This window comes from Osmia bicornis, chromosome 13, assembly GCF_907164935.1.
Source record: "Osmia bicornis bicornis chromosome 13, iOsmBic2.1, whole genome shotgun sequence".
In the NCBI taxonomy this organism is placed as follows: domain Eukaryota; kingdom Metazoa; phylum Arthropoda; class Insecta; order Hymenoptera; family Megachilidae; genus Osmia; species Osmia bicornis.
The window spans coordinates 503,579-575,004 of NC_060228.1; the positions used below are offsets into that span (position 1 = coordinate 503,579).

At 38.3% G+C, this 71,426-nt stretch overlaps 7 protein-coding genes across 10 annotated transcripts; 3 read left to right on the plus strand and 4 right to left on the minus strand.

Annotated features, from left to right (window-relative positions):
- The first annotated feature begins 1,424 nt into the window (after positions 1-1,424).
- Positions 1,425-2,437, plus strand: LOC123988418. Its single transcript, XM_046288444.1, has 5 exons — positions 1,425-1,488; positions 1,575-1,631; positions 1,998-2,042; positions 2,128-2,336; positions 2,419-2,437. The coding sequence occupies exons 1-5, from the start codon at positions 1,426-1,428 to the stop codon at positions 2,435-2,437; spliced, it is 393 nt and encodes a 130-aa protein (XP_046144400.1). The 5' UTR covers position 1,425.
- A 3,289-nt stretch (positions 2,438-5,726) lies between these two features.
- On the minus strand, positions 5,727-6,217 carry LOC123988419 (UPF0329 protein ECU05_1680/ECU11_0050-like). Its single transcript, XM_046288445.1, has 2 exons — positions 6,014-6,217; positions 5,727-5,870 (listed from the first exon to the last, which is right to left on the minus strand). The coding sequence occupies exons 1-2, from the start codon at positions 6,149-6,151 to the stop codon at positions 5,727-5,729; spliced, it is 282 nt and encodes a 93-aa protein (XP_046144401.1). The 5' UTR covers positions 6,152-6,217.
- A 21,359-nt stretch (positions 6,218-27,576) lies between these two features.
- Positions 27,577-28,443, minus strand: LOC123988420. The gene has a single exon (XM_046288446.1). The coding sequence runs from the start codon at positions 28,441-28,443 to the stop codon at positions 27,577-27,579; it is 867 nt and encodes a 288-aa protein (XP_046144402.1).
- A 4,867-nt stretch (positions 28,444-33,310) lies between these two features.
- Positions 33,311-35,754, minus strand: LOC114881366 (ubiquitin-like-conjugating enzyme ATG3). Of its 2 annotated transcripts, XM_029198128.2 has the most exons (7): positions 35,672-35,754; positions 35,467-35,567; positions 34,745-34,933; positions 34,240-34,494; positions 33,985-34,134; positions 33,662-33,789; positions 33,311-33,592 (listed from the first exon to the last, which is right to left on the minus strand). In XM_029198128.2, the coding sequence occupies exons 2-7, from the start codon at positions 35,536-35,538 to the stop codon at positions 33,430-33,432; spliced, it is 957 nt and encodes a 318-aa protein (XP_029053961.1). In that variant the 5' UTR covers positions 35,539-35,567; positions 35,672-35,754; the 3' UTR covers positions 33,311-33,429. The 2 variants fall into 2 exon arrangements, with proteins under 2 accessions (XP_029053961.1, XP_046144426.1); XM_046288470.1 differs by lacking the exons at positions 33,985-34,134; positions 35,672-35,754 and having other exon boundaries at positions 35,467-35,669.
- A 159-nt stretch (positions 35,755-35,913) lies between these two features.
- On the plus strand, positions 35,914-41,082 carry LOC114881367 (repetitive organellar protein-like). Of its 3 annotated transcripts, XM_029198129.2 has the most exons (13): positions 35,916-36,155; positions 36,240-36,420; positions 36,877-37,523; positions 37,621-38,121; positions 38,195-38,415; positions 38,512-38,674; positions 39,114-39,405; positions 39,579-39,811; positions 39,960-40,103; positions 40,193-40,357; positions 40,442-40,599; positions 40,660-40,792; positions 40,868-41,082. In XM_029198129.2, exons 1-13 carry the CDS (start codon positions 36,132-36,134, stop codon positions 40,955-40,957), a joined length of 2,952 nt encoding a protein of 983 aa, XP_029053962.1. In that variant the 5' UTR covers positions 35,916-36,131; the 3' UTR covers positions 40,958-41,082. The 3 variants fall into 3 exon arrangements, with proteins under 3 accessions (XP_029053966.1, XP_029053962.1, XP_029053964.1); XM_029198131.2 differs by lacking the exon at positions 36,240-36,420 and having other exon boundaries at positions 35,919-36,155; XM_029198133.2 differs by lacking the exons at positions 40,442-40,599; positions 40,660-40,792; positions 40,868-41,082 and having other exon boundaries at positions 35,914-36,155; positions 39,960-40,108; positions 40,193-40,266.
- Positions 41,005-42,098, minus strand: LOC114881368. Its single transcript, XM_029198134.2, has 5 exons — positions 41,861-42,098; positions 41,655-41,787; positions 41,465-41,588; positions 41,258-41,387; positions 41,005-41,097 (listed from the first exon to the last, which is right to left on the minus strand). Exons 1-5 carry the CDS (start codon positions 41,991-41,993, stop codon positions 41,078-41,080), a joined length of 540 nt encoding a protein of 179 aa, XP_029053967.1. The 5' UTR covers positions 41,994-42,098; the 3' UTR covers positions 41,005-41,077.
- A 21,089-nt stretch (positions 42,099-63,187) lies between these two features.
- On the plus strand, positions 63,188-67,087 carry LOC123988421. The gene has a single exon (XM_046288447.1). It carries the CDS (start codon positions 63,188-63,190, stop codon positions 67,085-67,087), a length of 3,900 nt encoding a protein of 1,299 aa, XP_046144403.1.
- Positions 67,088-71,426: the final 4,339 nt, after the last annotated feature.

The following is a 71,426-nucleotide window of genomic DNA, read 5'->3' on the forward strand; positions in this document are numbered from 1 at the left end:
GACGTGATTTGAGATGCGCCCTACATCTGTATTTTCGCGAAGGACGTGATTTGAGATGCGCCCTACATCTGTATTTTCGCGAAGGACGTGATTTGAGATGCGCCCTACATCTGTATTTTCGGGAAGGACGTGATTTGAGATGCGCCCTACATCTGTATTTTCGGGAAGGACGTGATCTGAGATGCGCCCTACATCTTTAGGATTATTTGGGGAAAATAACGGATCTTTATTATAACATTCAGAAATTAGTAGATAGTCAGACATATCTGTCTGACTATCCTCCTTTACATTTTTTGCTACAGATTTCACTGGTACATAAGATCTCTCTTCGAAAACTGCAGCATCTTTAATCGTCGTTGTCGACAATTGCTTTTGTTTCTGTCGCCTGCAAGGTAAAACAAGTTAGAAATATTTGTAGGATAATTCATTCCAATTATTGAAATGTATAAATCTGAAACACTTACAGTTTTCTATACCTACTGTTGAAGGAGAGCCTCTTACTTCCCGGAAACCTGTGACGACTCTTATTTCTTGTATTTCCCATCTGTGCTAATTTTTTTCACAAATGCTTGGAAATGTTTTCAATAACGTCTTCTACGTTACCGCGAAGACGTCTTATTGTTAGACAGGAGTATATGACAACGCGGGCCATGGCAACGCGGGCCTTGGCAACGCGCTACGTACGTGTGAAACAAAAATGAAACGCCAACGCTGTGGCGTTTTCAAATTTCACTGGCACGGACAGTTCCATACGTCCTGCGGATGAGAGAGGTTCTTGGAATATGGATCTACGAAATCGCAGTAAGTGTTTCTTTTCATCTGTACCTCACCGTTTCAAACAGAATACCTTATTTACAATTGAACCAAACGACTTGAAGTTTCTAGAGAAGCTATATAAATTAATGTATTCAGATATGTGCTTTTGTTGTCTTTACAATTTGTTCAAACTGTGAGAAAAAATTGTGAGGGGTAATTTTTCAACTTTTTTATGTGAGTCTATAATTAAAATTTAAAATATGTTCATCATAAAATTTCAAATGAGTTATGTGCATGCTAAAAATTTCATCGAGATCGGTCAATGCATTTAGAAGTTACAAGTAATTAACTTTTCCGAGAATCGCGACTTTTCATCTAAGAACATAACTAGTCACGTTTTCACATGAAAAGTCACGATTTTTAGAAATTAATTACATGTAATTTTCAGCATGCACATAACAAGTTAAATTTAGAAATGTCATATTTTAAATTTTCATTACAGGCTGAAATAAAAAAGTGTAAATTGCCTTTTGTAAACGCGTGTCCGCGAGACTATGTAACAGACAGGCCCAGCCGCAACCCCAGGCCCAGCCGCAACCCCAGGCCCAGCCGCAACCCCAGGCCCAGCCGCAGCAGCAGCTGCAGCTGCTCTTGCAACAGCAGGAGGACATGCATCAAGACATGCAGCAGATGAAGCACTTCGTGCAGATGCTGCAACATTCGGGGTATATCGTAAGTAGTTTCTTTACTTTCCTCCTTTCCATGTTATTTCTGCATTGCATTATTTATATATAATAACACAATGTTTATTTTTCCAGCAGCATGCGCCGGCACCCCAACAACCGCAGGCACAAGAACAATTTGCTGGGTATATCGTAAGTAGTTTCTTTACTTTCCTCCTTTCCATGTTATTTCTGCACTGCATTATTTATATATAATAACAATGTATATTTTTCCAGCAGCATGCGCCAGCACGCCAACAACCGCAGGCACAAGAACAATTTGCTGGGTATATCGTAAGTAGTTTCTTTACTTTCCTCCTTTCCATGTTATTTCGGCACTGCATTATTTATATATAATAACAATGTATATTTTTCCAGCAGCATGCGCCAGCACGCCAACAACCGCAGGCACAAGAACAATTTGCTGGGTATATCGTAAGTAGTTTCTTTACTTTCCTCCTTTCCATGTTATTTCTGCACTGCATTATTTATATATAATAACAATGTTTATTTTTCCAGCAGCATGCGCCGGCACACCAACAAAACCTACAAACTGGTGATACTGTAAGTCGTATTTTTACGTCCCTGTTTGCACGTTATTTCTGTTATTCATTGTTTATACATAATAACATAATATTTATTTTTCCAGACATACATATCAATGGAGCAGCGGCGGCTGGAGCGGCAGCGTGTAGGAGTATGCCGCCAGCTGCGGCGCCAGGCGAACCTAAATCGCGGTCGCGGCCAACGCGACCGTACTGGCGGCCTGGGTGGGCTGAGCGCGCTCAACTGCGGTGCAGGCCGCGGTACGGTCTGCGTAGTTTTGCCGCCTGGTGGATGTATTTGCGGGCGGCACACGTAAAAAGTTAGTACGATGATAATATATGTATAACGTAATAATGACGAAGATAATACAAAACTATAATTTGTTTGATTTCAGGAACTATTACTACTACTAATACTACTACTATTATTATTTTTTTTATCATTATTATTATTTTATCATTATTATTATTATTAGTAGTATTATTATTTTTTTCTTTTTTATTATTTTCATTGGAGTTATTATTATTAGTATTAGTTGTATTATTATTATTATTAGTATTATTTTTATTTGTATTATTATTATTATTATTAGTATTATTTTTATTTTTATTATTATTATTATTATTAGTATTATTTTTATTTTTATTATTATTATTATTATTATTAAATTTATGATCATAACAAAGTATATCATTTTCCCCTATTCCTCATTAATTTTTATTCAATATTTTTTTATTTTTTTTTTAAAACAAACTTTTTTTTACTTCATTTTTAGATTTATATTTTATTATATAAAATTCTGTATAAGCTTTACCATTTCATTATTTCTTGTAATATTTCATCATTCTATGTAATAAAATTTAATTTCAACAAAATCTCTTCCTTTTTGACTATGTTATATAATTATGTATGTATAATAATTTGACATGCACAATCACTGTATTTTATTTCTATTTATTGTTTATACATATATGCTCCGTTGCGGGTGGACGATTTTCGCTGCGAGCGCCTGTACATACATGAGTACATACATTGACGATTTCCTTTAGAAGGATAAACTAACCTTAGACATTCGATTTATAGGCATTCAAAGTACAATATCGGGACATATAAAAAAAATAAATTTAGACATTCCATTTGTACCAATATTCTTCCCTTGGTTATGTTAGATTACAAGAAATGTATATATAACATTTGCCTGAAGGAGTTAGGTTATTCATATATTTCATAAGTCATGTGTACAGTATCGTATTTTATATTTTATCTGTTACGTAAATACATAATATAGTTTCGTGCCATCCGTGTCATGTAGGTGTATGCGAAAAGTGACGTAGCATAGCATGCCGTTAGTTGGATGCGATAACTGAGGTGGCGCTGAAATCAGCTTCTGTTCGGCCTAATTTTCGATGAAACGTTGACTGTTTTACCGACGCGGAATTCGGAGTTCGGCCTCGACGCTCGCATCGCCTTAAGGGGGTAGACACGGGTAATGCAGCGATGTGACATTACCGGCAAAAATGGGCATATTAATGGGTTTACGGGAATCGGTTATTTGTCCTTATGTGAGAACACATAGGGCTGGATGAGGGCTCATTCGAAAGAGGAAAGTCCAATGCAGGGCGGTCAACTCATGGTTTAACGAAATTGTGTCCATATGTAATAATATCAGTGTCCAAAGTAGAAGAAAAAATCGACAAAATACAGTTGCAGAATCGAAGCATTTTTAGGCCACTAAAAGAGTTTTGTGTCTCAAACGGTGATTTTACCGCCCTGCATTGAACCTTCCTCTTTCGAATGAGCCCTTATTCAGCTCAAGATCTTCTCTTATAAGAACGAATAACCGATTCCCGTAAAAGCATTCCTAAAGACGAGTTCCGCCATTATCTGGATACCACAGAGCAAGTCACGTGACAAATTTAGTTCAGCTAGTAGTTATAAGGTGGCGTCTAAGTAGAAAGGCTGCCGATCTGGAATCGTAGCCAGAATCAAGCGTCAGTTTGATTACGTCACTCGAACTGTGCTGCGAAGGCAAGCGAAAAAGGCAACAACGCCCGAACGCTGAGTGAGACGCACTACAGTCATGCTGTCCTTCTCTCATTCTGAATGTTGAGATTGTCCCTTTTCGCTAAGTTTTGACTGCCGCCCGCCTGGATTTTTCACAGCGCCCCATAACAAACCTCGCCTTATTCAAACTATATCGTGTTTGCTATCATTTTAATCAGAAAAATTTCGCCAATGCGCTAGTAAAAGTTTCATTAAGAAAAAGTTGAAAATAAAAAAGTTTTATCGTTCAATTAGTATTAGTCACACCGATATTACGGTCGGATCATATTACACGGTTTCCTCGTCGAGCGGCTCGGTTCGGCTTAGGGGGATCCCCCCAAGTGGAGGGGATAGCGATGTTGCATATATCCAGACAAACTTTTTTTGCACATATCCAGGTTTTACTGTACTTTTTTATGCAGAATGTTTCAAGGAGTTGACACAAGAAAAAAAAAATGCAATTCCATTTAAATAAAAAGGGGATTTGCATTTTTTGAGTGTATCGTTGCATTCACGAAGAAAATGAAATCACAGAAAAATAGACATTGTCATACCATTGAACTTTTACATAAACAGCTTTTTCCTATCTCTTACCAAATTCAAGATATAACCCATCTCAATTGCATGACGTATCCTGTATACTTTTATTCATTAAAAAACATTTATTTAAAAAAGTTAATAACCTTTTCTAAAAATAATTCTCAGATTGCACGTTCCTTCGGTTCTTCAGAGCAGGCATATATTTTTCAGCAGCGGGGAGTGCTACGGTGTGCTATGTAACATCCACGCGTTTGGTCAGTCAGAATTTATCGGAGCGGGACAATTCTATCATTTGGGTTGAAAGAAGGATAGCATGATCACCGTACATCTCACTCTAAACACGCGCCAATGTTTCGCTTTCGTTCTTCAGGCGTATCGTCGCGATGCCTCTGGCGAGATGAGCGTTTGAATGTGTTTGTAAAAATACTTGAGGCGCTGTTGCCTTCCTAGATCGTGTTGCGCGCACGCTAGCTGAGAATTAAACCTTACAAGTTCGTAACAAAACACGCAAGTGGCTCCACCAGGCCCAACGAAAGAACTACTGTAATACCGGCGTCTCGAATCGAAGAGGTCACGTGCCATGTCTACCCCCTTAAGGGCACAGACTCCTTCGAGGCCTCCTCCGAATCGATGTAAGCGCCATTGGAAAGAATCGGGCAATCGTGAAAACACATAATTGAGAAATTCGACATTTGACGGTGTGACATCTAACGTCATTATGCAGAAAAAGAAACGAAAGTGAGGTGGCGTAGTTGTCGAATCACATCATTTGGGAGTTCTGTCGCGGTGTTGCCACATCTGTGACAATCCTGACCATCTAGCAAAATGAATTCGCTCGAGCCGAGCGAGATTTTGATTCCAGGCGGACATAGAAAAGGACAGCGCGATAGAAAGAGAAGGAGTATCATGAATGAAACAACGTAGTACCGATCGGCGGAAATACATATGTTCGAGTCACACGCCACGATAGATGCAATGAGACTGTAATACACATAATGTACGCGACTATAAAACTTATACGAATAAAAACTACATGGCATTAATAATTTCAGAAAAGGAATGGAAAATAAACAGATGTAAATTGATCTATATATACAGTATTTATTTATTGAAATATTATCAATATATATCAACAATAATTGGCCGCCCGTCGCCCGTCGCCCGCCGCCCGCCGCCCGCTTCGGCCTTTTCTTTCTCCGCGGCGTCTGCATCGTCGATTACCATGACAGCCATCCCAGTCATGTGGTATTGAATTTGTTTTATCTGAAATGTAATAATGAATGTTTTATGAGAAGAAAAAGCAATCATGGAAATTCAGTGGCTACTATTGTAGACATAATTTCCATTTCACGAAAAATCTAATTCTGCCACATTTATTACATAGAAGAATCAACGCTTTTACTTACTTGCGACGTTGACGGCCTCGGATTCTCCTTTCTGTTTCCTTTTATCCGACTTCGTTCCTTAGACCTCTTTCTCCTGTTTCTTCTATCCTCTTTCTTTTTCATTTCCTCTTTCTTTTCTTCTTCTTCTTCCTCGTCCATCTGTGAAGAAAGTAATTTATGTATAGATAACGTAATACTAATTATATAAGATTATACTTGCCGATTATACGTGATCAGACAGCATATTTGCATTCCATTTGTCCTGGTAGGTAATGCTTTCTTCAATATACCTATATATGATTTTTTAATTTATTTCGAGAAGAGGAAAATGCTGGTTTTAATTTCTAAACGACAAAAATGTTCATGCAAAGATGAATGAAGATGAATGAAGATAAATATTGAAAAAAGAAAAAGTTAATGGAAATAGATGATATAGGACATTAATAATTTCATGAAGGGAATAAGAAAAAAATTGTTTCAGCTGAAAAAATAAATTTTGAGTCCTACGCCCGCTTCGCTCCAAAAAACCTCTTCTCAGGAATCCTTTCTTCGAAAGTCTGTAACAAATTAAGAAATATAGTATGGCATCGCGTAACTCACGAGACCGTATGATCCGCGAGTACAATTGCTATTTCATGCAATTGTGAACCACTAACAGAATCAGTGTTACTGCACTTTACAGTGCAGTGCGACGCCGGACAGTAGCAGTATTTTTTATTACTGTCCGCATAAGACCTTTTTTCACTTTTCAAAGGTCACTATTTTGAAATGTGTATATCGGCGTCGAACAACTCGCGAGATCGTATAACCCGCGAGTACAATTGCTATTTCCTGCAATTGTGAACCACTAACAGAATCAGTGTTACTGCACTTTACAGTGCAGTGCGACGCCGGACAGTAGCAGTTTTTTTTATTACTGTCCGCATAAGACCTTTTTTCACTTTTCAAAGGTCACTATTTTGAAATGTGTATATCGGCGTCGAACAACTCGCGAGATCGTATGACCCGCGAGTACAATTGCTATTTCATGCAATTGTGAACCACTAACAGAATCAGTGTTACTGCACTTTACAGTGCAGTGCGACGCCGGACAGTAGCAGTATTCGTGCTCGAGAGGGACCTTTTGCGCTTTTGTAAGCTTGCTCTCTCCTCTGTTATAAATTGAGGCTCCCGAATGGGCATTCCCCTATTGTACCGGCTATCTATTAATTCCGGTAACATGCACAATAAGTAAAATTGAATTAATTTTGGCTCCATATTGTTTTGCCAAAAGTTATCGTCTCTATCGACTCTAATGTACTTTAACCCTTTTCGGGTCCAAATACAAAACAAGCAATATTTTCTACCTGTGACATGTAATTGTCCTTGTATTTGGTAGTAATAGTAGTGGTTCCTGTTCAATGAATTTGCTTCTGCGTCTGCAAATATACGCCGAATAACTGCAACACTTTTGATTGCCTCCTCCGGCAATAAATTCTCCGCCGTTTTGGGACATTTGATTTCCACAATGCCCTCTTCGTCTATAAGTCCATCTGGCGAAGCTCCTAAGAACGGGATGGCACTATCAATAAATAATCCACATTCTTTAATTTCCACACCAATGCACACACTTAGTTCCTCACGTGCGAATTTTTCGCATTCCTGTCCATATTGAACTGCAGGTGCACTAATCAGTCGTGGATACACTAACGACTTCACTGAATTTCCACAGAGCGTACCAATTCGACGACGACATATTCTTCCAAAATTAGAGGCCGTCAATAATTTAGACTTGTAATTCAACCATCTCGGATTTTTCGCTTGACCGATGGTTTCTTCTTCAATGGCATCTCTTCTATTTTGCCAATTCTGTAACATTTCCATATGTTTTTTTTCCTCTAATTCATAAATATTGTTAGCCATATCCGGCTTTTCAGCGTTTGGTCCGTAATTGGAATCCTTTTCAGAACGGAATTGTTTCCGCATGTGCTTTGTAATTTTTTTTTCCTTTCTCTTTTCACTGTATTTCTCATTTTCTTTCTTCCTTCTATTTTCTATTTTGCGTAAAATAACGGGCGGTTTCTTGTTCATCGCCGTATTCAGACGCGACAACACTTGTTTTGTGTTATACTGCACGACAGCAGCAGCACATCTTCCCGTGTAAGATCCTCTCTCGCCGAAATTCAATCTTTTTCCTCCTGTGTATTTTGCGATGATTCCGTTGAAACTTTCGACGGCATTATTGTTGCTGTTATACAGCAAACTCTCAGCATGCGCCAACAGAGGTCGAAGTATTTCTTTGATGTGTTCGTACACTCCCATCTTCATCAATTCGGGAACAATGTTCTTTTCATCCTTTTTACTCGTTCCATCGCAGAAGTATTGTAGTTTTGAACAATCTGCGTGTTCACCAAAAACGTGGCTAGGAACATTGTGTATGTCGGCATACAAATTCTTAATTTTCTCAGCGGTTGTTACTTGCTGACTGTATCGGAACTCTGCGGCTTTTACTATGTCCGCACGCATTCGCCGAATGCTGCTTTCAACGATTCTTCTCAATGGACCAGGTGTTGTCATCTTTACAACTTCTTTCATTTTTCTACAAAAGTTTCTCAACAAATGATTTGTGCATTCAATTTTTTTTACACGAATCTGCGTTTTATATGGATCCGCATCTATAATTTTTTTATAAACGCTGCTGTCCCCATCAGCAATCAGTGTTGAATAAATCAGCCCACGTTTTTCTACGCTGGTCTTGAAGCCTTCGACTATAGCGTCACTTTCCATAGCCGTTGACGCTTGGCTTGCGCTCCAATTTTTGAAACAGGTGTGTTTCCGTGGCTCTTCTTTCTTTTTCGCAGCACATCGACAAATCCGGCACACCTTGTTTCTCACACCGATAAATAAAACGTTCTTCGTATGGTATCCAATTATAACGCCGACTCCAGACGCGGAATCGTACGTTCCAGTCCGATATGATCGTTTCATCCAGCTTCCATCGGTCACAACGGGGATGTGAGGGATTCCAAATCCAGGAACAATATCGCCTCTTTCAATGGCCAAGCGTTTTTCTTCCTCTGCCGCTGCTACCATCTCTTCTTCTGCAGCAACAATTAGTGCTTTCACGATTTTATCGTGATGCTTTCTAAATTCTTTCTTCGTCATGGAGGATATGTTCATCGCTGCAAGGAAATCCTCCAGTTGGGCATAACTGCCTCCATTCACAAATGTTCCAGCAACTGCACACTGGTTTGTTTCCATTTTATTGCTATCGTCAGGTTCACTGTGGATTTCACCTTTATATTTGCACATCTCGCATATTACACTGAGGGTGGTCCTCAGGCCCGACCGCTTCATGCCGGTTATTTTTAGGTGTCTAATTCCACAGTCCTCCCTGTTTCTAGCATGGTCGCCTATTTTCTGAAATTCAGCAAAAATGTGCTGCATGTCCACGATACTGAAGCCATTTGGTATACAGAATTGTTGTTCAGGCTCGTTCGTTACAACTTTCTGTATCATCAATTCTTCATTTTCTGAATTTGTGCCTTCAATATTTTTCCCATCTTCTGCATTGTTTCTTTCTTCAATTGCAAACAATTCATTCGTCGTTTCTTCAAAAATTTCGGTCGAATTTGCCGTTTCTGTTTCTTCATCAAAAGGCAAAAAAATTTTCTCGGGGGTGTATCTTTGTTCATCGGATGTTGATTGTACGGAACTTTTCTGAAGGGCTAACCGCCGCCTTATTTCGCGACATGCTGTTTTTTTCGAATATCTTTTCGTACTGGTTGTATATTTTGGCCGACGACTTCTATTATCCGCCACACATTGATGTTCACATTCATTTCTCCTCTCTTCAATCACTTCAATGAGAACATTTTCACTATCACTCATTGTTACTATCACACAACAATATTCACCTCTCACTTCAATCACTTCACACTTTCAAAGCTTTGAAATAAATTCAATGATGCTATCTATTTCTTGCTTCGAATGCAACTGTCGCGAAAACGTAAAATGCAGTATGGAGAAACATAGGGCACCATGGTGGGGAGTGTTTCTAAGGACTACGAAAAAAAAGAACAATGACGTCAATATTTATTAAAAAAAAAACTTTTAAAGTTGTATTCATTTATAACATTATGATTTTAAATTATTAAATACATGAAAATACAAATTCAATCCGTACAATTAGAAATTAGAAATTAGGAAAGGGTCTATTTTATAAAACAGTGAACACGGTCCTGATCCCCACCAACATTCCAGTGGTTTCAGCATCAACGACAAAAGACAATCAAATTCCAAAATGGCAGAAAACAAGGTGCGTATAATCGGCCAGGAGAATATTATATCAATAATATTACGTTATTTATGTATAAATTACTTTCTTTATAGATGCAGATAGACGAAGAAGTAGCAGAAACGAGAAACGAAGAAAGAGAAGGAGGAAAAGAAGAAGAAAAGGAAGGAAGGAAAGAAGAGAAAGAAGGCGAGAAAGAAAAGAACGACAGAAAGGAGGAACTGCCGTCGTCGTCGCAAGTAAGTAAAAACGTTGATTTATCTATGTCATGAATGTGGCAGAATTAGAGTTTCGTGAAAAGAAATCATTTCTACAATAGTAGGAAATTAATTTACACGATTATCTTTTGTCTTTTTTTTTAATAATGTCACAATTACAGTACAATTCATTATTATATTTCAGATAAAAAAATTGCTGAAAAAGCTAGTGTACGGCGGCGGCGGTGGCCGTCGAAGAAAATGGGGTGGCCGCCGTGGAGGACGAGGATGGCGAGGCAGCGGCGGCGGCGGCAGGGGACGGGGCGGCGGCAGAGGATGGGGCGGCCGCAGAGGATGGGGCGGCGGCAGAGGAGGAGGGGGCAACGTTATTGTAAACTATAATTATTAAAAAAAGGAGAAATATATCATAAATTAGTGCATGTATCTTTATTTCTTATTCCCTTCGTTGCGAATCTCCGGCGAATAATCGCGACGGACCCGCGGGCGAGAATATTTGCGACGAGAAATTCGTACGAGTACGAGTGAGAAAGCAAGATGACAAAATCGTTGTCGTTCCGTGCGACAAGACACAGTCTGTCCCGCAAAGCCACCGGTATCGTCATCTTGCTTTCTCACTTGCACTCGTACGCATTACAGTAAAACCTGGATAAATGCAACCAACATTGGGACCCAGTGGTTGCATTTATCCAAGCGAGGTGTCGAATCTCGGATTACACGCGACGACCAGCCAAGCGTGAACGTAGAAAGAGACAGACAGTGGCAGAAAGAGAGAGGTCCGATGATCAAAGGAAAGAGCCGAAACGTATCGGTGTGACTAATACTAATTGAAGTATAAAACTTTTTTATTTTTGACTTTTTTTTATTGAAACTTTTACTAACGCATCGGTGAAATTTTTCTGATTACAATGATACCAAACACGATATAGTTTCAATTATAATTACTTGCTAAAATTGATGTTAAAGTTTGGCGAAAAGCAACAGAGATCGACATCAAAACCAGTCGCGGTGTCGGCTCTGGTTTCAAAGGTTTCATTTATCCAAGCACGGTGGCGATTCTGGGCATTTAATGTTGCATTTATCCAAGCAAGGTGTCGATTCTGGGTATTTAATGTTGCATTTATCCAAGCGAGGTGTCGATTCTGCGTCTGTACATATGTTTTCTATTCAGCCGACATGCCGATTCTGAGTCCGTACACATCTTTTGTATTCAGCCGACATGCCGATTCTGTGTCCGTACACATGTTTTCTATTCAGCCGACATGCCGATTCTGAGTCCGTACACATCTTTTGTATTCAGCCGATATCATTTATGTTCAGTTGTGGTGTCAATTCGATGTTGTTTATTCGATTACTATTGTTTATAAATATAATTCAAACTATATTGTGTTTGGTGTCATTTTAATCAGAAAAATCTCACAAATGCGTTAGTAGAAGTTTAATTAAAAAAAAGTTAAAAATAAAAAAGTTTTATCGTTTAATTAGTATTAGTCACATCGATATTACGGTCAGATCATATTACACGGTTTCCTCGCCGAGCGGCTCGGTTCGGCTTAGGGGGATACCCCCAAGTGGAGGGGATAGCGATGTTGCACTTATCCAAGCATTCTTTCGTTGCATTTATCCAGGTTTTACTGTACACCGTCCACGCGATCAGCTGTCACCGAGGAGCATCGGCCGACGATTATTTGTTTTCTATTTATAGACGCGTTTAGAATTAGTGTAAAACTGTTGCATCCTCACTCCCCCCGATTCATCTTCCTGAAATTATTAATGTCCTGTACTTTTCATTCCTACAAGTTTTATGGTCGCGTACGTTATGTGTATTACTTCGTTCTTGCTACCTCTCTTTCGTTCGCGCTGTCCTTTTGTATGTCCGGCAGGAATCAAAATCTTATCAGTAAATAATAAAGACATAAATAGGAACATAAACAGCACATTTATATCGCCTTCTATATCTTTTTGCATTAAGAATATTGCGAAATGTGCAAGTTTTATAATTCATTTCTCTAGCATATCTCTATATTTTTCATTGATAAAAAACCATGATTATAAATATTAATAAAACAGTTTTGTGGTTTGCCACACATTATGTATTGTTTCATTCTCAGACCTCTTTATCGGGTCGAGCTGATTCATTGTGCTGATGATTAGAATTGTAACAGGTGTGAACAGCGTGACAGAAGTTTTAATACGTTGCGGCAACTATGCCTTACTTGTGGCTATATTCGCGTAGCCGTTTGTGCTGTCAAATTAGAATGTACAGTTATCGACTGATTTGTGTTTTTATCGACCCTGATGATAACGTGGTCAAATATACTATCAGTGCCTCTGACGGAGAATCAGTGAACTATTCTTATGTCTATTTGACGTCTGATGCATGCAAATCGTAGATTCCATTTTACGTCTTCCAGAAGTGATAAATTGTGAAAAATCGAATTTCAGTGATATTGTGCTAGTTCAAGGAAAGTTGGTCAGCTCTGCTATCAGTGAAGAAACGATTAAATCGTCCAATATTCGCTAAAATGTAGCCGAACGCAGCATTCGGCAGCCATGTTGTTTGCTTACAACAGCGTCTGTCTCAATCGTACAGTTCCGAAAATTCCATTTTTCTCAACGTATGGTGTTTATTAGCGTTAAAGCGGACCTGACCGACCTCTAGCAAGGTCTACCAGTGTGTGGTGTACCCGCGAAAATTTCATTTATGCAATTATCGAGACGAAAAATGGAATCTACGAAATCGAGTGTCTCTCTCACACATGGCGTATACGTGCATGCTTTCCGTTGATTGTGTAAGTGCACGCATACAGGTCATGACACAAGGAGTCTGTGCCCTTAAGGGGGTAGACACGGGTAATGCAGCGAGGTGACATTACCGGCAAAAATGGGCCTAAAAAGGGGTTTACGGGAATACACTTTTCGTCCTTATATGAGAAGATTTGGGGCTGGGTGAGGGCTCATTCGAAAGAGGAAGGTCCAATGCAGCGCGGTCTGGTCATGGTTCAACAAAATTGTGTTGATATCTAATAATATGAGTGTCCAAAGTAGAGGAAAAATCGACAAAATACATCCGCAGATTCCAAGTATTTTTTAGGTCACTAAAACAGTTCTGTGACTCAAACCGTGACCAGACCGCGCTGCATTGAACCTTCCTCTGTCGAATGAACCCTTATTTAGATCAAAATCTTCTCATATAAGGACGAAAAGTGTATTCCCGTAAAAGCATTCCCAAAGACGAGTTCCGCCATTATCTGGATACTACAGAGCAAGTTACGTGACAATTTTAGTTCAGCTAGTAGTTATAAGGTGGCGTCTAAGTAGAAAGGCTGCCGATCTGGAATCGTAGCCAGAATCAAGCGTCAGCTTGATTACGTCACTCGAACTGTGCTGCGAAGGCAAGCGAAAAAGGCAACATCGCCCGAACGCTGAGTGAGACGCACTACAGTCATGCTGTCCTTCTCTCATTCTGCATGTTGAGATTGTCCCTTTTCTCTAAGATTTGACTGCCGTCCGCCTGGATTTTTCACAGCGCCCCATAACAAACCTCGCCTCATTCAAACTATATCGTGTTTCGTATCATTTTAATCAGAAAAATTTCACCAATGCGCTAGTAAAAATTTCATTTAAAAAAAGTCAAAAATAAAAAAGTTTTATAATTGAATTAGTATTAGTCACACAGATATGTTTCAGCTCTTTCCTTTGATCATTGGACCTCTCGCTCTCTCCTCCACTGTCTGTCCCTTTCTACGTTCACGCTTGGCTGGCCATCGCATATAATCCGAGATTCGACACCTCGGCTGAATACATATATGAATTGTTGCACATATTCAACTTTTACTGTATAGACGCGAGGTCCCTCCATTTATTAGTTCTAATAGTACCATAGTACTTTTTTATGCAGAATATTTCAAGGAGTTGACACAAGTAAAAAAAAAATGCAATCCATTTAAATAAAAAGTGGATTTGCATTTTTTGAGTGCATCGTTGCATTCACGAAGAAAATGAAATCACAGAAAAATATACATTATCATACCATGACGTATCCTGTATACTTTTATTAATTAAAAAACATTTATTTAAAAAAGTTAATAACTTCTTCTAAAAATAATTCTCAGATTGCCCGTTCCTTCGGAGCAGGCATATATTTTTCAGCAGCGAGGAGTGCTACGGTGTGCTATGTAAAATCCACGCGTTTGGTCAGTCAGAATTTATCGGAGCGTGACAATTCTATCATTTGGGTTGAAAGAAAGATAGCATGATCACCGTACATCTCACTCTAAACGCGCGCCAATGTTTCGCTTTCGTTCTTCAGGCGTATCGTGGCAATGCCTCTGGCGAGATGAGCGTTTGAATGTGTTTGTAAAAATACTTGAGGCGCTGTTGCCTTCCTAGATCGTGTTGCGCGCACGCTAGCTGAGAATTAAACCTTTCAAGTTCGTAACAAAACACGCAAGTGGCTCCACCAGGCCCAACGAAAAAACTACTGTAATACCGACGTCCCGAATCGGTGACGTCACGTACTGGGCCTACCATTTCTTGTTGTGCGGCCACTTCGAAGCCATCGATTATGTCATCCTGACATTTCTCGTATATCCTTCTTGTCATGCGAGACATGTTCACACCAGAGAGTAATTCCTCCAGTTGATTATATCCGCCGCCCGTAACCATTGTTGCAGAAACAGCGGCATGGTTAATATCCATAGTGCCATCATTCTTTCGAAGACACGGAATTTGTCCTACGTAATTGCACATTCGGCACTGTACATCATACGTTTTTTCTAAGCCATATTTTTGACATCCAATTATTTCGAAATGTTCAATGCCACAGCCAATAGGTGAATGATTTGCAAGATTTTTTATTTGTTCGAATATATATGCAAAATCAGCAAAATCTATTCCTTCCGAAATTGGTTCTTTTGGCTGTGGTGGTTCGGCTTTCTCTACCACCCAATTTATTTCTTCGTCTTCATCGGTGGTATTCAATTGATCTTCTTCTGTATAGAAATCTCCTTCCTGTACAATTTCTTCGATACTTTCCATTTCTTCAATATTTTCTATGTTTTCTTCATATATTTCCTCCGTAAGAAAATCATCCGCAGCAGATGTAGCTTCTTCGGAGGTACCTGCACAGGTACCTGCTTCCGCCGCGGTACCTTCACTTACCGTACCTTCACTTACCGCGAGGCACGCTGCCTTTTTCAATTGTTGCCTGCAAGGAAAATGTGAGTAATCAGTACAGTATTGCCTCGAAATAAGCAACTCGGTCGGGATCGAAAAGTTGTTTATTTCGGAGCAGGTATGCTGTACCGTTTGACTTTGTTCCCGAAACGGGACGATAGAGAACACGAGAAACGAGTGAGAGATCGGAGGTAGCGGCAAACCATAAAGTGATCGGCCGAGCAGCGATGTTATTTCTTGAAAAGAGAGAATATAACATGTTCTCTCATTTTGGCACTAATTGTAAATTGGCTTCCGAATGAACGTAAAATCACACGAATGAAACACATCAGAATCGCTAATGCCAGAATGAGAAAGGATTATATATATTGTAGTAATAATTATACCTAAATTCAGATTCTTGTTATAAATTTTAATTACGATTTGATTTTACAAGAATTGCTACTGTGGGAACTGTTTGGTTTGCCACTCGCTCTAAATCTGATCGCTCTGTCTTTTATAATTGCCGGTTGCTACACGCGCTTCTCTCTCATTCTCCCACTCATTTTCTCTCGCTCTTTCCTCATCGAATCTATCATTCGCTCTGTTTGAAAATACATGCGATCACTCATTCAGAGTTTCATAGTCGCGCACGTTCTCTTTCTCTCTCTCCCTCTCTCTCGGGCTGAAATCTTGGTTCGAGAACGATACAGTAAAACCGGGATATGTATATGCAACAGAAATTGGGACCCAAGCATTTCGTTTATAGAATCGAAATGTCGAAGCGGGTTACGCGCGACGCCAGCCAAGCGTGAACGTAGAAAGGGACAGACAGTAGAGGAGAGAGAGAGAGGTCAAAGAATTGAAAGCGAGGAGCCGAAACGTATCGGTGTGACTAATACTAATTTAATTATACAACTTTTTTATTTTTGACTTTTTTTAAATACAATTTTTACTAGCGCATTGGTGAGATTTTTCTGATTAAAACGATACCGAACACGATATAGTTTCAATTATATTTATTTATTTATTTATTCCGAATATGCTGCGGAACTATTGAGTGCAAATTAGGTGCTTTATGATGTAAGGAAAAGCCGGGATTTCAAACCGGACAGTTTTTTCTTATTGAAAATTAAAGTAATCTACGAGCTAACAATAATAATAGAATAATAATAAAATAAATAAGCAATAATAATAGAATAAAGAACATCGAATCGACACCTCGGCTGCATATAAACGATGTGTGCGGACGTAGAATCGACACCTCGCCTCGCTTGGATATGCGCAATGTTTTGATTCGATCTCTCTGGCTTTTCGCCAACTTTTTACATCAATTTTAGCAAGTAATTACAATTCAAGCTATATCGTGTTTGGTATCATTTTAATCTGAAAAATCTCAACAATGCGCTAGTAAAAATTTTATTTTAAAATAGTCAAAAATAAAAAAGTTTTATAAATGAATTAGGATTAGTTACACCGATATGTTTCGGCTCTTCGCTTTGAATTCTTTGACCTCTCTCTCTCCTTTACTGTCTGTCCCTTTCTACGTTCACGCTTGGCTGGAAGCGCACGTAAACATAGAATCGACACCTTGGCTGCAATGTGTGGATCGCAAATCACCCTTGTATTTATTGTGCTTTTACTGTACATAATAATAAGAAAAACATGCAGTAGAAAAGAAAAGCAGGCATAGTAAAAGAACATACAGTAAAATCTCAATTACTGCATTTTGCTCAGGATTGAATGCGATTTGTAATTTATACAGAGAAACAAAATACGAACGCTAATACAGGACACGTTTCTCGAGCGAGTTCATCTCGTCTTTGATGTGACAGCCGCTAATCGAGGAAGCGTACGGGGATAGAATCGCGTACTGGGATAGAATCGAGGCAGTCTATTATTGACCAGTTTTCTTTTCACACATACATATCTGCACAATCGTCTCCGCTACTCGCAAGCTGACGCAGACACAAGCAGGCATGTCTCTGCTGCGATTCACGGCTGTATGCCTTTACAAGCACACGTGCAGTTGACCGCTCGGGAAAGATTTCTTTTCAATCCTTGAAAAAGTCCAGGTTTGCGAAGTGTTCGATTGCAGAAAAAGTTTGAGAAACCTTGTTTTAGAATATCTCTTCAACGAGGGGCTGCAGGGTGGTATTTCATTTTATGGCAAGTTGTAAACTAATGAAGAAACGAAGGGGTCCGATAAACACGTGTTCGCCTTTCCCGAAGTAAACCCTGCTTGACCGCGCCGGTGACAGAAAGCAGACCTATTCAATTGTTAGAAACATTTTCTAAGCAGTTTTTCGAAGTATTCACAATTGACTAGTCAGTTTCGTACACGTGTTTAGGAGGTCATGGGAACGTTTCGGACAATATTATGATGACACTATAGTATTTTGTTAGTGAAACAATATTTTTATGAAACATGTTTAGGAAATATGATGTAGTATAGAAAAAAAAAAAAAAATATACTGATCGAATTGAGCATCCTCCTCCTTTTCGAAGTCGGATAAAAAATATAATTACTTTTCTTACGTCCGGATAAATATTTCTGGTACGCAGGAATGCATGAAAGATTTGACGATCGATATTGCTACGAAATGGGATCGAAGGTTCTACGACGACATGCACGTTCCTTTTTTTCCCATTCAATATGATCAAGATCTGGGTTACGTTTATTTATTTTAGACGAAGTCAACCGTACACATCGGTGGGGCCTCCGATGCGAGCATCCGCGAACTATCCAAAGTATATACGGAACTGAGTAATAATAAATGTTATAAAACAGTTACGGGAATTTGAACTTTCATTTCCCCGGATTCAGGACAATAGCGACAAATTGAAATACCATCCCGTGACACCTAAATAAAAAAATATACTTCGAAATTGGAAAATATTCAAATTGTAAATAGGATTGTGGGATATGTATAGCTATATAATTCGTCGCGCGGTATTCTTACAAAAAACTGACTTGACCTTGACATCGCTTCTAGTACCTCATTCATAAAAAAACGTACTATTATCAAACAGAAATATATTAAACAATTTTCACTTGTTGCAATAATTCGTAAATAATAAAAGATTAAAAAGGGGACAGTGTTACAGCTATCTAGTAAATTTTATCATCGTCTCTCGGTTCGAAATCTAATTTGTACGACGTAGGTTCAGCGAACAGTACAGTATTGCCTCGAAATAAGCAAGTGGCTCGGGACCGAACCGTTGCTTATTTCGAGGGAGGTAGCTATTCGGCTTGACTTTGTTCTCGAAACGGGACGATAGAGAACGCGAGAAACGAGTGAGAGATCCGAGGTAGCGGCAAATCATATAGTGATCGGCGGAGCAGCGATGTTATTTTTTGAACAAGGATAGAAAGCATTATATACATATATTCCATCCTTCTTCTACTAACCGATGTCACTGCTCAGTCGAGCGTGAAATTTATTACCCTAAACATCGGCTTCGCGCTTTCATGGACCTCTCACTCATTTCTCGTACCTCTCACTTTGCGGGCGACTTCAAACAAAGAAGAGGGGATAGCGACTTGCTTATTTCGAAGTCGAGACCACTTGCTTATTACGAGGCAATACTGTATTCTTCGATCCTCGCAGTTACTTTGTCGCTGTCAATGGATCGTAAAAGAGAAGGATACAACGAGGGCCGTAGCAGCCGAGAAATAAAGCCAGCGGGTGTAGAGCGAGAATAAAGGTTCCAAACACAACTGCATATGCGAGACTGCACGAAATGTCTGTTATAATTCAATTAGTAAATATCATGAACTAGTGAATGTCATACGCCTTACGATAGTCGAATTTAAATATATAACCTAAGCTAATACATCAATAATATTCATTTGTAATTGAGTTTTTCTTGGAGTCTTGTATACGCAGTTGTGAACGGAGCCTTTACGTTCCCCCGATCCTTATTTCTAAACAGCGGATAAGTGGCCAGCGGATAGCAACCAATCCTGACGCAAAACGTATAGAGTTTGAAATAAATTTTTTGCCGTTTTTCAAATGAAAACAAAATGCTACATTAGTATTGTCTAAATATGTGTAAAGAAGAAAAGAGAAATAAGTATTCACAAATGTATAACATATAATGAAATTGAAAATTTGTACATTTCGTTTCATCGGTACAAAAGTTGTAGGGACGTACTACTCAGATTTTTGACATAAAAGTTAGTCAAAACACAGTATAAATTGCATTATTAATTAATTAAATAAAAATGATGAACGTAGAAATGGGAAAACAATGACTGAAGCAATAGTGCTGAAGTAATGACATGTGTTGCGGTACGCATAGCATAGATTATGTGTACGTAAAACATAACTTACCTTTGTCGCCACTTCTTATTTTTGGATAAACGTTTTACACACAACATAGGCTGCTTCCTTTTCTCATCACTCTTCAAATAACGACTATTTCTTGCATCCTCACTTTCTTTTGTTGGTTCCATACCAATGGAATTATCGCACATCGCACACACTTATCGCCAGTAGCATTAGAAATTACACAGAAATGGAACAATTCACAAATTATGAATGTTCCATATATAAAATCTCGATTTCCTTCTGCGTCTGAATCGTAGTGCGAACGACGAAAAACTGATCAGCTTTCGTTGTCACTGCAGTAGATGCAGATCTTGAGTGGCTGAACGAAAGATAATGGGAAAAGGACAGATACAGGCACTCACAGTGAAAATCGTCCACCCACAATGGGGCGTATATTAGCGTAAATAAAACAATAAATAGAAAAAAAATACAACGATTGCGCATATTAAATTATTCTACATAAATAACCACATAATGTAAAAACAGAAGATTCTGTGGAATAATAATGCAGATATGGCATTGCAAATAGAATCATGCCCGAAATGAACCTCACAGTGAAAATCGTCCACCTACAACAACGTTTGATAAATTGCAATAGTTATTTGATTTTGTAATTTTTATTGAGTGATTCATACCGAGTTTTGTGTGCTGAAAATAACTGTTGCAATTATCCTGTGCGTATACTTTTCACGTATCAACGACTTTATTAGGGAAGAATTCATATTTCATTGTACAGTTATCCTTTCCCACTTGCCTAACGGCGAAGGAACACCCCGCAAGTATGCGCGGACACGCCGCACGTTTTTAAATGTTTGCGCATCCGAATTTTCACGCGGGCCGCTGACGTATCCCTCTGTCCTTGGTGCAAGTGAAATACAAAATATGGAGTGAGTGAGAAAGGGAATTTGGGCCCTGTCCACCCTTGAGGACAGCAAGGGCTGGATCGTCAGAAAAACAGTGACCGTCAAGAAGTCAACATCGTAAGTACCTTCACGCTTACTACCCCTGTCTTTTTCGCTATATGTGCCGGTAATATGAAAGTGGTCGAATTCAAAATTTTCCGTTTATTACATTTCATTTATTTGTTTCATACTTTTTTAGTGCATTTTGAAGTGGGTTGTATTTTTTGTTAAAAATTATTTTGTGTTTTATCGTATCATAAGTTGGGGCATGGATACATATTGTTGATTTAGCGAATTTATTACGTATTTTATCAACATGATACCTAACAAATGTAAAGTTAGATTTTTTTTGGTAATTTGAACTGACGCCACTTTCATAATAACTGACACGCTTCTACATTTTACTTTGAACCCAAAAGTGTATTTAGACATATTCCGGATAAAGTTTCATTACCGTCATAGTATTTATGTAATTTTTTGTGCAAAATCTATTATCAACTGTGATGTTTAGAGTGTACGTGTATTTCTTACGCTTAGATTCGTGTATTTCTTTTCACGTGGAATAAGAAAGTTATGTTATAATTTAGCCGCGATGTGTATAAAAGGTGTATACATTCAGGTATAATATAGGTTTCCTTTAGTTCAAACTGAAGACAAGTGATGAAAATTAAACAATTTCTGAATCTCAAAAGTAGAAATTGCAGCATTTAGAAATGTACAGATTCCCTCAGTGTGCAAAATTTTGATTAAAATAAGCCTATATTGTACCAGAATGTACAAACTTCATAAACGTGTACTTTTCTACTGCACTTTCAAATTACATGCAAATCTTTCACTGTTTCTTCTACTCGTTTTTAGATGAGTACCAAAGAAGCCGCGAGTGCAAAACCACAAACTCCCTCGCGTGATGAGAGTGGGTCCAGAGCAGCATCGTTGGGAAGGCGGAGTACGTCAGGGGACCCGTCGAGGTCTCCCCAACGGGACCGGAGCCGGTCCCAAAAATCAGCCTCGGGAAGACGGACTCCGTCCCGGGACCCGTCAAGGTCTCCCCGACGGGACCGGAGCCGGTCCCAAAAATCAGCTTCGGGAAGACGGAATCCGTCCCGGGACCCGTCGAGGTCTCCCCAACGGGATCGGAGCCGGTCCCAAAAATCAGCTTCGGGAAGACGGAATCCGTCCCGGGACCCGTCGAGGTCTCCCCGACGGGACCGGAGCCGGTCTCAACAATCATCGTCGGGAAGACGAACTCCGTCCCGGTCAGTGATCAGTTCTCGCTCGGCAAACTGCGGGAACTGCACTTTCCTAAAAGAGCTGGTAGCGCAATACAAAAAAGAGGTACGTAGATACGTAGGCGGTCTCACGCAAAACGATCATACTGGATTCACACATTTGTTATATTTTTATGAAAATGTGTAAACGTCTAGGCATTATAGTGTAACGACCCAGAATGAGTACGTTACTGCACCGACTTGTAGGGAGAGCGGTTCCCTTAGAAGGCGACTCGTAATCAGTGTTTTAGGGATTATGGGTTCGTGTGGTGTGCGGTTAAGGAGTGAAATCCAAACACTAATGTGCTAGAAACTGAATGAAAATATGTTTATTCAAAAATAGAAAGGTAAGTGAATATTGAAATATAATACAAAATCGCTAGTATCACAATAAGTGCGGCTAGAATTAGGAATACAATAAAAGACTATAATTAGTTCGCCCTAGATTGGGAATACAATTAGAAATATGTAATTAGTAATTAATATATGTAAGTAGAAATTAATAATTGTAAAAATTGATAGCGCTAACGCAAATGCGGCGTGGTCTTCTTATACAGTCAACACTCTGTTTGTTTTCAACAATAATTATGGAAATTAAATTTCCAGAGGTTTGTACGAAACTATCGGAGTCGAGTTAACCCTTCCTATAGGTCGCAATCGGTTTCTGGTTATACCAGAGCTGTGTTTTAGACGCAGGCCTTTCAAGGAGCTCCGCTCCTCGCTAGCTCATTACACTTGAAATATTGGCTTAGGTTATCGACGAAATGAAAATGTTTATTACAAAAATTTATACATTAAATATTAACAATAAAAATAAAATAAAATATTCTGTATATAAAAAAAAATTGGTTATAATAAAGAAAAATAAAATTAAAAAGATATTGTGTTAAACTCTTGGGTCGTTACAATAGTAATATCATAAACTACTTGGCAAGATCCATTGACTTTTTCCAGTTTAGCAAGTTAAAACACAGAGATCAATTTTGGTTATAATCATATATATACGACTATTACACTTCTGGTGTTCATATAAATTTCAGTTGTTCCGAATGAAACAGGGCTTGAGACATGTTGATATCTAATATAGTTGCACAATTATGATCCTAATGTTTTAATTCTGTACACTGTAACGAATATATAAATTTTGCCATGTAGTTTATCGTACTGCGATAATGCCTGAACAGTATAATTGCACGTGAGTCGACAAAATTTGAGTATGTATCACCTACGATCGATTAGTGTAGGTCACTATTTGCATGAGTATACTGTTTCAATAAAAGTTATGAATTATAATTAACATAAGATTTATATTTATTTCTCGTATTACAGATAAAAGAATTTAAAAAAAAGCATCGAGAATCCTTGTATGGAGGAGGATCAAGGGCGGGAAGAGGAGGAAGAGGACGAGGAGGAATAGGTGAAAGAGGAAGAAGGGGTGCAAAACAGTTATTCTTTTTTAAATGATATATATATATATTTTTATAAGAATATGAAGTAAATAAAATGAAATAAAGAATTAAGTGTTTTTTATCATTCGTCAGCCCACCCTTCTTTTGATTTTAAACTTTTTACTTTTAATAAACATACATGACAGACGCATATTTATATACATACATATAAGTTCACTATATGTTTTATACAATAGTCGGTAGAATAAAAAAGAATAATAATAAGAGGAATAATTTGAAATATTTTGTGTAACTTCCACACTTTGAAAATATGATATTAGCAAATCAATATTACCAGCATTAGTAAAAAAGTTGTAATCTCTCTTTTTTTATTTTAAATAATATTGCCATAAAATTACAATATAAATTCAACAGTGATTTGAAATAACCGATGACCTTTAAAATAAGCCGTCCCTACATACATATAACCTAACCTATAATCTTACGAAAATGGATATGTACATTGCCTGCATCACGCTTTTACTGTGACATATGTATCAAGCAAACACTTCGGTTTTCCTATGATTCCACGTTGGCAGTCTGTAGGAATAAGTGATTCCTTAGGAGTTAGTATTCCTACTTTATCAATTGATGGAAAACAAGCTCACTACCGCTTTTCATATAGAGTTTTATTAATTGTTAATTATTATAAATTTGTAACTACGCTGTACATTTAACTGGTCCTAATGCACTTAACACAGCTTAGAACGCTCAACAACGCCTATAAATTCTTTGATGCGAACACCCACGAACAGAATACAAAGTTTCTCAAAACACAAAGCTACCGCTTCAAACGTCCCCACGAGAATGAAAAACTTCCATCCGGAACGGGAAAACGACGCTTTTCCCGGAAGTAGATGTCGCGGTAGATTTATCGGAAGTGTACGCTTCGGCGAGACGATCGACCATCAGCAGAGGTCGCCACACTACCCCCTTCCGAGTCTCTCGACCCGTTAGGGAGAGCAGACGACACCCTCGAATAGGTCCTTAAGGGTTGCGTTGACTCTTCCAATATTTCCATGAATGCCGGTTTCAACCGTTCCACCGAAACGACCTGGTCCTTTCCTCGTAACTCGATAAGGAAGGTGCGATCGGATATTCTCCGCAATACGCGACATGGGCCCTCGTATGGCTGTTCCAGGGGCCTTCTAACAGCGTCAACGCGCACAAAAACATGACTGCACGAATATAAATCTTTAGATACAAAGTGCGATTTGCGTGCGTGATGCACCGTGGGTTTTGGTCGTACTTGTCTCATGGCGTCACGGAATTTACTAATATTAAAACTGTCAAGAGGTTGAACGTCCATAAAAAATTCGCCAGGTAATCTAAGGGGTGCACCATACAATAATTCAGCTGCCGATGCACCTATGTCCTCTTTAAAACTACATCGCAGTCCCAATAACACCGTGGGAAGCACCGCGACCCAGTCCTGTGACTCGTGACACATTATTGCCGCTTTTAGGGACCTATGCCACCGCTCTACCATGCCATTCGACGCTGGATGGTAAGCAGTGGTGCGGATTCTTTTACACCCTACAAGAACCGTTAACGCAGAAAATAGTTGAGCTTCAAATTGAGCTCCCCTGTCGGTTGTGATAGTGGCCGGGGCTCCAAACCTCGCCACCCATGCGGCGTAGAATTCTGAGGCGACGATTTCCGCAGAAATATCTTTGACTGGCACAGCCTCAGGCCACCGGGAAAACCTGTCTATCATCGTTACACAGTATTTATAACCCTTCGCTATGGGCAGAGGTCCTATAATGTCTAAATGTACATGGTCGAATCTACCCTCTGGAACAACCATCTTTTGAGGAACATTAACAGTATGTCTGGCAACCTTACTTCTTTGGCAATTAATACAAGTTCTGGCCCACCGAACTACATCTCTATTCATTTTTGGCCAAACAAATCTACTGCCAATCATCCTCTTCGTAGCTCTACCACTCGGATGCGCAAGATTGTGGACGGTATCAAAGATGCGCCTTCTTAACACTGCTGGTATATAAGGCCTGATGTTGTCGGTGGATATATCACAATAAACGATAGTTTCGGAACCATCTAATTTAAGCTGTTTCAGGTCTAATGAAGAACCACCCTGCAGAATACGTGTGAGCTCTGTATCTAATTCCTGCTGTTGGGCTATTTCTTGTGTACTCACCACGACTGGCATACTAACAACGTCCAGCCGTGATAGAGCATCAGCCACTGAATTATTTACTCCCGAAATGTGAACTATCCTAGTAGTGAACTGTCCTATATAATCAAGTTGACGTAATTGTCTAGGTGAGGCTTTATCAGATTTCTGTGCAAAAACGTAAGTCAGTGGTTTATGGTCCGTCTGTATGGTAAAGTCACGTCCTTCTAACATGTGTCTAAAATATTTGGTTGCTTTAAAAATTGCTGTTAATTCTCTGTCATACGTACTGTACCTTGACTCTTGGGGTGTAAACTTCTTTGAAAAAAAACCTAGTGGTTCCCACATTCCTTTAACTTCCTGTTGCAAAACCGCTCCCATAGCAATATCGGAAGCGTCTGTAGCTAATATTAAAGGTGCGTTATCGCGTGGATGTACCAGCAGTGCTGCATCCGCCAATGAGCCTTTACACTTATCGAAGGCTTCCTCAGCCTCAGGCGTCCATTGAATAACTCGCTTATCGCGTTTCCTTGCTCCTTCTAAATATTTATGAAGTGGAGCCTGTATCGCAGCTGCATCCTTAATGAACCTTCGATAAAAATTTAGAATACCCAAAAATCTGCGCAAATCGGCTATTGTCTTTGGCTTATTATAATTTTTAATGGCTTCAACTTTTTCCGGTACAGGCCTGGCTCCCATGGAGTCTATCAGGTACCCCAGGTACTGTACAGAATGTGCCCCAAAAACGCACTTCGACAAATTAATCGATAACCCGTAAGCCTTTAGCCTTTCAAAAACACACCTCAGATGCTCCTCGTGTTCAAGCTCATTGGCAGAGGCGATCAAAATATCGTCCACAAAACAGAAAACGAAGTTCAAACCTCTGAGTACATCGTCCATGAATCTTTGAAAACTCTGTGCTGCATTCTTTAACCCAAACGTCATCACATTAAACTCGTATAGCCCGAATGGCGTGATGATGGCGGTTTTCGCTCGATCCTCTGGATTGATTGGTATCTGGTGATAAGCCCACGTTAAATCTAAAGTAGTAAAAACTGTCGTTCCGTCAAGTCTATGTGCGAAATCCTGCACGTGCGGAATTGGATATTTGTCAGGGACTGTAATGCTGTTTAGACGCCGGTAGTCACCACATAGTCTCCAGCCACCATTCTTTTTTTGGACCATATGTAATGGACTTGCCCACTGACTACTAGAAGGCTGGCAAATCCCTGCTGCAATAAGGTGGTCAACTTCGGCTTTTGCTGCCTTTAATTTTTCCGGGGGCAACCTTCGCGCCCTTTCCGCGACCGGTGAGCCCCTGGTTACTATGTGGTGACGTACCTGATGGGCGGGAACTTCCTGTTTTTGTACTGTCCGAGTAATAGCAATAAATTCCTGTAACAGTCGTCTGTACGGGTTGTTTATGTCAACAGTCGTCAGTGAAGTTTGAGTCGCCGTCTGTAAAAAACCAGTAGTTTGTATTTTAGTTAATTCGTCGATCAGTCTCTTATTTCGTAAATCAACCAGAAGACCGAAACGCTTGAGAAAATCAGCACCGATAATAGGCTGTTGAACCTTCGCGACAATGAACTCCCACGTGTACGGACGACGCAATCCGAGGTTCAGAGTCAACCTCCGCGATCCGAATGTACTTATCGGAGTGCCATTCGCCGCATAAATCTTAGAGTCAGTAATGGCGGGTTCTCCTCTTACCGATCTGTGCGGCAATACGGAGATATCCGCCCCTGTATCAATTAAAAAATATAAATTACTATTTCTATCCTTAATAGTGAGACGGCAGTTCTCGTCGCGACCATCCGACGCCATCTCAATCCGGGGTTGCGCAATCAGTTTCCCTGCGTGGCAGGGTTAGCCGAAGCTCCAGTAGGTGGTGGACCTGGCCATCCACAAGGAATGACGCATCGATGGGCCCTCTCAGCGAACCTCCGGTGGTAGAAACAGTAGTTGTTCCCTTCGCGTGAAGTTGACCGACTTCCAGATCGCCCCCTTCCAGGGCTACCGCGTGGCCGCCATCTTGGCTGGGACCTATAGGGTTGGCGGGACTGTCGCGTAGTGAGCGTCTCCACCATCGAGACTAGCTTCTCCACCTTAGCCTCCAGCGCCTCTATCCTGGTGGACGGTGGTGGAATTACAGGGGTTGATGCCTCAATGGCCGCCACCCTCGGCGCAGACATCTCTGCAATCTTATCAGCTAGGAGCGCTAGCCGTTGCAGATCCGCCGTATCGCTAATAGCGAGAACAGTTCTCATGCTCTCCGGTAATTGCTCCAAAAAGAGCGTACGCAGAACGTTTTCTCCGACTTGCCCACCAGCCAGATTTCTAAGTCTCTGCAAACAATGCGAGGGTTTCTCGTCCACCACTTCACTTCCTCGCAGCAGCTTCCTCAACTTGGTTTCGTGGGACTCATCAAATGTTTCGATGATCCGTTTCTTTATCTTCTCGTATTTACCACGCGCCGGTGGAGAGGCCAATACGTCCATGACGAAGGGCAGTACGGTGTGGTCCAAATTCGTCACCACGTAACGGTACTTCGTATCGTCGCTGGTTATTCGCGCCAGATCAAAGGTCATCTCCACTGTGATGAACCATGCAGCCGGATTCTCCTTCCAAAACGGCGGTAGCCGTCGTAAGGTAGCTGAATTGATGGATGCCTCAGGAGCGGGCTCATTTACCGTTTCCTTTCGGTCCGCCATCTTGTCTTGTTGTCCGTCCTCTCGCGTGGGTGAATGTTCCAGCGGCATTTACTGTTTTTTTTTTTTGCTTTGATTTCGCGCGCTTAATAGCGGTTGCACTACGATGATCACGTCGGGGTCACCAATTGTAGGAATAAGTGATTCCTTAGGAGTTAGTATTCCTACTTTATCAATTGATGAAAAACAAGCTCACAGTCCTCCTGAGTAGGCGCCATCTCCTAACCACTAGCTGAACTAAATTTGTCACGTGACTTGCTCTGTAGTATCCAGATAATGGCGAAACTCGTCTGTGAGAATGCAATCGCGACTTTTCGCTTTTCGTCCTTATATGAGAGTATTTGAGGCTGGGTGAGGGCTCATTCGAAAGAGAAAGGTTCAATGCAGCACGCTCTGGTCATCGTTTGAGTCACAAAACTGTTTTAGTGACCTAAAAATACCTTTGATTCTGCGGATGTATTTTCTCGATTTTTCTTCTACTTTGGACACTCATATTATTAGATATTAACAAAATATCGTTCAATCATGACCAGAGCGTGCTGCATTGAACCTTCCTCTTTCGAATGAGCCCTCACCCAGCCTCAAATACTCCCATATAAGGACGAAAAGCGAAAAGTCCCGGACCCCTTTTTTGGCCCATTTTTGCCGGTAATGTCACCTCGCTGCATTACCCGTGTCTACCCCCTTAAGGTGATGCTAGCGTCGAAAACTTTACCGACAGTCCCTAGAAAAATCCCTAGACGCGAGTTTTCAAATTACGTCCTCATTTCTAAACAGAATGAAAAAAAATTTGAGGGACGTGTTCAGGAGGTTCTAAACAATATTTGTCTGGTCCTTATATTATCCAAATCGTCAAAAACTTATAAAATATTGAAATTGCTGTCTGTCAACGGTCAAGGAAATGGCGGATCGGACTCACCTGCATTGATTTATTCGTAATATAAACATTTCTGCCAATAGTTTGTCCAAATAGGGACCAGACTGATATTCTTTGGGGCGGATATAATAATACGAGCACCTAATGGATGATGTACAAGTCTCCAGGAAGAAGTAATTTGAAAACTACGATTTCGTTGATTGTTCACTCGCGAAAGACGTTAAAAAGGTAAAGCAGACCACAAATGTAGTTCCTCGTTTTTTCGGTAAGGCGCAGTTCGTTCGTTTTCTGTGCTCGACCGCGCGCTTATTCGCAGCTCGTATATGTGAATATGCATGCGTCGACCGAACCGTCGACGACGATACAATGTATCGTGGAGAATGGGAAGTTCGAGTCTCGAAGAGGCGATGAACTCCGACGCGTAAATTTTTTTTCACGCATCGTTCTATCGACTAGGATAGCGATTTTCAACCCATGTGTCACAAGACGTACTATCATTATTTTTTGTTGCTATTGTTATTGTTTTTTTTAGTGAAACTGAAGAACAAATACGTCCTTCCCGATTTCAATGATTTTTTGATATGTTATAAAAATTGATATTCTGAACAATTTGGTGAAATACCGATTATTTATGAAAAGCACCCCGAAAATAAATCTGTTGCCAGAGTTATTAAAATTTTTTTAGACAGATAAGTTAGTATGTTTTTTCAGCATAGAATGTGATATTATGCTGGACTCTCCTGATTTTGCGTTACGCCCAAATATTGGATAAATACATAGGTAACGAAAATGTGATGCTGGAAGAACAACACGGCTGGAGCGAGTTCTTCAATGCTGGCGAACGTAGAAAAGGACAAATAGCGAAAGAGAAAGAGGTCCGAGAATTAAAGGGCCTGAGAAAAAACATTTGGGTGATACAATATTAATTCAACAATAACTGTTTTATTTTTCATTTTTGCTAAATAAAACTTTTATCAATGTAATTGTAAGGTTCTTCTGATTAAAATAAGACCAAACACCATATAATTTGCATTATTTTTACTTATTTAGATATAAATAAGTAAATAAATAATTATAATTCAAATTATGTCATGTTTGATCTTGTTTTTATCAGAAAAATCTCACAAATACGTTAGTAACATTTTCATTTAAAAAAATTCAAAAATAAAAAGGTTTTAATCTGAAATTTTGATTGCGTTAGTATTGTCTCACACGTACACGGGTATTTAAACTTGCTTTTTTCCCTGTACGCTGCATCGATTCTCGGCTGTCACCACATCAAAGGCGAGCCGAACTCGCTCGAGAAACTGTGGTTTCTCCGGCGACACACAAAAATTGGTCTGATTCATCGTACATAATACATATAGCTATCGTAGCATCCGTGTGTCATTTAGGTGGATGCGAAAAGTGACGTAGCATAGCATGCCGTTAGTTGGATACGATAATTCAGGTGGCGTTAAAATCAGTTTCTGTTCGGCCTAATTTTCGATGAAACGTTGACTGTTTTACCGACGTGGAATTCGAAGTTCGGGCTCCACGCTAGCATCGCCTTAGTTATTAACTTTTTTAAATAAATGTTTTTTAATTAATAAAAGTATACAGGATACGTCATGCAATTGGGATGGGTTATATCTTGAACTTGGTAAAAGATAGGAAAAAGCTGTTTATGTAAAAGCTCAATGGGATGATAATGTCTGTTTTTCTGTGATTTCATTTTCTTCGTGAATGCAACGATGCACTCAAAAAATGCAAATCCACTTTTTATTTAAATGGAATTGCATTTTTTTTTACTTGTGTCAACTCCTTGAAACATTCTGCATAAAAAAGTACTATGGTACTATTAGAACTAATAAATGGAGGGACCTCGCGTCTATACAGTAAAAGTTGAATATGTGCAACAATTCATATATTCAGCCGAGGTGTCGAATCTCGGATTATATGCGATGGCCAGCCAAGCGTGAACGTAGAAAGGGACAGATAGTGGAGGAGAGAGCGAGAGGTCCAATGATCAAAGGAAAGAGCCGAAACATATCGGTGTGACTAATACTAATTGAATCAAAAAATTTTTTTATTTTTGACTTTTTTTTAGTGAAACTTTTACTAGCGCATTGGTGAAATTTTTCTGATTAAAATGATACCAAATACGATATAGTTTGAATGGGGCAAGGTTGTTATGGGGTGCTGTGAAAAATCCAGGCAGACGGCAGTCAAATCTTAGCGAAAAGGGACAATCTCGACATGCAGAATGAGAGAAGGACAGCATGACTGTAGTGCATCTCACTCAGCGTTCGGGCGTTGTTTCCTTTTTCGCTTGCCTTCGTAGCACAGTTCGAGTGACGTAATCAAGCTGACGCTTGATTCTGGCTACGATTCCAGATCGGCAGCCTTTCTACTTAGACGCCACCTTATAACTACTAGCTGAACTAAATTTGTCACGTAACTTGCTCTGTAGTATCCAGATAATGGCGGAACTCGTCTTTGGGAATGCTTTTACGGGAATCGGTTATTCGTCCTTATATGAGAAGATCTTGAGCTGAATAAGGGCTCATTCCTTAAGAAAAATTTCATGTAAGTGTTAATAACATTTTTATTTAAAAAAACATAATGTATAATAAAAAAAATGGCGTTGTTGCGTTAGTGTTGTTTCACGAATATGTAGACATTTAATTTTGAACTCTTGTGTCAGCTCCGAATCCATCTTCTCCTTTTATCTACTGTTTATTTCTACGTTGACATCGGAAAAGTAGGAACAGTTGGAGAATCGAATCTTCTGTCCGCTAAATGTTTCTCAGCGATCTCGAATTGTGATCACTTATAGGAACCATGGCTCGCTTTTCGAACAGTTAACGTGTAGAAGACTACCCCGTTCGAGAATAACCGATTTGATTCACTTCAAGTTCTGGATAAGTGTTCGCCATCGGCACATTTACGGGACAGATGCTTAGACTCTTTATATTTTGCCGACGTCGACCAACATAGAAAGACAGCAAGAAAAGAGGAACATTTACAAGCCTAATGATCATAACCAATTGTCATAACAATATCGTGTTTGGTCTCATTTTAATTAGGAAAATCTCACCAATATGTTGGTGAAAGTTTTATTAAAAAAAAATAAAAAATAAAAAAGTTTGTTTATTGCATTTGTATTGTCTCACCAATATGTAGGCATTTAATTTTTTACGACCACCTCGATGCTCAGTCCCTCTTTCTTCTTTATCAAACTGTCTCTTTCTACGTTCGTCAACGTCGGCAAATTACAAACGGTTAGCAGAATCGAATCTTCTGTTCGCTAAATGTTCCTTGCCGGTCCCAAATTCTGAACACTTATCGAGTATTTACTGTATACAGTATTGCCTCGTAATAAGCAAGTGGTCTCGACTTCGAAATAAGCAAGTCGCTATCCCCTCTTCTTTGTTTGAAGTCGCCCGCAAAGTGAGAGGTACGAGAAATGAGTGAGAGGTCCATGAAAGCGCGAAGCCGATGTTTAGGGTAATAAATTTCACGCTCGACTGAGCAGTGACATCGGTTAGTAGAAGAAGGATGGAATATATGTATATAATGCTTTCTATCCTTGTTCAAAAAATAACATCGCTGCTCGGCCGATCACTATATGATTTGCCGCTACCTCGGATCTCTCACTCGTTTCTGGCGTTCTCTATCGTCCCGTTTCGAGAACAAAGTCAAGCCGAATAGCTACCTCCCTCGAAATAAGCAACGGTTCGGTCCCGAGCCACTTGCTTATTTCGAGGCAATACTGTACTTATTTTACCAATGTAACCTAAGCCTAAAAGCTGAACTAGCTCATTTTTTAAATTGATTGAATAATAGATTGAAACTAAATAATTTGAATTGTATAAAATATTAAGTAGTTAGTATATCTTTAAAGAAACCCAATTGATATCAATTATGAAAAACTTTTTTTAACACTAAGGAGTGTGTTTAATCAAATTTTCTATTCAAGTATCACACAAGAATATAAACATGACAATTATCTGAATTTAAACGCATTTATTGTTATACGCTTCACAGTTCCTGAAGTTTTGTTTTTTATTTTATATTTAAAAACTAAAATCACGATTATTCTTAAAGTACAATGAAAATTTATAAAACTCCTAGCCAGAGGCAGTTAGCATAAAATTTTGTGTATAATCATATTCAATTGTAGGAATTACAGATTGCACAAATTTAAGGAATATTATTAAATACATGTGTACTCCAAGCTCGCGACCACCTTCCATTACTGTTTCAATAATCTTTTTCATTACCTCAGCATGTCTGTAATTTTATTTACATTATTTCGGCACTAATGTTTGCTTTAAAACTAATTTATTTAGATTAAATTACCTGCAAGGATGAACGGAGGCCATAGGGGGTCCAGGCATATGAGGATGAATTTCCATGGTAACAGTCTTTTTGGCATGATCTTGACTAACATCTTCATACATTTCTTCTACTGTTAAAGGTTTGCGATTCTTTTTTGTAAAAAAAATGTACGTTAAAATTGAAAACCTCTTTGTGTCTTAAAAATAGTAATTTTCATTTATAATTAAAAGCTACAATATATATATATATATATATATATATAGCTATATATATATATATATATATATGTAAACATCCATGTACTATTATTATTGACAAATAAATTTATTAAATAAAAAACAAACCTCATCATAGCCTGAAAGCCATAATCGAGGTGTCTGATAATATTTATCATATGTTATATATAAATCATATGTGCGTGTATGAATAATTTCTCCTTCTGAAAACAGCTCACACTTTTCCTTAACCGGTTTCTTTGTAGTTTCCGCTGCATACTATTCAGTTTAATCAAATAATCAAATGTTGTAAAGTATAAGATATATTATTTAATTCAAAGCAAAGTTTAGAATAAACTATTATAAAGTATTTTTTTAAAATACCTTATCCTGTTCATCCAACATTCCACTGACTTCAAAAGCTTCCATATCTGCAGCATCTTCATCGTCGTCGTCATCATCGTTTTCATTATTTTCCACTGTACCAATTGGTTGAGAAAATTGTGTTTCTTCTAGTGTCATTTCTGTTACTCTTTCCTCAATTCCACTAAGAGTAGTATCATAATGATGAGTATCTACCCAACCACCTTCTGGATCATCTGCTTCTATAATGCATTCTTGTTCTTTACTGTATTCGATCTAAAATTAAATGACAGAAACATATATATATAATAGTTTGTCACCATATTTGTTTGAAATTTTTGTATAAAACTAAATATTTTAATTTAATAAAATAAACATAAAATAATATGTATCTTTTTTTATATTAATAAGAATAAAAAGATGTAAAATTTATTTTTTGTATGTTTTTAAAATATTCTATTATTAGAGTATCTACGTAACAATATAAATTATTAATTATAAAGTAGTGATTATAAATAATCAATACCTGTTTACATCTGCGAGTGCAAGGAACATTACGAGTCAGCAAGAATTGTTTATTCTTAGGAAGATACGATTTTATCCTATCTTCATCGCCAGTAGCCCATTGCCATGTTGGACAATGATGTACCAAATGATCACCTGCTGCTACGAACTCTTCTGGTGTTAACACTCCAGTTTCTCGAAACTTACTTTCCTTTAAGATTACAAATTATATTTGATATGGAATAATGAGTATATTGCATATTAAGAATCACATTTCTACAAATATTTATTTTTCAAAAATGAAAAATTATCAGATCATATAATGCAACATGATATATTACACCATTATAAATAATGAAATTTACATCTTATATGATATATTAAAAACAATAATGTAGAAGCAACACATATACTATTTTAGAAAACAATTTTTAAAACACAATATTTAGCACTATTATGAGCGAATATTGATTTATTATTTTTATGATAAAAACTATGAATTATTATTAATATCATTATTGTAATTATATTAAAATGATAAAAAAATAATTACAAAATCTAACACTTCAAAACTGTCTTATAAACGTTATATCCAAAATTTATTATAATATTATAAAAACACAATAGCACACTATTAACAGAAACTGAATAATGTATCATTACAATACGTTCATTGTATGACATTACATTGTTTTAAACAATATTATTTTTTAAGACAGTATATTTATATATGTGCAACCCTACCTTCAAAACAGGGGTTAAGTATTCAGCAACACCAAGCGCAGTGCCTTTTACGGAATTAATCACACTCTGCATTGCAGATTTATACGGCAAAAAATTTAAATCTATTGAAAATGGAAAAGATCAAGACATACACTTTTGAAGTGCAAACATTCGTGTAATATCAACAGTAACGTATTATCGATTTGAACGAACATAGAACTCATACCTACGATATCAAAAAACTGTTTCCATCAACTTCCCCTACTATTCATTATTTCCCCACTACTTTTTGATATAACTAGATAAATAAACATCCAAATAAAATCCTAATAAAGGGCCTTTTTTTTAATCTTGAATAAATTCAGTAATATTTATTTATAAAATAAATTTTTTTTTACTTTTTTATTAAAACAAATTTAAATTTTAAACTTTTTATATAATTTTAAATATAAAATAATACAAAAATGTTTCGTATACTATGCTAGTTATTCATTTATTGTTATGTATTGTATTTAATTCCATGGATAGTTGCCATAGAAACTGTTTACTAATACCCAAACAATTCAAATAAAATACAATTAAACAAAATCGAATTCTTCTAGTTGTTGGTAGCAATGTTTATATTTTTAATTTTATAATAAAGATATTTAAAACAATTTTCACATAATTATAGACATCCGATTTGTATGTACTTATTTATATATATGAAGGTATTTATTACTTCTTTAGTTGAATATATGAATTGAACAAATATTTGTTTCACTTTTTTAAATTTGATGTATGTATTTATATAGATGATTGATCTTACTGGAACTTCAAATTTAGAAATAATTTCAAAAACATTAGAAGATATGGATAGCTTAGACATAGAATTATTTAATGAATCATTTAAAAAATCAGAATCTACTGCAAGTACTGTTAAAGATTCTCATATGCAAATGAATGGGGAAACGAAAAAGAAAGTTATATTTAAAGGTGTTTATATAATTATAATAAAAATAAAATTAAAGTTATAACTTATAATTAATTAGAGTATTGTTACTATTATAAATCTTAAAATCAGTGTTTTTATATAAAAAACTTATATAACTATCAATGAGATGTTTAATATGTCTGCTGCCAATCTGCCGCAAATCTGCCATCACTGTCTGTGCACTGACTCTGTTCTGTTTCTGCCTCCAATTTGGCAACAGATTATGTTAGCAGGATCTGCTCTGTTTCTGACGCCAATCTGCTTTAGCAGGGTTTGTTACATTTCTGCCGTCAATCTGCTGCAATAACTGTATTTAACAGATCCTGCATCAAATCTGTAGCCATTCTGCTTACAAAACCATGTAACAGGAATCCGACAGAATCTGCTATGCGCAGGTTTGGCTATCAGGGATATTACTATTCCCATGTTATAATAAATGAAATGTTATTTGTATATAGATTCTATCAAAGATAACTTCTTATTTGATTTGCCATTTAATGAAGAAACTTCTACTAAAGAGGAGAGATTATTTTCATCTGATAGTAAAAGTAACATGGCAGAAGATTTGTTTAAAATCAAAACACCAATTGTACCTACAACAAGTATTAAATTGAACAATGAATTGGAATCAAAATTTAATTTTGAGCAAGAAGATAATCAGTTATTTTCACAGAAACAAAACAGTTACTCTGTTTCTAAGGATATTTTTAGTACATTGCAAAATGAATTAATTACAGAAAAAAAAACTGAACAGTTAAAAAATATAGCTAAAAGAGATGAAGATATTTTAACAAATTTAATTGATAAATCAGATACAATAGACAATAAATCAAGAAGGCTATCATTAAAAGATAACATATTTGGAAATAAATTTCACTCATCAATAGTTCTGGATTCTGTTAATCCTAAGTATATTAGAAAAATGGAATCGGACACTATGATACAATCTATGAGTACTTTACCAGACTCAAGATCTCAATCTATTAATCAATCAACTAAAATTTCTACTAAAGAATCTCAAAGTGGTAAAAGGAATATAGAACTTATAAATGATCCTCTTGGTTTATTATCCACTAGTTTGTTACCAGAACAAAGTCTTCAACTGGTAAATATATTTAATGATTACTAATATAGAGAAAACATATCTTTATCAGTCTTTACAGTAATGCAGATGATGTTTGTAATTTTTATATTTTTTTAAGATGATAAATGAAAATGTGCAAAGTAAAGATTTAAAATTACAAGGTACTAAAACAGAAGAAAATTTGCCAGAATGGTTGGGTGGTTCAACAAAATTAGAAGATAGAAAATCAGAAAAAAAGCTGAAAGAAACAGATGAAATATCTACATCTAAGCAAAACATTGAAACTTCTATAAACAGTGCAACAGATTTAAAGATATCTGATGCAAGTGATTCAAAAGCTGCATCTGTTCATTCAAAACATCTTTCAATGTTGTTTGGTACACAATTTAATCAACAAACTGCACTTATTAATATGCAGCAGCCAGAACATGACCTAAAAACTGCAACAGTGATTTCGCAACAGAATAAAGAATTAAATAAGGTATCAAATGCTCAATGTACTATACTCCATAATCAAGAAGAACAATTTAATACTTTATTAAAATTGCAATTTGAAAGGCAAGCTTCGTTAGAAAAACAAATAAAAATGCAACAAGAACGTATTGATCAATATATTCAAGTAAGGTTTGTTAAATAAAATGCATTAAAGAGTTGGAAAGAGCATAAAGATATATATTTTTTCTTTTTTTAAGGTATTGATGACACAGCTTATTTCTACATCAAGTACAACATCAGTTTATGCAAGTTGTACATCAGAGTCAAATCGTAGAGAAAAAGAATTTACAAATGAAATGGAAGAAATGGAAAAGATAATAAAAAAGTTACAAGTGGAAAAATCAAAATTAGAAGTTTTGTTGTCTACTGTAAATGAAAGACACAAGGATGAAATAACATTTCAAACAGAATTCTATGAGTAAATACATATATATAATTATATAGTATATAAATAATAAGAATTATACATATATATTAATAAAAGTAAGGTAAAATAAGAAAACCTAATTTTTAGGAGACAAATTTCATTTGTAAAAGAAGCAATGATGAAATCAGAAGAGAGGACTAGGCAGGAAATAGAATGTTTGGAGACAGACTACATGACAAAATTAGAAAAATTGAAGGACGAAAAGGAACAAATAGAAAATCAATACAAACAAGAAATTCATAATTTAAAGGTTACATTTTTTATATTTGATATCTCCCTTCCTCTCAAAATTGACCTTCTCACCATTCTAAAGTTTTAAGATTCTAAAATTATACAACTATAAAATACCGAAATTCTAAGTTTCGAATGAAGTTAGAATTAAACAATATTAAATATTTTATACTAATAGTAAAGCTAAGGGGCCAGACTCACCCCAGAAAAAGATCATACTTATGCTAATGTTAATATATTAAGTATAATTATAATTATATTATGAATAATACATCAAGAGTCTATTCTTATAATTGTTTTAATGATTTCTATAATAATAGATCATTTCTTTTTACTGATTATTAAAGTATTTGATTAACTTCATTTGTTTTATACATTTTTTATTTCATTTATTTTATACACTTACACTGTTAAATGTTTCTGAAATAAAAAGAACTATATTAAATTGATTTCAACAGAATGATCATGCTCAACAAATAAAAGAATTATTTGACTTACACTCTGTAAATATAAAACTTTTGCGAAAGGAATATTCCAATATAATAGAAAGCATATCTAAAGCTAAACAAATAGAAGATCAAATGATAGAAACGATGACAAATCGAAAAACTGACATAGAAGATATATTACAGAAAGCTAATAGCATTATCGGAACTATATTAGAAAACAAGGAAAAATTAGAAATCAAACACAATCAAATAATTGAGTTCCGAGAGAATACTTTGAAAATTCTTGAAGATCATATAAAAGGTATCTTTAATATGTAATAAATAATAAATTTTTAAAAACAGATATCATTAAAAATGAATATACTCTTTATTGGATAAACTTATAATAATTCAAAAAATAATGATCATTTTTATTATATTTTTTGTTACAACACTGAACTAATTTTTTAATTAAACTTTATGTAATACTTATAGCTCAAAAGCTTGAGTTAAAAAATCAAAATGATATTTTGGAAGAACACCGTAATAAATTTATTGAAACAACAGAACAGTTCAGCACACGCATTATACAACTTATAACTGAACTTCAAAAACAAAACATGTTAAGTACTCGACTACAAGAAATGTTTAACAAAAAATCAGCTAATCTTTTACATGAGAGAGAATTATTTGAAGAAAGAGTAAAGTGGGAAGGAAATTATTTACAGGTATATTAAATTATTTTATATTAAAATCATTAGTACCTTATATTTAATCTATTAATTATTTTCATGAAAGTATTTATTGCTGTTAGTAAGTATAAATAATTATTGAGCTGTATTACAATTTCCAACTTACCCTGTTTAATGATTATAGACATTAAAAGAAACTTGGGTGAAGGAACAAGAGAAACAACTGCAATTACTCGTACAAGAAAAAGAAATAGTTGCAACAAAAAAAGCACAACTAGAAGTATTAAGTAAGCTCAAAAGTAGCAATCATAAATATGCCAAACTAGAGGTAATGTAAGTTATATCAACTAAAATAAAAATTTATGAATAGTTATTTAATAAAAACATAAATTGATTTATACTGTTATAATCATATAGTTAGAAGTTGCTATTAAAACTGCACAAGAAGCAACTATTTATGCTAACAAAGAAAAATTAAAATGGCAAAAAAAAATTAATGAATTTAATATCTGTAAACAATTTTTACAAGATAAAGAAAATCAACTTATTTTACGTGCTAAAGAACTAGAAAATCTAACACAGGTAATATTTATTATAAAAATTGTATCATAATATTAGCATTGATACAGTAAAATGTTAAAGAATTATTATTTTGCAATTTTATAGTTAGTTTTAACTAAAAAAAATGAAGGATTAAAAGCTTTGGAAGAAGCGAGATATTTAGAAAACCAAAATAAGGAAAAATTTAACCAGTTACAAATTCAATTTGAAGAATTAATGGAAAGAGAAAAAGAAACGGCTACCAAGAAATACAACATAACGAAGTAAGTATTTGTTTTTAAAAGAGAATATTTAAAAATTAAACATGGGTGTTTATTTCGAAGAGATAGATTGGTATCATTGGCCTATGAGCAGGGGAAATCGGAAAGAGATACAGATGCCCTGTATTATTTTCAAAATGAGGTATTATCGTTCTCAGATGTGCAGTCACAGTTTCAAATTACTTCAGAAATAATGGTGAAAGATTAAAGTGTTTTAATGTCCTAAAAAATTTTGTAAAAGTAACATTTATTCAACATATGTTTATTACAGAATATAGATCCAAACTTAACTATGTTAACATTAAATATCAATGATGAAATTGATTCCATTAATAATTACACACAAATGTTTGACGATTAATAATTTTCTATGTTAATAGCAAGTAAATACAAATAGAAAAGGTTCTGATTAAAAAATATTAATTTTTAATACTATAATAACAAAATGTAATTTTCTTATTAAAGTTCTACTTAGCACTCTTTAAATTTCCATACCTTCATCTAGAAATAAAAATGATTACCTTATTCATAAGATTATTATATTATTCAGAAATTATGTATTTAAAATTTTAAAAAGATAATTTCCTTTAATCTTTTATTATACTTATTTTTAGTTTACTTGAAAAATTTGAAATGATTTTTACTATAAAATTAAACTTACCACTAGCATTTAAACAATTTTCTTGTTTTAACTTATTCAATAAATCCGCATTATTCTGTAATATTTGTATTTCAGCAATTAGTAACTTTATTTTATAAAGCTCTCTTTCTACAGAACGTGTACAAGATGTCTGAAAAAAAATATGCAAAAATTTGATAAATATTTTAAATATTGTTTTATGACCCAATTAACAAAAAATAAATGTACAATATCATGAGTAAGATTTGCAGAATTTGCATTATTTTCTTTGTTTTCATTATCCAAATTTTTATAAATGTTCTGCAACTTATTTATAAAATCAATCCCTTCAGATAAAAGCATTATCATTTGCCTAAAAGAATATGTTTTTAAGACATGTTTTGCAGTATAAAAAAATATTCTTTAGAATTTATCATACCGATGATGGTCATAAGAAACTGGCAATCCTGCACTATTTTCTGAATTATAAATTAGTTTATATATTGAATGTTTATGTGTTGTCAGATGTAGAAGATTCTTACTAATATTTTCTTTACAATCATTTCTATTATCTATAACAAATTTTATTAACGAATATATAGTTTAAAGTCAAATAATACAATGTTACATTGTAAAATTGTAAACCTTTTAGAGTCTGTAACCTTTCCATTACATTATTATATTTTGCAACTTGTTGTCTTTCTGCATTTGTGAAATGGACTTCACGGATGGTTTTTCTCTTATGTAGAAGCTCGATGACTTTTTCAACATTATCCATTTTATGAAATTGAAAAATATAAACAAATAAACAAAAATTAATTTATGGCCCGTACTCACAGTCGCAACTTATTTCTAAGCTGGCATTAAGGCGATGCGAGCGTCAAAAACTTTACCGACAGTCCCTAGAAAAATCCCTAGACGCGAGTTTTCGGTTTTCGTCGTCATTTCTAAACAGAATGCAAAAAAATTTGAGGAATGTGTCTAGGAGGCCCTACAGAATGGCGCTCTGGTCCTTATTTTACCCAAATCGTCAAAAAGTTATAAAATATTGAAATTTGTGTCTGTCCACAGTCAAGAAAATGGCGAATCGGACTCACCTGCATTAATTTATTTGTAATATAAACATTTTTGATAAACGAATGTCCAAATAGAGACCAGAGCGCCATTCTTTGGGTCGGATAGAGCAAAACGAGCACTCAGGGGATGGTGTACAACCTTTCGTTTAGACAAAAACCGAAAACTACGATTTCGTTGATTTTTTACTCGCGAAAGACGTCAAGAAGGTAAAACAGACCACAAATTTAGTTCCTCGTTTTTTCGGTAAGGCGCAGTTCGTTCGTTTTCTGTGCTCGACCGCGCGCTTATTCGCAGCTCGTATATGTGAATATGCATGCGTCGACCGAACCGTCGACGACGATACAATGTATCGTGGAGAATGGGACGTTCGAGCCTTGTATAGGCGATGAATTCCGACGCGTGAATTTCTTTTTCACGCATCGTTCTATCGACTAGGATAGCGATTTTCAACCCATGTGTCACAAGACGTACTATCATTATTTTTTGTTGTTATTATTATTCTTTTTTTTAGTGAAACTGAAGAACAAATACGTCCTTCCCGATTTCAATGATTTTTTGATATGTTATAAAAATTGATATGGTAATTATTGAGATTAGGTTACTCCTCACCGATTTTGTTGAAATTTAAATATGTTGTAAAATTAGACATTTTGAACAACTTTTTCCTATACATATAACCGCCGCTCGGCCTTAGTTTTAAAGATATTTTCGAAAAACTGTCGAAACTAACACATTGAATTCTGGCCATCCGTGTGTGTCGGTGACAACGTACGCATTAGTATGGGATCGCCGCTTTTCTACTGTTTTTGCAGGCAGCAGCACGGCGACCGACATCAATATATATATACATATATTACGGGTGGGCTTAAAAATTAAGTTCAACTAATTTTCATGATTTTGAATCTCAGTATGTGTGTCTGGTCGCCTAACGGCGACCAAAATAGCAATTTAGCCTAACCTAACTTAATTCACTGATTAGGTAGAGTAGACTAGGTTAGGTTAGGCTATATTAGGTGCCATCATAGCTGTGTACAGAAGTACACAAGGTATATATTGGTCATTAGTCGCCGTGCTGTTGCCTGCAGAAACAGTAGAAAAGCGGCGATCCCATACTAATGCGTACGTTGTCACGGACACACACGGGTGGCCAGAATTCAGTGGGATAGTTTCAACAGCTTTTCGAAAATATCTCGAAAACTAAGGCCGAGCGGCGGTTATATGTATAGGAAAAAGTTGTTCAAAATGTTGAGTTTTACAATATATTTAAATTTCATCAAAATCGGTGAGGTGTAACCTAATCTCAATAATTACCAAAACTTGTTTCATTTTATAATTCTTACATATTCTTAATTAATATTCATTTTTACATATTGTTAAATGACATTAAAAACGGTAAAATTAAGAAAAAATCAGAGCAAAACTTTAATAAGGTATATGGTTAATAGTCTTCAAGCGTGTGGTACTTTTCAAAACACTCTGGTAAGTGCAAAGGAATCCTGCATTGTTTACACTGCCAGGGAGTCTCACTTCTAATTTTATTCTTGTAACACACACGGCACCTCTTAGTAGGTTTTCTTTTATTCTGAGTTGAAGGAATGTATTCTGGAAAATGTCCCTATCTTTTAGCCTGCAACCTAGCCGGGGTGTCACTACATGAAGGACGTCCACGGGTTTTATAATCCGGTAGTGTAACTTTTTGTAGGATTTGTTCTGCTATGTCCAGTCGAAAGCTCCCAATTCCGATTTTGTTGGTATTATTGATTTTGTTATATAAAACATATGAATTGTAGAGTGCAATGTCAAACATGTAAAAAAGGTGTTGCCAAATTCAGTACACTAGAAAGGGTATAGCCGGATAAGATGGTCAAAAGTGCCCCCAAACCAAATTCGACTTGCTATGAACCATTCGATAGGTGATAAAAAAAAACCCAGTCTGTGCCAAGTTTCAACCCTGTATCTCATCTGGGAGGGTAGTTACGGGTAAAAATGTGATTGCGAGGTTTTTGGCCAATTTCTCCTATTTAATGACATTCGAAAATTCTGAAAAAAGTCAGAGACATTTCTACTTATGAGGCACATATTACAGAATTTTTCCAGATTTTTATATTGAAAACTGAAGCCGTAAAAAATCAAAAGCGTCGAAAAATCCTGAAAAATGGCGATTTTGTATTGAAGGAGATGAGGTCCTACGATCATATTTTGTTTATAAGTGTATATTATTGATACTATTATCCTCAATTTTTTTCAGATTTTTGGCAGGGGTGCGCCATAGTTAAAAAAATTAAAAACCTATTTTTTCGCTGTTTTTTGCGTGTTAGAGTTACTTATTCGACGAATTTTCGTCTGTTATTTATCAAATACATGGTATATACACTGTTCAATGTTTTTACATGCAGTGGAATAGAATAGGAATTAAAGTAAACAAAACCAATTGATAAAACTACGTTAAGACGGTTATATTTGAAAAAGTTAAAGGCATTTTCAACGGTGTCGGTGGTCCAGCGGTAAAGCGTCTGACTGCTAAACCGCTGGAAACTTCTTTTCGTAGGTTCGACTCCGCTGAGACTCAATCTTTTTTTTTTTGACGATGAGAACGTTTTCATGGATAACTGAGTCAAATTCAAGAATTGTACCTACAAGGAAGTACCTACAAGTTGAAACTTCAAACTGTTATAATCTCATCATGGAAATATCTGACCAAAAAATGTTTCAGACAAAATATCCTTGTTTTTTCCTGTAGAATCTAAATATGTAACGTTTTATAGGGGGTTCCATTTAAAATTATAAAGATACCCCCGCCCCCCATTAAAGAAAAAGGGTGGGCTACTTCATGGTTATGTAGTTAGTAAGGCCCTTCAAATTCATGCAATTTGAGACCAAGAACTTTAAAATCGATGTCATAGTTTTCGAGATATTGAGCTGTTAAGAGTTATGTGGGACACCCTGTATACTATAACCTAACTGATTACATCGATAACATTCACTTGTAATTGGGTTTGAATAGACATTTCTTGGAGTCTGGTATATGCAGTTGTGAACGAAACCTTCACTCTCGTTCGATCCTCGTTTCTAAACAGAAAAGTGGCAAGCAATTTGACGCAATGTATGCTGTCACAGATCAACAACTATATTTTTGCGAATATCTCGGAAACTAAGCGAGAACGTTCCTTATATGTATAAGAAAAAGTTGTTCAACATATCAATTTTTTTAACATATCAAAAAATCATCGAAATCGGGAAGGACGTATTTGTTCTGCAGTTTCACTAAAAAAAAGAATAATAATAGCAACAAAAAATAATGATAGTACATCTCGTGACACGTGGATTGAAAATCACTATCGTAATCGATAGAACCTCGCGTGAAAAAGAAATTCACGAGTCGGAGTTCATCGCCTCTTCCAGGCTCGAACGTCCCATTCTCCACGATACATTGTATTCACATATACGAGCTGTGAATGAGCGTGCGGTCGAGCGCAGAAAACGAACGAACTGCGCCCTACAGAAAAAACGACGAACTAAATTTGTGGTCTGTTTTACCTTTTTGACGTCTTTCGCGAGTGAAAAATCAACGAAATCGTAGATTACACTATTTTTCTAAACGAAAGCTTGTACACCATTACCCGAGTGCTCGTTTTGCTCTATCCGATCCAAAGAATGGCACTCTGGTCTCTATTTGGACATTCGATTCGCAAAAATGTTTATATTAGAAATAAATTAATGCAGGTGAGTCTGATCCGCCATTTTCTTGACCGTGGACAGACAGCAATTTCAATATTTTACAACTTTTTGACGATTTAGGTAAAATAAGGACCAGAGCGCCATTCTTCAGGGCCTCCTGAACACGTCCATCAAATTTCTTTGCAATCTGTTCAGCAGGAACGAAAAATGGTGTGTTCTACGTTCTAGGGATTTTTCTAGGGACTGTCGGTAAAGTTTTCGACGCTCGCATCACCTTAAGATGATGCGAGCGTCGAGACCGAACTTCGAATTCCGCGACGGTAAAACCACTGGGTAAAACAGTCAATGTTTCACCGAAAATTAGGCCGAACAGAAACTGATTTCAGCGCCATCTCAGTTATTGCATGCAACTAATGGCATGCTTTCGCATACACCTAAATGGTACTATACGGCTGCTACAATAGCTATATCCCACAAAAAGTACATTACATGTAAAAAAAACGGTAACGCCAAGTAGATTAGGCACTATATGGTACATATTTTGTGAATTTTCTAAAAAAGTAATGGATATCATGCAAAACCAGCCAAGTATTGAGTTATATATATTTTTCAAAATATTTATACTTGGCGTTTGGCTGCCTCGTTGCGATTCAACAAAATTTGTTGAACCATGACCAGAGCGCCCTGCATTGGACCTTCCTCTTTCGAACGAACCATCACCCAGCCCCAAATCTTCTCATATAAGGACGAAAAGTGTATTCCCGTAAACCCCTATTTAGGCCCATTTTTGCCGGTAACGTCACCTGTCTGCATTACCTGCGCCTAGCCCCTTAACATGGGTATCGGTTTCTGTGACCATTCTTCAAGGACACCACCGATTTCTGATTTTATTCTATATAAACACTCATAGTGACCACTGTGATCAGCTTGCAAAGAATGGTCAAAATTGATAATCCAGTTTTTGAGTTAAAAAGTCACAAAAAATGCCTATCAGTCGTTTAATAGAGGAGCTTCGGGTTAACCTTTACCAAAAGGTGGGACGCAAATCCGGATTGGTCATATGTCATTGGAAAGCCCTTGATGAGAGCAACACAATGGTGTGGGCGGGAGGTCTTAAATATGTGACCTTGATCCGCTAGAGGTCAAAAACTAAAATGCCCCAAAACATATAAATTCATTAACTTATTTAACGAGGAGAAATCTTCGAAAAAGACACCATTTTTTTTTTTTCGTGGGGAAATCTTGCATAAGACCCCCCGCGCCCCTGGGGGAGGGCAGCGGGGGAGTGTCAGATTCCTATTGACTAAAACCCCACGGCGGCCTCCTCTGGCGTATGGCAGAGGCTCCGGGACCTGATTACTATAAACTCCGGAGCCTCCCCCGCCGTGCGCTGAAGGCGCCCCTCACCGGGGGAGTACCAACTCTCCCAGCCGACACCAGGGGTCGCACCCGGTGCCGGCTCCATCGCGGGGTAACTGCGTGCAATGGCGGCCGGGCCCCCCAGCCCGTACCGCCTGCAGTCCCCGCGCCTCGATCTCCTCACAGGCTACGGGCAGCACTTCGCTCCGCTGGCTCCCCGGCTACACCCCGGGTCCGCGAGCAATGGCGCCTAAACAGGGCGCCTGCAGCCCGCCGAGTCGTCCCCCTGTGGGCTGCGGTGAGCCATGGCCGGCCACCCTCCAGGGGGACTCCCTCGGCTCCGCTGCACCCCCCCTGCGGGGGCCAGCGCCACTCCCAATGTGGGAGGGAAAACACCACTCTCCGCCCGGAATCACCCGGCCCCCCGAGGCGGACGGAGAGGGGCCCCCGATTGAGAATGGGTTCCCCACCCGCACGCCCCCAAGTCCGACCGGGGTTCGGGCTCATTTCGTCCGGGGCGGGAGGGTACACCGCGACCCCTCCCACCCCCACAAGAAACATCCCCGTAAAAATCTCTCCCAGGAGGGCACGCGGGCCCTCCCGCTACACTACCCCGTCCCGCATCCGTCGCGCCGGGGGGGCAAACAGCGAAAGCCGCCATCGCCCCCTCGCACCCTTTACGGCGGCGGATCCCAACGTCTTCGTCGCGGCCCACGTCCGCGACCTCTCCTTGAGGGCTATGACCTCCTCGCAGAAGGAGGTCACGGCCCTCCATTCTGTCTCGCCGGCAAGCATCTGTCTCACAACGCCTGCCGGCGAGAGATCCTCCCCTATTTCCGCTGTCAGGGCGTGGCGGGCCACCGCAAACACCGGGCACTCCGCCAGCGTGTGCTGTGCGGTGTCCCGCGCCGCCCCGCAGAGCCAACAGTGGGGGGTCCATTCCCTGTTCCTCCGGCACAGGAACTCCCCGAACACCCCGTGTCCGGAGAGCACCTGCGTGACCCGCACGACAGGCCGCCGTGGCCGCGGTCCCGCCACTCCGATTTCACCGGTAGGACCGCCCCAACGGCGCGGCATCCGGCGGCAGCCCTCTCTGCCACCTTTCCGCCGCGACCAGCCGGGCCTGGCTCCGATGTTCCTCGACCGTCGGCCCCGGCGGGTCCTCCCCGGCCCGGCGGAGGGCTCGCGAATACCAGTATGTACTGAATTCGACCTCCGCCTGGTACCGGAGTGGGATGAGACCTGCCAGGACCATCGCTTGTAGAAGATCGTGCAGTAGCCGCGCACGATCCTGATGGCCAGCCGGCGCTCCACCCGCCGCAGCAGAGTGCAGCTGTGCCTGCTGACCGCCAGATCGCCGGCCCATATCGGAGCCTCGTATAGGGCTATATACCGGACGATTCCCACGTATAGGCGGCGAACCCTCACTCCCGGCCCGCCGAGGTTGGGCAAAAGGCGGCCAAGACTGGTCGCCACCCATTCCAATCGGGGAGCCAGGCGGGCGAAGTGAACATCGAACCACCAGTGGCCGAAAAAGATACCCCAACCCAACCTAACCTAACCCCTTTTTTTCGGGGGGGAAATCTTCCAAAGACGCCGCCAGCCCCCCTGGGGAGGGGCCGGGGGGAGTGCCGGATTTTTACCGGCTAAAACCCCATGGTGACCTGCACAGGGCTGTGGTAAGGGCCCCGGGACCTCTAACAAACAACACCGGGACCCCCCCCACCCTTGGCGCATAGCGAACCTAACCCTAACCTAACCTAAATATGGCGGTGATGGTACTGTATCTGCGATGGTTGGCACGTTACACAGCAACATTCGCTTTTTTATCATAATTCAGCGTCAGGAGCGGGTCTACCTGAACGAAAACCTCTCGCACAACAAAATTAACATAATTTTAGTTTTTGACCTCTAGCGGGTCAAGGTCACATATTTAAAACCTCCCACCCACACCATTGTGTTCCTCTTGTCAAGGGCTTTCCAATGACATATGACCCATCCTGGTTTAACGTCGAGCTTTTGAGTAAATTCAATATATATATTTGACCCCTACCGAGTCAAGGTCACATCTTTAAGACCTCCTACCCACACCATTGTGTTCCTTTCGTCGAGGGCTTTCCAATGATATATGACGCATCCGAATTTGCGTCCCACCTTTTGGTAAAGTCCAACCGAGCTTCGCTCCAATAAAGTCGATAATGTATTCACAGGTTTTGAATAACGTACAACAAATTTTGTTGAATCGCAACGAGGCAGCCAAACGCCAACTATAAATATTTAGAAAAATATATATAACTCAATACTTGGCTGGTTTTGCATGATATCCATTACTTTTTTAGAAAATTCACAAAATATGTACCATATAGTGCCTAATCTACTTGGCGTTACCTATTTTTTGCATGTAATGTACTTTTTGTGGGATATCACGACGTTTTCAGGGCCACACTGAAATGCATTGTGTATTAGTGCAAAGAGGTGTTCCGCTCAAAATGCCTAAACTATAATACTTGGCGTTACCTTTTTTGTACATGTAATGTACTTTTTGTGGGTTAATATTTATTTTTTAAATTAATTTATATGTATGAAATGTAGTTAGAATTAATCTCTGGTGCATTGAGTGTCATGTATTTTTGTAGCCATTGGATGGTTTCCTACGTTACTTCTTTTAAAGAACATCATGTATACATCTTTTGCACCTCTTGGCCACTGATTCTTATATTGAATTGTGTCATCATCAATGTATACGAACGTCTTTTTTGAATGCTTTATATAGCATGTGTAATGTTTCTTGCCTTTACTATTACTATCAATATACAATACAGCGCTTGTTGCCCTATATGTATTTTGGGCAACGCGTATGCTTTCTGTATGCGCGGCTGCGATGTTAGGTCTTTTAATGTCCACAATTTTACCATTTTTATTGTGAAATAGCGGTAATTGTATTATGAAAACATTTTCAGCTGTCGTAATATCACTTTTTGAAAGTATACCCTTCTGTTCACAATGAGTACATACAGCATCATCCACTGTGTTCCATTCCGAATAGGTGTTAATGATATCCTGGAATGTTATTCTTTTTCCTTCCACCTGAGATAAGGCTAGTGTTAAAATTATATTGTCCTCTGTGTTAACAGACGTTTGATGACAACATTTACAACGTATTGTGTGAGTTAACTCATGTTTCACAATCGCTCGGATATCAGTATAACTATTTATAATATGCAAGAAAAATTCAGATGCGTCCTGTGGAATTTCTTGTACGAAAGTACCACCCGCATGTTGTCTAACAGCAAAAGAGTTAAGTATCTGTACATCAGTGCCTAGGGAAGCTTGGGCTACAGCTCTCATAGCATCTGAACTTTTACGTGTCAATAACTTTCGGTGCATACTATCACAGCAAAGTATACATTGCAATATAACATTAGCATATCCAGAGACGTGGTCAGCCTTAATGAATCCTTTAACCGAGACATCTGCATGGATTGTTGTCGCATTATCTCTATCGACTGGTACAAAGAATGGACGAGTTTTGGAAACGGAAGTCCATTGTACATCATGAATTTTCTGTCTTCGTACCGGCTTACATTTCAGTGCAACTAAATCTGGCCTATAAATACTTCTCAATCTGTTATATTCTTGTATAACCAATGTATTTGCCTTTACCATGTACGGATTGAAATTAATTATATGCAACCTGTTTAAAGTCGTTACTCGAGATAAAGCCACATAAGCCTGACCACAACTGAAAATACTATTACCTATATCGACTACAGCTGTCTTTACGCTTAATCCCTAGCATTTGTGAATGGTGATTCCATAACTGAGAGATATTGGAAATTGATATCGAAGGACATAAGCTTTATCCATTATTTCAAACTTGGAAGTAATTCTTTGTAACGAATGCACAGTACCCGTTCATAATCGAAACTGCACTGTGTTGATGTCTTCACTATCCGGTGCTCGTAAGAATCCAACAATTTCTCCAATAGTACCGTTTACGAGGCCCAATGTAACATCTATATCACGCCTTAACATCACCAAGTTTGGCACCAAGTTTGACAGTGATAATTCTATGTAAGCCAGCTGTTTGCGAATTATCCCCCTCGTATTTATCTAAGAGTTTGTGCACACGTTTCTTTAAATATTCAACACAATCAAGAGTGTCGCGTGACACTAGTTTCACTTCTTCGCTGTTAATTGTTGTAAGCATGGCTGTATTAAATACATCACACATGTAACGCGTAGGAAATATACAAATTGCGTCAAACGGCAAGTTTGGACATAATTGCATAATTCATTTAATCTGTCTTCACTACGTTCAGAGTGAAAAGGAATTGTCCTCGATTGTAGTGTGGCAATATCTTGTTCCGTAAAAACACCAAAACGAACTCTAGATAAAAGCTCGCGGTAAACATTGTCTTCTCTTTGCCGCATATTTATGCATAGTTCGTCATAGTGAAGTATGACGGTGTATGGGTCAGAATGCAATCGCCTGTCTCTACAGTTTCTATACACATATCGCGTCGATCAGAAACCAGTATACAGGTAAGTCTCGATTAATGCTAGTTCACATAGTGCGATATTCGGTTTAGTGCGAATTTTAAAATAAAATGATACCAGGTCGCATTTAATGTGAACAAAAATTCAGTTAATGCGAAGTTTGCGAGGCTTTTTTCGATTCAGACATGGATCGAAGCATGCAAGTTAACAGAGACTTTGATAAAATACTGCGGGTTTATCATCACATATACGGAGATATGAAAAAGCAGAAGAAAGTGCAATCAACACTGTTAAAATACTAAACATGTTTATGCTATTATAATTTAACAATGTACGTATGATAAGGACCAATTCCTATATTCCAAATATTCGAATAGTACGAATTCAAATAATGCGAACAATTTCTGGGAATTATTACTCGCACTAATCGAGACCTACCTGTACATATATAATAACTATTGTTATTGCAAACTTCGATTCTTTAGCGCTACTCTGCAAGGAATGTACCGATTACTATGATCGGAGACGGATCATAATTGGAGATATTTTCGCGATGATCCCAATTATAAAAATTTGTGGAATTTGTAATTGTTAATAACTATTGTTATAGCAAGAATCCTATTCGCTGGTGTTACTCTGCAAGGAATATACCGTTCGCGATGAAATATTTCCAATCTAATTGGAGATATTTTCGTGATGAGCTCGCTTCCAAAAATGTATGGAATTTATTATTGTTAATAACTATTGTTATAGCAAAAAGCTTATTTCTTGGTGTTACTTTGCAAGGAATGAACCAATCGCGATGAAATCGTTTGTAACGGACAAAGTGTTTAACGTGGGCCTTTTATAAAATGACCCGGTATTGTGTAGAAAAGACACTGTGCAAAATGTCCGTAACAAGTTTCGGTCAATCTATAAAATGTCCGATCATTATACAGAATATCTAGGGGGTGGTGATCAATGTATCGAAACGCTCTTGTTACATAGATGTGGTAGGTTAAATTAGGTTACATATATAAATCCGGTCGCCGCGGCCACAGCGCGCCGTAAGACGGCCGGCAACACTTTCCTAAGACAATAGTGTTGTTTAAATAATATCAAAAGCGATACCGGCCGCTTCGCGGCGGCTGGATTTAGGTGTGTGGCCCATCCTAACCTATCACACCTATGTATGGTTTTAATAATAATAATAATAATAATAATAATAATAATAATAATAATAATAATAATAAGTTTAATGTCAACGAACCGTGGGTATTATATAAAATGTCCAGGCCATTTGTGAAATACCTGTCCATTATATACATTGCCCAGAAGAATGTGCAATCTACACAATGTCCGGTCATTTTACAAAATGCCCACGTTGAACACATTGCCCGTAACACCTTTTACATCTAATAGGAGATATTCCTACGATGATCCCACTTGCAAACATTTGTGGTATTTGTTATTGTTAATAACTATTGTTGTTGTAATTATCCAATAAGAACAGTACACCACCTTACGGCATGCTACAAATACTGCTCGTTCTACTAAAAAGTGTGAAATAAAATAATTTTTAACAAAAAAAAAAATCCGACTTCGAAATGCACTAAAAAGTGTAAAATAATTACTATTTCATTTATACCAGTATTCCACAGCTATTAATAAAATCTACCTAATCGTTAAATAGGATACTAAATACATTTTAACCTTTTCCGAGGCGGCACAAAATTAAAAATACCCGAATATACAATCCTGCCAATAACGATTTGATTGCGGTATGGCAAACTTGATAATTAATAAGTCGTAAGAAAACAAATTCGAAACGTTATAGATACGGCAGAAAACATTTGTAATTGTAACGATTGTATCAGAAGTTGTTAGCACTTCTGATGTACATGATACTGCATTTCACGAGAGACCATACTTAATTTGCGCAGCTCACTAGGTCTAGGGAGATTTTTAATAACGTGTGTTATTCCCCTCTACAGCTTGCTTCTTACTTTCCGATCATATTGAAACGTTATCACGTGAATATGTCTAGAGTGGTATGGCGACATTGACATGGGAATATTTATCGAATAGGCTATTGTATCGATATGTCTCGAATGTTCTTCGAGGACCTTTTGTATCGATGGCTATAAATTAGGAGCGGAGTTTAAACCATCTGCGTGTACGCTCGTATTATAAAATAAACAAAAGCCTAAATTGTAAACCCCTCGACATGGGTGATCGAGCTGAGAGAAGGCCGGAAATCCAGAGAATGGAATAGTTTCACTTAGTAAATTCCTAAAAGACTAATTTATGATAGACCATAGCTAATTCGTTGTTTTCGACCAAGTCACGAACGGTCCTTAAAAGTAACGAAGTCTTTTCGATATCCTGTCTTTTCATGCACTCTAAGAGGGTCGTAAATTTTCTCAAGAGTTGCCTTTGGCAAGTACAAGGTCTTGTCTTTTCCTATTTTCTCTGGGTCCCACGCTTTCTCGTAGCACATGTGCGCTGCAACGTTCTAGCGTCTTGGCGGAGCGCCTCCACTTCCACGCGCCTGCGGGTGGACCACAGCCAGGAGAAAGGGCCCACGCGAGACGGGGTGGACTCCTCCACCACTGGACGAGGGATGATCCTGAGGGAGGATCCAGGATCCACGGAGGAAGGGGCATCGACGGACACCGCGCGAAGATCTCCTCCGCCAAGCGTAGAACGGGCAGAATGATTTTGTCAGCTAAATTAGACGGATCTTTCTCACGAGTAATTATAACGCATCCTGAAATCAGAGTCTTCAAGTCTGTTCAAATAAAGAGTTCAAGTTAAAATCATAGTCAACAGAAAACAATAATTTGATTATTTCATTTTATCGCGCCTTGCGAGCGGAGCGCCTCCGCGCTCCACGAATCACCTTACCTGCGCCTAAATTCCCTTGAAATCCCTATTTACCGCTAACGGACACGCAACAATATAAATAGTGGAAATATATGACGTACGATAACTGATAAGCGATGATGACATGGTAAAGATACACGATACAATGAAATTCCTATTATTTTTCAAAGAAACAAATTATATGATCGTCAAGAAAAAAGCAAGCTGTATAGGGGAATCATACACGTTATTAAAAATGTCCCTAGACCTAGTAACTTGCGCGAGTTAAGTATGGTCTCTCGTGAACTGGAGTATAGTTAATCGGCAATGGGTATGTTGATTCCCGTTGAATATTGTTTACTTGAAATTATCAAATGGGTTATTTGTCACAGGTTGCCGACGCCTGAACTAGGATCTTCCTAGTAGAAGAAAAGTTTTTAATTTTGCGCCGCCTCTGAAAAGGTTGAAATGTATTTAGTATCCTATTTAACGATTAAGTAGATTTTATTAATAGCTGTGGAATACGGGTATAAATGAAATAGTAATTATTTTACACTTTTTAGTGAATTTCGAAGTCGGATTTTTTTTGTTAAAAAATATTTTTACACTGTATATGTAATTTTTCAGCAATACTCCTAAAGTTATGGCAAGCAACGAAAAGAGGTCGTGGTTACAGAAAGTATTTTACATGTGTAATAGTAAGATGATCTTGGGTTATGATACGCATGTAAAGTAAATAGACGGACTGTTCATTATTTTCATAAGGTATGATCAGAGTTGGATATTGTTTGAAATAATCTTGTGATAATTTGTGGTGATAATTAACATTTACATTATTTAAAGTAAAATAAATTGTTACTGCTGTTCTGTTCCCATGGAATAAAGAAGATTACTTATAAAGATTATAATTTGTACGTAAGTGAAGAAAATATTTTATTCAAAATAATTTGAAAAAGTATTGTCATTTCTGTCGCAGTTTTGATGATTACCCAGCATCGTTAAATACATATGTAGATACATAGGCGCCCGATGTACATACTACCGTTTTGAATTTTGTACGCGCCGCCTTGACGCGGTTGATGCCGCGCGCCGTCGCAATACGATCTTAACGTGTTAGAGTATCGTACGCCATGATGTTGAACAAACGCGAATATCAGTAACGGCGCATGCGTGTAACGTAACCCACAGCGCTAACAGCGCCTCTAGCAGCAAAAATGTGTAATCCACGCTGACGTAGGCAAGACGTAGGTGATAATGAAACTGATCGAAATTTATCGATACAAATCAAAATTAATATCTTATAAATAAATGCACCGATTGAGGTGTTATTGGGCTCAAAAGAAAGAGAACGACAAGCCGAAGCAGATTGTGTTATTAGAATGAAGTTCAGTAACAGCAAATTATTTTTTACATAACGCTCAAAACGCTCTGCTTCGGGATAATATACTCGGTAGAGTTTCGCTGTCGCCGGCGGACCAGCCTTCGGCCTAAACTACTTGGCGTGGAGACTCTACCGAGTCTCCTGATTATGCACATTACAGACAATGTATAAAATACGATACTGCACACATGACCTAGGAAATGGACGAATGACCTAACGACCCTCCTTCAGCCAAATATTATATATACATTTTTTGTAATATAACATAAGCAAGGGAAGAATATTCCTACAAATCGAATACCTAAGGTTATTTTTTTTTAATATGTCCCGATATTGTACTCCGAATTCCTACAAAATAATATGTCCCGAGAAAGAGTGTGAACGAGAGGAGAGTGATTGATGTGAGATAATGGGAGGCAGAAAGAGAACTAGAGCGATTGTGGGTAGACGTGAAAAGGCGAATAATAAAGATTATAGTATTTTGGGCACAAATCTCGTTTATTTCCTACAGGAAAAGGAATATGGGAATAAGTGATAATAACGTAATTTGTGTTAAATATTATATATTTTTATGTAGAAAGGAATATAATAAAACAAATACAAGAAAAGAAATATATATAATAAAATAAAGTAATAGAATAAAATAAAGAAATATAATAAAATAATTTAATAATAGTTTAAATTAATCGTTGTTCCGCCGCCGCTTCTTCTTCCACCGCGACCGCGTTGTGGCATTAACGCGTTGTTGCCGCAGCCGGTTGAGTTTTCTTCGTATTTGTCTAATGCTCAGCCGCTCAATGGACCGGATTGACTGGAAAAATAAATATTATATTATTATTCATAAACAATGAGTAGCAGAAATAATGTACGAACAGAAAAGTAAAAACACGACTTACGGTATGCTGCGGCTGCGGCTGGTAGGGCTGGAAAAATAAATATTATGTTATTATGGATAAACAATAAATAGTATAAATAACGGTAATTATTGACAAACTGACGAGGGGAACTACCCAAGTGTTACGCTCACTTATTAATGAAACTTTGCCACCTTGTAGAGCTCGTCGCCCTGAACACGCCTATACCCCGTTTTGGGGGCAGACGGCTAATTGTTTAAAAGATATTAACAATTAAAGTTAGTTACCCCTTACACTGAGAAGCATGACAAACTAACACATACAAATGCTTAGCTCCGCGGTAAAACGCTTGACTCGCAATCTAGTTGTCTACGGTTCAAGTCCATGATTCACAACTTTTTTTTTCTTTTTTCTTTTTAATGATAATTTGTCTCTTTTTGAATACCTATTACAACTGTGCTATAATCATTGCATTTATTAATAATTAATTAAATGTGCTGAAATTTTTTTGGAATTTAAGTTATCTTTTCTATCTAATACGTACATTAACACCCTTATCGCATTCAAAATTCGATATATCGATAGTTTCGATTAATCGATATTTTCGATATATCGATAGCTGGATCGATTAATCGATATTTTCGATATATCGATAGTTGGATCCATTAATCGATATATCGAAAACAATTAATCAATTAATATATTTAAACAATTAATCGAAACTATCGATATATCGAATTTTGAATGCGGTAAGGGTGTTAATGTACGTATTGGATAGAAAAGATAACTTAAATTCCAAAAAAATTTCAGCACATGTAATTAATTATTAATAAATGCAATGATTATAGCACAGTTGTAATAGTTATTCAAAAAGAGACAAATTATCATTAAAAAGAAAAAAGAAAAAAAAAGTTGTGAATCATGGACTTGAACCGTAGACAACTAGATTGCGAGTCAAGCGTTTTACCGCAGAGCTAAGCATTTGTACGTGTTAAATTGTCATGCTTCTCAATGTAAGGGGTAACTAACTTTAATTGTTAATATCTTTTAAACAATTAGCCGTCTGCCCCCAAAAGAGGGTATAGGCGTGTTCAGGGCGACGAGCTCTACAATGTGGCAAAATTTCATTAATAAGTGAGCGTAACACTTGGGTAGTTCCCGTCGTGAGATTCAAAATCAAAATAAGTCCACCCGTAATATATGTATATACATACAGGGTGTCCCAGAACTGGGGTAGGAACGGAAGAGGGATGATTGGTGAGGTCATTCTAAACAACTTTTTCCTTTGCTAAAATGTTGGTTAACGCTTCGTTTTCGAGTTATTAACGAAAAACACTGGCCAATCAGAGCGCGCCGTTAGCGCGGGCCAAACCACGAGAGTGTTGGGTATGTTCCGTGCGGTCGTGATCAAGTGCCTCGGCACTACGTCGGTATGATGGGATTCGTTGAGTAGAACTTGCATCGGATAATGAATAAAAAAAACAAAAGAATAATTGTATCGAATTATTGATTACTCATGAACAACGAATAAAGTGATGAATCGTTGTTCATGTAGAATGAATAAATCGAATTGATTCGATACTTTTATTAGTGTATGATAGGAATTTAAAAAAAAAATACTTTGTAATCATTTTTGAAAAAATATGGAAAAACAAATATACGTGTTCGCGTTTCGCGACTTTTTTTCTTTTATTGAATTGAGCGGTAGGCTTTGAATTTGGCGCCGCGAGAAGAAGAGCAAGCGTGTCAGCGTCGCGCTGCAATACGCAGGCGCGTGCAGTGTGGGGGTGTAAAGGACGGTCCGGGACTGGGCCTGATTCATTCTGACGAGGGTCAGGGACTTCTGCGCATTGAATTGTTGCTTTTTGTGTTTGAGCTATTTGGTGTGTTTTGTTTTGATTTAACTGTATCGGTGGCGATCGGTTGACGTGCGCAAGTTGAGTCGGGCGTGTGTCCTTAGTTTGGGAAGCACTGATTGCGATTTGGGACCGTGTGATCACGGTCATTTTTTGTTCCCACTTGGGGAACGTGTCCTGTGATCAGGAAATGCACTAGTTGCAATTAGAACTTTGTGTGATCACGATTATTTGTTCCCACTTGGGGAACGCCTCCTGTGACCAGGAATTTGTTTGTAACGAGGACCACGATGATTGGCTGCGGCGTCGGCGAGGTGTCATCCGAGTGCGGTTTGTACAGAGCTCTGGCGTGCGATAGTATAAGTTTTTGAATGATCATTCAAGTAATAGTTAATCTCTAGATCATAAGTTTGTTTTTTTTATATTACAATTATTTTATTTGGTATTTTCTTTTTATTTTGGGGTAATTTATTTTTTACTAGGAACCAGGCTTTTTCCTCACTTGAGACTGGGGTTTTTTACGGCCGGTATCCTCTAAAGATTAAAATCATTATTTTCATTTATTTAATAAATTCATTTATTTTGATTCATTCTTTAAAATCTAATACTACGTGTTTTATTTACCCTCGGCGACAACAATCACACCCCGTTTCCTCTCCCTTTGTTATTGTTTTCTAATATTCGGAACAATACGATTTGCAAATAGAAAAAGTTTCCACATAATAAAAAACGGATTGAAATAGAATAACTAATAAACATTGCAACCCAGTTGCAATGAAAACGGTTTGCTATCACTGGGTCATTGTGCCGACCCTAACCACTCCAGGAGAGAACACGTTACGGCGAACAGCTGATCTCCAGGCGGGTTCACTGAACTCACTCAACTGCACGATCACTATCACTGTTTAGACAATTTCTTTTTTCACTTCTAACTATTCTCATTCAATTGATACCGACGTTAGTGGTACTTCTCTCTACGTTCAAATAATTCTTGGCCCCGAAAGGGGCCGATTGTGCCAAATTAATAAATATTACCGACATTTGCGGTAGTTATTTCTACGTTTTCCAATTTTTTGGTGGCCCCGAAAGGGGCCAATTTGTCACAAGTGAGTTATATCAAATATGGCTCCAAGTGCCCCCTTCTGCTGCAACACACTGTTCGGGTGGCCCCTGTCACGTTGCTATTACACCGAGCAAAAATAAAAAACGTGTAATATTTAATATTCCGCACTACTTCATAACGTTCTGACGACGTTAATGGTGTTCCTTGCCAACTTCAAATGGGACTGCTACTGTTAGCTGGAGCGACTGCGAGGTCTTTTTCGCTCTTTGTCCTGTTCTATGTTTGCCAATATTGCAACGCACGTGGCCATAAACCGATTTCGATAACTGAGAGTAATCGAGAACCTAGATAAAGACAAAAAGCGAAAAAAGGGAGGTCCGAGAATTAAAGGGATTGAAAAAAATCATATCGATGAGACAATATTAACTTTTTTGTTTTTTATTTCTTCTAAATGAAACTTTTTCCCATGTAATTGTGAAGTTCTTCTGATTAAAATAAGACCAAACACGATATAATTTGCATGATATTTACTTATTTACATAAGATATCATGCAAATAAATAAATAAGTAGTTATAATTCAAATTATGTTGTGTTTGGTCTTTTTTTAATCAGGAGAACCTTACAAGTACAGTAGTAAAAGTTTCATTTTTGGAGTATTATTGTCTCACCGATATTGAAACTCATATCATGTTACGCACTCGTTCGTTGGCTTTGCAAGTATTTGAAATCAGAGTGATTGAAAAAAGGTACAGTAATGCTTCGAAATAAGCAAGTGGTCTCTTCTTCGAAATAAGCAACTCGCTATCCCCTCTTCTTTGTTTGAAGTCGCCCGCAAAGTGAGAGGTACGAGAAATGAGTGAGAGGTCCATGAAAGCGCGAAGCCTATGTTTAGGGTAATAAATTTCACGCTCGACTGAGAAGTGACATCGGTTAGTAGAAGGTTAGTTAAATTCTAGGAATATCCCTTCCCGCGTTAAAACTGTTCCCACCTCGAAAATGCTAAAGCTCTCAGTCCCATTCCAAGTCAGACAGTTGAAGTGAAAGTAAGTAAAATAGCAAGATCTAGTGCAGAGTACTACAACATGTTTGTTGTATTTGCAAAAGCTGATTGCAACGCGGAGGCTGCAGCAAGAATCTATCGGGAACGTTATGGCGGGGAAAACCCCTCCAGTGCCAAAAGCTTCTGAATGCTGGCGAATCGTGCATATTGCACCGGCCAATTAATGCCGCAGCCTCATGATGTGGGTCGCACCACGAAACGCGCCGTTAATGAGACCGATGCAATATTGCACGAGTTCGAAAAAGACCGCACTACATACCAGCATCAGAGATGTCAGCCAGCGCTTGAGGTAAGCTTCAATATGAAAGAAATCATAATTATGAAATGAAAGTATAACAATTTCTTTTATGAAAACATAATTTTTCTTTTAATTATGTAATTTCTATGTTTTATTTTAGTGTCAGCCGGAGCACGGTACACAGGACACTCAAGGACCACGCGTTGCACCCGTATAAATATGTGCGGGTGCAACATTTAAATCCCCAGAATTACAACCAGCGGGTTCAATATTCCCGGTGGTTGTTGGGGGAAATCGCGCGGAACCCATCGTTCTGCAAGCGCGTCTTGTGGACTGATGAAGCCCTCTTCACCAGGGAGGGGTGCTTCAATGCCCACAATTCGCACGTGTGGGACGATGAGAATTCATTTGCGATTCGAACACGAGCAGGACAAGTGCGCTGGTCAATTAACATATGGGCCGGAATTTGCGGTGATTTTATCGTTGGGCCGTACATTCTACCTGATAGATTGGACGGCTCATCGTACAGAGTGTTTTTAGAAGATGTCCTTCCGACTCTCTTGGAGGAAATTCCTTCAGATATTCGGCCGGGCATCTTCTATCAACATGATGGTGCACCTGCACACTTCGCCGCAAATGTTCGCGCTCATTTGTGTCAAGCTTTCCAGGACAGGTGGATTGGCCGCGGAGGTCCTGTTGCGTGGCCCCCAAGATCACCGGATCTGAATCCGCTGGATTTTTTTTCTGGGGATACTTAAAGGTACGTATGCTGTTACAGCTTTTAATTTACTTTAAAAATATTTTTTGATACGTACGTACACGTATTCACCATGTCGTATTTTTATTTACTATTACAGAACCATGTGTACAGGGAGTCCATTTCCTCCCCCGAGGAAGTAGTGGCGCACATACACGCCGCTACTGTCTGTGTAACCCCAGCGATGCTGCAACGAGTGCGGCGAAACATAAAAAAAGGGCAGAAGACTGTGTTGCAGTGGAAGGGGGCACGTGGAGCCATATTTTTAATAGAAGCTCAACTGTGAAATCGGTCCCTTTCGGGGCCACCAAAAAATTGGAAAACGTAGTGTAACGACCCGATAAGAACCACAGCACCTTTTTTCGTTTAATTTTTATAATTATAATCAAATTTTTATGTTTTAAGTTTTGTACAAAAATGTTTTATCGAGCGCAGCGAGCGAAGCTCAATTTCTCGCGAAAACTGCATTTCGTTTTCCAGAGACTCCTCTTAGACGGCTTATCCAATCTTCACCAAATTTGGCACAGCATATCATGACCACAATGTGATGGTCATAGGCTATTGAAATAAAAAATTGGCCCAAGCATGGTGAAATAATCACAAAAAACTGATCTTCAATGAAAAAGCATTGAAATAAAAACGTGGCCGTCGCGGGACAGCCGACAAGAGCGAAGCTCAAGTCATAATGCGTAAATTTACAGTTCAATAAATTAGAATTGTTTTTTTTGTAATTTTTTTATGGTACAATTCAATATGAAAAAAACGTCGCTCTGCCGTACGCGAGAGCGAGATTGTCTTTTGTCGCGAACGTTCTTGTACGCACGATTGACGCGCAATTTCGCTGGATGAAAGAATTAGAGGAGAGGGGACCGAAATTCCCCTGTAGGGGAATCGTAACATTCCTTCCAACTGATCTTACTGCCGATCGCGCCAAGAAGAGCTTCGCTTTAAACATTGACGCGCAACAACGTTGATAAATTTCATTACAAATCGAAAACACCATTAATTTAAGCTTTTCACTACAAATGCCTCCTAGACGACGAACGAACTTAAGTCGACGAACTCATGACGCACGTCGATATGTACCTGTCAGCCAACGACAGGCCACGCAGCTTGAATATGTTACCATCCATTATACTCGCATCCATGATCAGAAGCACGTGGATGATTTCAGTCGATTCCTAAACGAACAATCGTATAATACATGCATCAACTGCAATAGACTCCTTCTTAATACATGTACTAACGAATTTACATGCAAACACTGTAAGCGCAATACCACCAAATTCACATCGGCGAACAAGATGCGACCTGCTGATGTGCCTGATGAGCTCAAAGATCTAACTGTCATCGAACAAATGTTAATTGCTAGAGTGCACCCAGTCATGAAAGTATATCAGGTAAGAGCTTCCGGTCGACCTGGTCAGATACGTTATAGCGGTAATATTATAAATGTGGAACAAGACATCACCGAAATTACAAGACGCTTACCTTTGACGCCAGCTGATGTAAACGTCCTCATTGTCCAGCGTGACGGGGTTTCTGGCCATAGAGATTTCAAAGTGCGACGCGATAAGGTACTCAAAGCACTCGAGTGGCTCAAAATCAACAACCCACATTACTCTGACGTTAACATTGATATGGAACATGTTGCGTCGCTTCCCCAAGATGGTGATGTTTCGCATCAGATTCGCTTTTTAAACGAAGGTGGTTTCACCGAAGATGTAACTGACGAAACTGATATAACTGAATCAGCAGTACCAATAACAATCCAACAAAGACAAGAACAAGCAATCAGGTCAACCCTACAATGGCTGTCGAGTTCTACAACGCCTATTAATGAGTTTAGAACGGAAGGGTATATCTCTATGGCTTTTCCTCATCTCTTTCCGGATGGCCAGGCAGATATTGTCGACTTCACTAGAAACCAAAAACTTCAATACTCTGAATGGTGTGAATTTCTGATGCATTACAAAGATAAACGTTTCGCAAATGACTGTCAGTTTAGGTTCCATTGTCTCAACACACTCCAACGCCACGAAGCTTTGATAAAGAGTGCAATTTTTTGCAAAAAGAATGATTTTACCGGCAGTATACAACAACTACGTACAGAATTGATTCGCAACCCAGCTATACTCAAAAAGTTGTTGAGTTGGGGATCCAAGATTCAAGGAACTTCAACTTATTGGTATCAACGACGACTAGAATTGCAAGCAATGGTGAACCAGCTTGGAGTTCCAACTCTTTTCTTAACACTAAGCTCAGCTGATCTTTGGTGGCCCTGCATGATGAGACACTTTGGAATCAGCTCAACAGAGATAGAAGGCATGACCGAAGCTCAACTATCACGTCTTATGCAGGAAAAACTAAACGAAAATCCGCTGGTGGCCGATGAATACTTCTCGAAGAGGGTTGAAATCTTCATGAAAATCCTCAAGACCAAGTTAAATATCGCTGATTATTGGTACCGGTTTGAATACCAACATCGTGGTAGCCCTCACATTCATGCCATTCTCTGGCTCGAAAACGCACCCGACGTACGGACATTCGATTACTGTTTTGAGGAGGAGATCGAAACTCATAAAAAGTTCTATGATTCGCTCACATCTGCCATGAATCCGCTTATTAATGAGCCTCCAGCTGAAGTACATCCTTCTCGATTGAAACATACTGAACTACAACTATATGATACACACCAACTGTCGCAATTGCTGAACAGAGTTCAAAGACATACTAATCATTCCAGGTACTGTCTAAAATCCAATCGCCGGGTACAGATTTGCCGTTTCAACTTTCCAAAGCCACTACAAGATGTATCGACACTTCAAAAAGACGAAAAAGGTATTTGGCAGTATACACCCAGAAGAAATGATGCTTTACTCAATGACCACAACATCTTTGTGGCCCAAATATGGCGTGCAAATACAGACTGCAAAGTAATTACATCGGAGCACGCAATTCTAAACTACTTATCGAAGTATGCATCTAAAAGTGAACCACAATCGCAGAGCTTCATGGACCTCTTCAACAACATTCTCGTCGACTGTCATCCTGATGATCCCGTACAGAAGGCATTTTCTAAGATGCTCATCAAAATAGTAGGGCTTCGAGATATATCATCGTGCGAGGTCATGCATTTGTTGGCTGGTATTCCATTATATCATTGCACAAGGCACATTGTCAAAATATATATTGGACTTGACGACTTCAATTTGATACCTCTAGATGACTCTGATCAATTTGTACATCAATCAATTCTCGACCGCTATCGAACGAGACCAGAGACGACGAATGACATGACTTTGAGTCAATTCGCAACGAGATACAATGCAGTACGCAACCAACTTCAACAATGTAGAAAAATGCGTGTGCTTCAGGTATTACCTAAGTATCCACTAGGAATTGATGACGAAAAAGATGAGATTATCTACAAACAAAAACTATTGCTAAACAAACCATGGAGATCTGTGGAAGAATTGAAAACTTGTGATTCTTGGAAAGAGTCATTCTTTGCAGCTAACATAACTGTCTGGGAACTGGATGAAAACAACACTTCACCACATGATCCTGACGACATACCTGCTTTGGAAAATGAACCAAGAGACTGGATGGCCATAGCCGAGGCATTTCCACACGAAGCAGTAACTGACACTGTGCTTGGATACAGAGATCAGGATCGAGATTTTGAATGGTACGCAATTATTAGAAACTATCCAGGATTGGAAGCCCAAATCAATTTCATCCGACAAGCTAAAGAAAATTATGTGTGCCAGCGCGAACTTGCAACCAGTGACAACTTGGATCTAAATCCGGGACAGCAGAATGTGATAAACCATCTGCATAATCAACTGGTAGGAGTTACAACTAGAAAGCTGACAGTTGTGCAAGGAGCAGCTGGAACAGGAAAATCTTGCCTGATACGCAAAATGGTCACCATTGTCGAATCAATACACGGACCTGGCTCCGTGCTGCTCATAGCGCCAACAGGCATGGCTGCCAACAATATCAACGGAACAACAATTCATTCCGCTTTTCACTTGATGCTTTCGAGAGGTGGTGCAATGCCAGATCTAACGGGGGAAAGCGAACGTAATTTTCAGGATAAAATGTCTACAATTAAAGTGATCATTTGCGATGAAATGTCTATGGTTGGAATGAAGCTTCTTGCTACAATTGATCAGAGGTTACGACAGGCATACCCGGAGAATCAATCGGTGGAATTTGGTGGCGCTATAATGTACTTGCTCGGTGATTTCAATCAACTGCCGCCAGTCGGTGATACATCACTGCTGGGGATTGCTAAATCGTCCAACATGCTAGCAATCAGAGGACAGCTGCTGTTCGAAAAATTTAATACGGTTTTCGAGCTGAAACAGATAATGAGACAGGTCGGAGTCGAACAAGAAGCATATCGCAAGACGTTAATCAACATTGCTAACGGCAAAGTGACCGATGATGACTACGATCTCCTGCAATCAAGGTTTGCGTCAAACGTTAGGAGTTCTTTCACTGAGTTCAGTGGATGCATCCATTTGAAAGCAAAAAAGGAAGACATCATCGAATATAATGAGCATATGCTCCGCCAACTGAATAAACCCGTAGCGATAATACGTGCTAAGCACAATAACGTCACAGCAATCTCTGGTTCAACCGATGACGCCCAAGGCCTTCCAGCAACATTGTGGCTAGCATCGGATTGCCGAGTCATGCTTACGCAAAACTTATGGACTGCACAAGGTTTATGCAACGGCACGCTAGGAACGGTCGCTGACGTAATTTATCTGTCAACTGATACCGATGATCATTTGTCCGACTTCCCAGCCTGCGTATTAATTCGTTTCGATAACTACAATGGTCCTTCTATTTTCAACGGTTTGGTACCTATTCTTCCCCAGACGGTTAGTTACAAAAAAGGAACTACGGCTTGCACCCGCAAACAATTTCCGCTTGATTTAGCTTACGCAATAACCATACACAAGTCTCAAGGAATTACAGTTGATCGTGCTGTAGTTGATATTGGCAATTCGGAATTTGGACTAGGGCTTACATACGTTGCTCTCTCGCGCGTTCGCTCTTTGGCAGGATTGGTGATCGAGCCGTCGTTCCCTAAAACACGGTTAACTTCTATCAACAATCATATCGGATGGAACCGTAAGCGCCCGGCATTGCAACGATTAAGAAACTTAGCAAATTTAGGTCAATAAAGGAGATAAGAAGATTTAAATGAATGTGTCAACTATTACTATGGGAGGAGAGATTCTTCAGCAGCAAATATGCTGAGCAGCATAAGTTATTCATCAAGGCAGATTAGCCCTTACCGAATACGAGTTGCGCTCATTATTGTGTTAGCAGCGAAGCGGACAACAGACCTAGTTTAATTTTCGTTATTTGTATTCAGTATCAGGTTTAATTTGTATAGTATGATTTTTGTAATAAATAATTTTCATTTATCGATAACTGAGTCTATTAAATAAGTCGATAAACGTAGAGTCGGTAAGTCGGCCGATAAAATAGATTATCGATAAATTATCGACGTCTGACCACGTGTGCGCCAGCGCAACCCCGATTATCTCGCGGTGGGGTGAAGTCCTAGAGTAGGGAGGCCGCGTAGATTAAGGAGCAGGGGTACTCGGTCGTCACGTGATGGGGAATTCCAGCTACCTAAAGGAATTCTATGTAGAAAAAAAGCGCCAAATCAGCAGAATCTGACTATACATAAATAGAGGCGTTCCACACGGTATCAGCGCAGATCTTCTCTGACTTCGGTCAACAGCAGGCAACACTCTGGAAGTAGAGGAAAGCTTGCGCTGAATTGCTTAGGCAACCATAGAGCGCGAGTAATAGCTTTATTCCTTCTCTTCCGGTGGTGACGTACGAGACTTCAGATCTGTGGACATCCTACTCACGGTACGCAACGTGTTAATCAGATGTTTTCTACTAAGCCATACCCAAGTATAAAGAGCTAGCGAGGAGCGGAGCTCCTTGAAACGGCCTGTACTTAACACAGCTCTGGCTAGCCCAGAAACCGATTGCGACCCGTAGGAAATGTCCGCTCGTGTCTGAGGGTACTGTACAAGCCACTGGAAAATAGTTTCCAGTACTTAGAGTAATTAGCAAATTGTACAGAGTGTTGACTGTGATCGAAGATTAAGCCGCGTTAGCGTTATTATTATCAATTATTATTAATTACTAATTACTAATTTCTAATTTTATATATACTTATTACTAATCATATATTTTTCACTGTATTTCCAATCTAGGGCGAATTTATTATAATTTCTTATTGTATTCCATATTCTAGCCGCACCTATTGTTATACTAACGATATTATTTTATATTCAGAGCTATCATATTCACTTACCTTCTTCAATAAACTACTATTAGTTCTGGCACATTAATGTTTGGATTTTACTCCTCAACCGAACACCACACGAACCTATAATCCCTGTTTCATTATTACGAGTCGCCTTCTAAGGGAACCGCTCTCCCTATAAGTCGGTGCAGTGACGTACCTATCGTTGGGTCGTTACAGTAGAAACAACTACCGCAAATGTCGGTAATATTTATTTATTTAGCACAATCGGCCCCTTCCGGGGCCAAAAATTATTTGAACTTAGGGAGAAGTACCACTAACGTCGGTATCAATTGAATGAGAATATTTAGAAGTGAAAAAAGAAATTGTCTAAACAGTGATAGTGATCGTGCAGTTGAGTGAGTTCAGTGAACCCGCCTGGAGATCAGCTGTTCGCAGTAATGTGTTCTGTCCTGGAGTGGTTAGGGTCGGCACAATGACCCAGTGATAGCAAACCGTTTTCATTGCAACTGGGTCATTTACGGACGAATGGGTAAGTTTTATTTACATTATTTTTGAATGTTTTCCAATTTGTAACGACCCAGAATGAGTACGTTACTGCACCGACTTGTAGGGAGAGCGGTTCCCTTAGAAGGCGACTCGTAATCAGTGTTTTAGGGATTATAGGTTCGTGTGGTGTGCGGCTAAGGAGTGAAATCCAAACACTAATGTGCTAGAAACTGAATGGAAAATTGTTTATTCAAGAATAAAAGGTAAGTGAATATTGAAATATAATACAAAATCGCTAGTATCACAATAAGTGCGGCTAGAAATAGGAATACAATAAGAGATTATAATACGTTCGCCCTAGATTGGGAATACAATTGAAAAATATGTAATTAGTAATTAATATATGTAAGTAAAAATTAATAATTGTAATTAATCGATAGCGCTAACGCGAATGCGGCGTGGTCTTCTTATACAGTCAACACTCTGTTTGTTTTCAACAATAATTATGGAAACTAAACTCCAGAGGTTTGTGCTAGACTATTGGAATCAAGTTAACCCTTCCTATAGGTCGCAATCGGTTTCTGGTTATACCAGAGCCGTGTTAGACGCAGGCCGTTCAAGGAGCTCCGCTCCTCGCTAGCTCTTTACACTTGAGTGTTGGCTTAGCGTAACACCTGTGTAACACGTTGCGCACCGCGAATAGGAGGTCCACTGATCCGTAGTCCTGCACGCCACCAGTGGAATAGTAGGAATTAGCTATAGCTCGCGCTCTATCGCTGCCTAGACAGTTCAGCGCAAGCTCTTCTCTACTAATCAGAGTGTTGTCTGTTTCAGACCGAGGTCTGAGAAGATCTGCTCTGAAACTGTGCGGAACGCCTCTATTTATACTCAGATTTTGCTGAGTCGGCACCTTTTCCGCATAGAGTTCTTGGGCTAGCTGGGTTTTTCCCGTCACGTGGTGGTCCAGCATCCCCACTCTAGAATACTACCCCACCGTATGGTTACTGGGGTAGCGCTCGCGCGTGCACGGTCGGACGTCGATAATTTATCGGTAAACTGTTTTACCGTCCGACTTATCGACTAAACTTTTATCGATGTATTTAACAAACTCGGTTATCGACGAAATGAAAATGTTTATTACAAAAATTTATACATTAAATATTAACAATAAAAATAAAATAAAATACTTTGTATGGAATATAAAAATTAGTTATAATAAAGAAATGAAATCAAAAAGATATTGCGTTTGTTATCGGGTCGTTACAAATTCAACACGTTTATTAGTTATTCTATTTCAATCCGATTTTATTATGTGGAAACTTTTTCTATTTGCAAATCGTATATTTGTTTTTCCATATTTTTTCAAAAATGATTACAAAGTATTTTTTTTTTAAATTCCTATCATACACTAATAAAAGTATTGAATCAATTCGATTTATTCATTCTACATGAACAACGATTCATCACTTTATTCGTTGTTCATGAGTAATCAATAATTCGATACAATTATTCTTTTGTTTTTTTTATTCATTATCCGATGCAAGTTCTACTCAACGAATCCCATCATACCGACGTAGTGCCGAGGCACTTGATCACGACCGCACGGAACATACCCAACACTCTCGTGGTTTGGCCCGCGCTAACGGCGCGCTCTGATTGGCCAGTGTTTTTCGTTAATAACTCGAAAACGAAGCGTTAACCAACATTTTAGCAAAGGAAAAAGTTGTTTAGAATGACCTCACCAATTATCCCTCTTCCGTTCTTACCCCAGTTCTGGGACACCCTGTATACATATATTGATTGCTCGCCGTGTTGCTACCTGCAAAAACAGTAGAAAAGTGGCGATCGCACACTAACGTGTAAGATGTAACAGGGACGCACACGAACAGGCATTGTAAATTTAGACATTTTTTCGAAAATATCTCTAAAACTAATGCCGCGCGGCGGTTATATGTATAGGAAAAAGTTGTTGAAAATGTCTAATTTTATATGTTATGTAGGCGTTTAGTGGAGGGGAGAGAGTTTCGTCTCCCCGGACGCCTTGAGTTCGGGCCGGGGAGCACTAGGTGGCGACGAGATCGCGGGTGTTCTCTCGCAAGTGCTCTCCCGGCATGCCGTTCGGATATATAGAAGTTCCGAATAGCGGTACGATAGGTGTCTGGGGCAGGGATCGTCTGTTGTCAGCCCCACTGACGAGTCTGACAGACGATCCCGAGACGAAACGCCTTTCTCTCTCCTACAGTTATTTCGTTATTTTATCAAAATCGGTGAGGTGTAACCTAATCTCAATAATTACCGAAATAACGTACATAGAAACAGAAAAGTAAAAAAATGACTTACGGTATGCTGCGGCTGTTTCGCGTTTATTTAAATTTCTAAATCCAGAATTCTTTGTAACTGGTGTCTCGTTTCTTCCACCTTGTTTTGCTCGTGGTGCTGCGGCTTCTCCGGGTGCAACGGCTTCTCCGTGTGCAGCAGCATCTTATTGTTAGTCACTTTCTCTATTTTAACTTCTAAAAAAAAAATTTAAAACATGAATAATACTGCTCACGGAATGTAATAGTCAATGATAATCGCGAGGTAAAGGTGAGAAGAAACACTTACTTTGCTTTGTGAAATCCATTTTTCAAAAAAAGACGTCTTGTCAGTTTCAATACACTCAGTGACCTGTCTCTGGAAGTGAACTTGGAAAACGCCACAGCATTAGCGTTTCGTTTTTGTTTCACACGTACGTAGCTTGT

Bases quoted from the DNA above. Each gene is read 5' to 3' on its own strand.
- LOC123988418 (XM_046288444.1), top strand. From the start codon at position 1,426: ATGCATCAAGACATGCAGCAGATGAAGCACTTCGTGCAGATGCTGCAA. The intron at 1,489-1,574 runs GTAAGTAGTTTC...TTATTTTTCCAG, and splicing joins TGCAACATTCGGGGTATATC to CAGCATGCGCCGGCACCCCA. The intron at 1,632-1,997 runs GTAAGTAGTTTC...TTATTTTTCCAG, and splicing joins AACAATTTGCTGGGTATATC to CAGCATGCGCCGGCACACCA.
- LOC123988419 (XM_046288445.1), bottom strand. From the start codon at position 6,151: ATGGACGAGGAAGAAGAAGAAGAAAAGAAAGAGGAAATGAAAAAGAAA. The intron at 5,871-6,013 runs GTAAGTAAAAGC...ATTACATTTCAG, and splicing joins CGAGGCCGTCAACGTCGCAA to ATAAAACAAATTCAATACCA.
- LOC123988420 (XM_046288446.1), bottom strand. From the start codon at position 28,443: ATGGCGGACCGAAAGGAAACGGTAAATGAGCCCGCTCCTGAGGCATCC.
- LOC114881366 (XM_029198128.2), bottom strand. From the start codon at position 35,538: ATGCAGAGTGTGATTAATTCCGTAAAAGGCACTGCGCTTGGTGTTGCT. The intron at 34,495-34,744 runs GTATTGATTATT...ATTTAATTTTAG, and splicing joins GCACTCGCAGATGTAAACAG to ATCGAATACAGTAAAGAACA. The intron at 33,790-33,984 runs GTTTGTTTTTTA...TTTACAAAAAAG, and splicing joins GGCTTTCAGGCTATGATGAG to AATCGCAAACCTTTAACAGT.
- LOC114881367 (XM_029198129.2), top strand. From the start codon at position 36,132: ATGTACTTATTTATATATATGAAG. The intron at 37,524-37,620 runs GTAAATATATTT...TATTTTTTTAAG, and splicing joins CAGAACAAAGTCTTCAACTG to ATGATAAATGAAAATGTGCA. The intron at 38,675-39,113 runs GTTACATTTTTT...TGATTTCAACAG, and splicing joins AAGAAATTCATAATTTAAAG to AATGATCATGCTCAACAAAT.
- LOC114881368 (XM_029198134.2), bottom strand. From the start codon at position 41,993: ATGGATAATGTTGAAAAAGTCATCGAGCTTCTACATAAGAGAAAAACC. The intron at 41,788-41,860 runs GTTTACAATTTT...AATTTGTTATAG, and splicing joins AAGGTTACAGACTCTAAAAG to ATAATAGAAATGATTGTAAA. The intron at 41,098-41,257 runs GTAAGTTTAATT...TTTTATTTCTAG, and splicing joins AAATTGTTTAAATGCTAGTG to ATGAAGGTATGGAAATTTAA.
- LOC123988421 (XM_046288447.1), top strand. From the start codon at position 63,188: ATGCGACCTGCTGATGTGCCTGATGAGCTCAAAGATCTAACTGTCATC.